General features: G+C 38.4%; 1 long non-coding RNA gene across 1 annotated transcript; it reads right to left on the reverse strand.

The window, feature by feature from the left end:
• Nucleotides 1–25,845: 25,845 nt before the first annotated feature.
• LOC144370099 (uncharacterized) lies at nt 25,846–47,115 on the reverse strand. The gene is made up of 2 exons (XR_013430039.1): nt 46,709–47,115; nt 25,846–26,762 (listed from the first exon to the last, which is right to left on the reverse strand). It is a non-coding gene; the product is annotated as an uncharacterized LOC144370099 (long non-coding RNA).
• Between the last annotated feature and the right edge of the window lie 24,974 nt (nt 47,116–72,089).

The raw sequence follows: 72,089 nt of genomic DNA on the forward strand, positions 1-72,089 counted from the left end.
GGCTGGTGTGTGTGTGTGAGTCCTCCTCTGTCAGAGCCGTGGTGGCACGGGGGCCCCGTCCATGCCTTTGTATCTGAGGTGTAAGTGTTTGATGGCATCTCTTGCTTTCCCCTTTCACAGAGGAGAAAGCGAGGACAGTTAATTGAGGTGAAATGACATCCAGTCATTTGAGTCTCTCAGATGTGGCATCATGCATTATATAGGGCAGAGCAGAAATTGAGCTGAGGCCGAGGTGCTAGAGTTGAATGGCAGGGAAGCGAGGAAATTAAGGAGAAGCAGGAATTCAATACCTGTGAGATATGAATACAGCCAAAATGTATCTTAGTCATAATCTGGAGCCAGAATTCATTCAGCAAGAATCTTGCTGAGAAAATTTTAAAAGAGGATGAGAGGCACATGAACCAAAAATACATTTTCAAAGGAAATTGCTGTAATTAAGATGTGCACAGAAAAGAGGAAAAAATTTAAATGCAGGCAATCCTTTTTACTTGCCTTCTATAAAAAACATATTTTTTATAACTCATGAATATATGGGGTTTCTAGTGTCTCATGACATTTCTTAAAGTAGGCTAAATTCTAATATGAAGTCAAAGGTTTAAATGTTTATAACCGACTTTCGGTTATTCTTTATGGTTGTATTTTATATTTAGGTATTCCTGACTATATGGATTTCCTAATTTCTACAGTAATTCAGTTGGATAACTGTAATTATCTATGTGTCCCTTTCCAATTACTAAAATGAGGGCAGAGTTTTCCCAGCACATTGAAAACATGAAAGGCCCTGCCCTTTGTAGGGCCAGAGACCTGCCAATGGGTTCCACGAGCCAGGAGAATCCAGAAACTGGCCTTGGGAGTGAGCGGATGAGACGCACATCTGGATTCTAGAAGAAAGTGCATTTTGGAGGCAAAGGAAGGATGGAGGGGGCTTATAGCTCCAATCTGACTTTAATGGGGTAAAGTCAAAGGCCTCCAGAAAGATCCATGTCGTAAATCTCTGTAGCTACCAAGTCTCATCATGTCCACTTTGAAAATGTCCCAGAACAAAAGCATTTGTAATCTGTGTGTGTGTATTTCACTATCTTTGCCTTTTCAAGATCCAGAATGAACACTGCTCAGTGAGGACAGTGGAGTGTTTTTCCGGGGTTTAGGAGCACACAGCCACACCAGCATTTGCTAAAAAGCCCCTGAAGGAATTTCCTAGGGTGAGAAACACATGCACAAGCTGCCTTCCTTTGGGGTCAGCATCAAAGAGAACCACTGGTTTTGATCACAGGAGAATAAGAGTAGGATATTAGTGTTCAGCTCTCACCCCTGTATTTCTGCAAGGGAATTTGTCACAGTTTGACAAGAGAAAATGGAAAAGAATCAAACCATTCCAATTTTTTATAAGGCATTGAGAGCACAAAGAAATCCAGAATTTTTGCTTATGCCAACGAAAGTACAGCAGGAGGAGGTGAAAGGTGTTTGTGTCCACCTGAGGATTCTTTTGAGATGTGTTGGAAGATGGCGTGAGCTGGCAGGACTTTCTGCTTCAATTAAGCATCAAGTCTGAGCTAAGGTGACTTTTTCCCAGCAAGTAGACCATGTACCTCGATGCAAAGCAGGAGAGTCATCATACAACAAACAGTTCTTCGTTGGGTTGGGAATAAGAGAGAGAGAGAGAGCAAGAGAAAGAGAGAAAGGGGCGGCATGTTATGTCACTGGCTGGGAGTATCATCTTCACACGTGTATAGTTGGAGGCAGTAGAGGCAGTCCTAGAATATGTATGGAATTACCAATGGCAATATAGGTTGGGAATATAGCTCAGTGGTTCAGCACTTACTTAGCATGACAAGGCCCTTAATTCAATCCCCAGGATCAAAAATAAAAAAGAAAAAAAAAGAAAAAGGAAAAGCTGATTTATTGAATTTATTGGGGGGATACTTTGGCAAAAATGCGGGATCTGGTGAGGAATTTCTAGAACTATGCCACCAAAGATCAAAGACAAAATAATTTGATTTGTTCCTACTGTTGTGAGAGATTTTTGCCTCCTACGTGGTATATATCTAAGACTATTAACTAGGTTTGAACCAACTCAGTTGATATAAAAGGCTAATTGTTGAATAGCATCAGATCTTACATATTTTTACTTAGAACTTCCATTAGAAAATTTATCAAAATCGGGACGCAGACCCCAAATACACAGTACTAGACACACAGTAGACGGAACCAGTTTCTAGAAATGGAAGGCACTGTGGGGTCTTCACTGGGAGGAATCTTTTAAATCAAGACTGAAACGTGGAGTCCTGATCAGGTCATGAAAAAAGATCTGTTCTGCTTATTATCAAATTTTGTCTTAGGCTTTTTGATTCTCTTCTGGGTTTAACCAGGGTTACCTTCCCCACAGGGTAGGAGGCAGGAAAATTCAAAGTGACCGAGTGTTCCAAGGGGAAATGTCCTTCTGCATGCTAGAAGCAGGTCCACACATCCCAGACCTCTCGGGAGTGAAACACATGGTGATGTCTTAGTCACCATTTCTGGGTGTTAATGAAAATGTAATTTATAAAATACAAAGGGTAGAACGTCAATGATCACTTGCCCTTGCACAGAAAGGTATTTAATTTTATATTTGTTTCTCTCCAATTTACATAGAAATGTTTATAATTTTATTATTGAATATATACAGAAAATCTCAAGTTATTTTTAAATTAAGGGAGTACACATTTATTCCTAGGCCAGTCAGAGTTAGGGAAAAAAAATAAAAATAAAAGACTGGAGCCACCTCCCCCTCCACTGGGCCTGCTGGCTTCCGGGGAGCTCCGAGGTTGACCACTGCTGGCTTCTGTTGCCATGGATTGCTCTTACCTCTGTGAGATGCTCATGGAGGACTCCACCACGGTGTGTACTCTAGTGTTCAGCTTCTGACCTTCAAAGTTCAGCTAGTGGTTTTCTTCCATGCTTTTTCATACTGGAAAGTGAACTATCTATTGTTGATAAAACAAATTATCCCCAGACGTGGTTGCTTAAATCAAGAATACTCAGGTGTCTTCTTCCTGGGCTGGGTCAGCATATCATCTCCTCTGCTTTTCCCATGGACAGTCAGTTTGGCTCAAAAGTCTCGTGGCTTCGGTCATCTAGGAAAAAAGTAACTTAAAATGGATTACAGCTTCCAATGTAAAATTGACCACAAAATCTTAAAAACAAGAAGAATTTTTGGTTTTTTTTTTTTTTGACAACAGAGCTAGACAAAGAAGTATTAGACCTGACATCAAAAGCAATGCCCCCAAATTTTTAAAAAATAGATAAATTGAACCTTATTAAATTAAAAAGAAAACATGGCCCTGTGAAAACAATTAAAAAGCTACAAATTAGGAGAAAATATTTGTAAATCACACATTAGAGAAAATTGTAATATTAATATATTTTTAAAAAATACTCATGAAATACAGACGTGGAAAACCCCAAAATTCAATTACAAACTGAGCAAAGGACATGAAGAGCTATTTCACTTAAAAGAACATGGATTGAAATGAGGTCCATGAAGGTGTGGTCACCGTTTTCTGTCCACAGAAAGAGTGCAGAATAAAATCATGATGAGGTACACACCCAATGACAAACGGAAACTGAACAGAGTACACAGCATGCTGGAGACCTGTGGAGAAGCTAAACGTTTTTACTGGGACTGTAAAAATATTCACTAACTCTGGACAGATGTGAAAATTCCTTACAGAATTAAACATCCACCTAAAGCATGATCAAAGCAACCTTATTGTTCATATGTTTTCCAAGAAAGGGATATATTTTACATCATGGCCTCTACCTAAACATTTGTAGAAGTTTCATTTTTTACAAACTGTAAAGAACCAAGATATCCTTCAAGGGATTAATCAAACAGTACAGAACCATATCATCCCATAGCAGTCTGCAAAAGATGACCCGATTTCCGATAAGCAAAAAGCCTTGCATGGATCTCAGGAATATTATAATTAAATGGGAAAAAAAGGCAAGTTCAAATATTTATCCTATAGAATTTCCCCCATAAAACTTTCTTGAAATAACTACATGTGAGACATGCAGCTCATTTTACTGGTCGCCAAGAATAGAGGAGGCAAACGAATGTCTATGATGATAAAATTAGAAACTGAACGTGCACTTAGTAGAGTCTGACTAAAATTGGTAAATCTTTCCAATGCTATTTTTCAAGTTGTGAAACTGTAGTATTTTTTTTTCAAGAGATTTCAGTGGGGTGACATCTGGGATATCCTCATATTATTCATTGCAACTGCAGGTGAATCTACAGTTGTCCCCAGATTAAGATTCTATAAAACAGAGAATACTGAGTAGGCCACATCAAGGGAGTGCAATTGAGTCTCAAAGCAGAAGAAACAGCACTATCTAAAAATGGTCTATGAATAAAACAAGCAAAATCATCAAACCAGTTGGTAGGAATTATCTAGTTTCTAAGGTGAATGGGAGGATGGTTCTGATGGAATTTAACATCCTACATCAATTAAGGCCTAAATTTGAAGACAAAAATATAACTGAATCCAGAGAAAAATGTACATCACCTTTATGATGTGTTCCCACATTTATTTTTCTACAAGAAACCTTGAATGTCCTTGAGATAGTCATATTCCTTTTCCTAAATTATGGAAAACAAGTTAGATATTGAAAGAAATAATTTAATAGTTTAAAGTCATTTTAGAATACTGAATCTAAAATGATTTTAGAATATTAAAATTTATCAACAACCTAATTTATACACTTTTTGGTTTTGTATATTGACTTTTAAAAATTTATTATATGAGAAAGAAATATTACTTTCTCATAGTTGTGATTGAAAAACTGTTCTGTGAAGACTGAACACCATAGACAGCACCTATCATTCTTAGAATAGTTGCCCTTAATAGACGGACTGTAATTTAACATTGTGTCAATGATGTTTGTATTGTCACAAAAGTGCGAATGAAAATTGGTGTTGGTAATCCTTCTGTTTTCACAAGTGTATTATAATCACCCTGTGCGTAACTCTAATTCTGTTAAGGCGGCACATTTGGATGCTTAGATAATCGGATTAGCTAAAGCAATCCCTGTACATTTCACAATACCCAAGCCTCTTTTCAAAATGTGAGCTCTCACTCTAACACTCTTCAATGCCCACTTGGCATTTGTTGGAATGTTCTATTATTGTCTATCTTTGAGTCTGTTATAACAACTGCAGTGTAATTCATTGCATTTCCAACAAAAGTTTGTTCAATATATAGTCTGATAATTCTATACTGTTTACCACAAAAAGCTTCTGATAGTCTTTATATTGCCATGTTGATGTACTAGTGCAGAACATACAGTTGGTATTATAGAACCATGGGAAGTTATCAGAACCCATCTGATTTAGAGAATCTGATTGTTCATTTAAAGATCAATTGCTTATATGGCTGCAAGCAACTGAGAACATAGGCACTTAATTTATAAAAAAAATAGAGGAACCACAAATCCATAGTAGATATGACAGACACACCATCGAAAAAAGTTGTATAATTTAAAAAGAGGATGTTACTATAGGATGCTTAAATTATTTGTCTTTCACTCTCCTCTATATTATTTCTTATCCTGAGCATTGTGTGTAAATATGCATGAAAATATACATAGAGGAGATGAATGATTAAGGATTTCCTAGGCATAAAATGTAATTCTATAATTCCAAATTATGTCAATACTTCCAAAATATTTTGAATTATTTATGATCTTGCAGAAATCAAAGAAGATATGAGATTCTACAACAATTTCCGTGTTCAAGGAGAGAGTAAATTATTTTCTAATACATACAAGTAGAAATAAGGAAATGGCAACTTGTTGCTTGAGACAGTCCCAACGTCAGTCACAACGTCACCCCAAGGCAAACCCAGCCCAAAAGTTCAGTAAAATGTTGCCTATTAAGCATGATCCACATATTTTTTTCCCCAGGATCATCATGTGAAATGATTTGAACCATCAGAATAGTAAATATGAGTAAATATTATAAAAGTTGAAAAAATATTTTAGTAAAATCATAATTTTTAAATATTTGGAAAACATATAATATTCAGTTAATGACTACAGATTAGTTGGTTTATTTCTTTCTTATAATAAGTATGCTATAAAATATCCAGATTTAATTAATAATGTTACGTAACAACATTCATGGTCATATTATCTATCTTGAAAGTATGAAAAAACACATATAAAAAATGTATATAAGATTGAGTCTTTTCTACAAAAATCATGTTTACCTTATAAACCTAACAGAGCCAGTTAGCCCATCAATACCAATGTATATTTAATGTAAATGAATATGTGGTAAAATAGTAAAATTTTAAGTTATGGTATAGACTATAAATACTACATGCCTGAGGACAACAATATTACAAATCTCATCCTTTGAGTATCTTTGTTATTAGTTTGTACAGTGAAGCTACTTTCTGAAAAATTGTCATCATAAAAATGCAGTAAATTTGTTGGCTGCTTGTATTACTAGTGTTAGCACTTTCACACAAGAAATGAATATATTTTGTTCTTCATGAAAAAATACTTCATTTAAAAATTATTTTGCAGGAAGATTTCCATCACAATTTGCAGCTACATTTTCATCTCAATTCTATATACAAATTAATAGGACAATAACGATTCTCATAGAAAGGTATGACAGTTATGGTTTGGACATAGCATTTCCCCCCCAAATCATGAATATACTTATGTTCAGATGTAAAAGAGTTGGATTGGAGAGCTGGAAGCAGATGAGTCCATTCTAGTCTGGAGCCACCTGTAGGCAGGTGGGTGTGGCTGTGGGTGCTGGGGTGTGCCCTGGGAGGGTTCATCTTCCCTGTGTGCCTGGTGCCTCACCCCCATGCCCTGTCCCTCTCTTGCCTTCTTGACCTTGCAGCTTTCTTCCACTGGGCCCTTCCCCCTGATGTGCGGCCTCACCTCAGCCCAGAGCAATGGAGTTGCCTGTCTCTGGACTGAGACCTCTGGAATCCTGAGTCCCACATGAAGTTTACCTCCTCTGCGCTGTTCTTGATCAGGTATTTCAGTTACAGAGAGGCAGAAGCTGACTACACTGTGAAGATGGTAAAGATGCGATTTTCCCTTGTAATTGCTTAAAACACAGCCACAGTCTTGCCTGTAACATGGAATTACACTCTCCAGTCCCAACGTCACCCCAAGGCAAACCCAGACCTAATCAGATGGACGCTTTCCAGTTGTGCAGTCCAATCAGTTCCCTCACCTTTTACTAGGAAGCTGGGTTTATTCAACATAGAGGGAGATAAACCATTTGAGGGAAGGCCTAGAAAATCCAAATATTTAATCTGTCCCCCCATTTCCTTGATAATATTGCAATAAACGTATTTATATCATTATATCAGAGCTGATTCTTTTTGGAAAAACAATTAATATACTCTATTAACTTAACTAAAGTTGAAAGTGTATTTATGTAATTTGGGATATGCATGCCACCACACTCTAGTTTTTAATCCAAGAGTTGGTTGATGAGATATTTTAGGCCATCTCTGCCTCCTGTGACACTGTATATCATACTCACTGAGCACATGCGAGCAAATTATGAGAACAACAAGAAGTGGATGATGCAGATGCTTGGCTCTGGGAGTAAGCACAGCTGCCTTCAGCCATTGTGGAAAATCTGGATAGAGGCTCAGGGCTGCAGCCACAGGACATTTGATAAGGTAACCGAGTTCCCACCTGCTGAATGTGGATGGGCACACATGTGTATTTTACTTGAAATATTTCAGGACAAGGAGAAGGAACAGATGTGTAGTACTCTGGCTTTAGGCAACAGAATAATAATCACCAAGGGACTAACTATCCAATCCAAAATAGGCCACCTGAGAGGCCATCTGAGACTCCACTTGCAAAGTAGGAGGTGAATGTCACACACGACATTAGACACTGTCGGTGAGAATGGTGACAGAAAACTAGAAGTGATCTTAACTGGGTCAAAACAACAGAGTCTCAGTCTTATTGATATTAACAATGTAAGGGTGATGGTTTAACACCACGTGGTCTTATTTTTGTTTGTTTATTTTTTCTTTGCAGTACTGGAGATTGACCCAGGGGCTTTGTGCATGCTAGGCAAGTGCTCTGCCACTGAGTCCCACCCCTGACTGGTGCTCTCTTTTTCATAAATACTTAGAGAGTCTCTACTGTGGGACATTTTTATTTATAATCTCTCAAATGAAATTGTGAAGAAAATACAAATCATAGACATGACGCTCTAAAGTTTTAGGGAGAGACATGGTCACACAGGTCTCCAATCTCAGACTTTCAGGAGGCTGAGGCAGGAGGGTCACAAATTCAAGGACAGCCTGGGCTAATTAGAGAGACCTGTCTCAAAAAAAAAAAAAATAGAGGGCTGGGGATGGGACTTGGTGACTGAGCATCCTTAGGATCAATCTCCCATACCAAAAAAGTAAAACAAATCAGGAGTCCAAAAAGAAGAGGCTCTGGGAGCAAATGATACATAGTGTGAACAATGAAGGTCATATCCAGGGAGACACACTTGAAAAATGTCTGAAGGAGGGGCCGGGAACATGGCGACAGAGGAAAGAGCAAGCCCAGAGTCCCACAGTGGGTGAGAGGACCCTGCAACCAAGCGCCCGGGGCTGAAAGTGGGGCAGACAGAGCGAGAGAGGAGAGAGGCGAGGGAATGCAGAGGGATGCCTGGGCTCTGGGATTCTTGGGCTCTTACTCTGAGATGAGCCTCCATCAGATCACTGAGTAGAGGCTCATCCGTGTTGTCATCTGTCACATGGTCACTCTGATGCCTCCCTCAAGGCCAAGGGCAGAAGAAAGGTGATGAGAGAGGAAGCTCTTAAATGATCCAGGCAGGTGGTAACTGGGATCTGTCCATAGTCAGTGACTTTGGATAAGTGGTCGTAGACTCAAATTCCGTGCTTACTTTGCACTAGGTTCAGAAGGACGTATTGCTGCCTGCTGCGGGACATAAAGGAAGCAGTGCTCCTGAGCTGTTGGAAGACTCCCTGTGTGTGCACTTGCTGGACAACCGTGGAAACCAGGAAGATGTTTTCTGAAGTAAGAAAACTATCTGGAGGCACGCTTGGAGGTTGGTGGGAGAAGTATTCAGGCCACTGTGCTGGACACGTTCAATATGAGAGATGCTCATCCAACAGGAGGCCAAGCAGTTGGATGCTAGAGTCTGCAGATCACAGAAGGTTCTAGACTTAAGGCACAGATGCACATGTGAGCCTACTGGGAACAAAGAGGGAGTTCATGTCGACAGAACAAAAACGGCCTTAGATTCCTGGGTTAGTCAGTGGGTTTCCATGTGCTGTGAACAGCAGGGGCCACCTCACACTTCCCGAGTTTCGCCAGCCAGTGCTATTTTGGACCATGTCTGAAAGAAGAGCAAGATCAACCTTCCCTGCCAAGTTCTTAGGCCTCTCAGCTCTCCATTGGCCTTGTGCCTGCAGAGACACTCAGACCTGCTCCTGTTCTGAGAATCCTGTTACTTTACCGGTGCAGTTAAGTGATGGTTAAAAAGCTTCATAGTGACAGTTAAGAAATAAATTACCAAATTTCTTGAGAGCTGGAATTGTTTATACCAATGATATGCTTCAATGGAAAAAGAATTGTGAATTCTAAAATAAGACATAAAAAGAGAGATGTGAAATAGCACCTATCTGTTTGAATAAATGCATATGCCACAGTAAAATACTCTTATTAAGGAAAACAATTAAGAATACAAATATTTTACTCCTAAAATTATTGAATTATGTGAAATAACCTTTTAGATCATGTTGATATAAATTTATCTAAATAACGGTTGCTGATCTTAAACATTTATAGTTTCTTCATGTTTTACTTTTATTCTTTTCTGTTAAAAAAACCCTCAAAATTAACAAAGCTCAGGTTTACAATAAAAGTATTTGTTGTATATTACTTATAAGAATTTGGCAATACCTGGTAGAAATACATTGAGCACACCTACTTTCCTGACAGTCTTTGTTCAGAACTGGAGATGGAACTCATAAGCCATGTTTTCTGCTGAGGAGTCTTACATCCAAGGAAATATGTGACCTAATACAATATTCAAGAGGAGAATTATAACAGCTGCCTACTGAGCAGTCAGAGGCAGCCGAGGTGAGGGGCTGGGAGTGGATGGTGGTTGCCCAGCTCCACCCACCTGCCTGGGCTCACTCAGCACATCCCTCCCTCCCTCCCTCCCTCCCCATCAGCCTGAGTCCTGCTCTCAGCCTCCTCCAGGGCCTCCTCCCTCTTCAATACCCTTCCTCTGGCACTTCCTCATTCTTCTATCTTTACCCTCAGATCTCAGCCCCGAATAAACACTGCTGTATTATATCAATGAAGCTCATTCACCATCACCTTGTCCTCAGACAATGACCTGCTCATTCTGTGCTTCATTTAAAAATAAGTTTGCAATCACCAAACTTAATATGAAGGTAGACAGATAAACTGCACTCTGTTTGAATTTTGAGAAAAAAAAATGTATCTATGGGGTGTAAAAGACATTTTTTTAAAAATTTTAAGCTCAATTGTTTTACTCATAAAACATGGTGTGCTAAATGGACTCATTTATCTTGTCATTCAAAATTGAAAGATTAAGCATGTTCCACATACAAAAATAACAATAAGGAAGACTGATAAACGAAGAGACACTTATAAAAATGGTTTTATCTGATTTTAGTTCAAAATTAAACATCAAAAGTTTAGATTCCAAGCACTTGATGTAGAAATTTCTCTTAAGTCATTTCTCCAAATTACAAGTTACATATTCTCCGCATGTGAATCTAAAGTCATGGAATAGAGTTATGCCTTATCTGCTTTTGTCCTTGGAAACAGTAGGATCTTGACCTCAGTGCAGGAAGGAGTGAGGTCCGCTCAACCCACTGTCTGATCAGCAGTCCTTCTGGGGGGGCTGAATAAAGACTTGATTACAAAGTGAAGAGAGTGGGTTCCAGCCACATCTCAGTTGTCAGGTCTCTCTCCAATCATATGAAACCCAAGTCAGGGGCTGCTGGCCTTCTCTCCCCGTACTTATGCCCAATGGGATCCTCTTGACTTGACTTTCTGGGTGTCCTTGTCCTCTGTGCTCTACTCTGTACAGTCTTTGCCTGTACCTGGGTCTGGACTGTCTACATATCCAGCAGTCCCCCACCCTAAATGTGGCTCCTCTCCTCTCCAACCCCACAGAGCAGACCTGCAGCAGGGTCCACAGTGTCACGAAGACACAAGCTGGAGCAGTTTGTGCCTTGGGTGGATTCTGGTTTTGCTTCGTGTAACCAGGAGGAGACTTGTGGCTTTGGAGGCAAGGTGGTAAGGAGTCCTGATCTCCCATCCTGACTCCTTGGGACACCAGCTCTGGAAGAAGCCAAACTCCCCAATCAAAGGACTGACAACCTGGGGACCCTGCTGTGAGAAAGGCCACAGTGCCAAGTGATTCAGGGCACCTTCCTCACTTCCAGATGTCCTGAGGGAATGCCTCCCTGGAGGCCGGGGGGGTGCAGCCTTCCCAGAAGGCCAGCCTCAGCAGCTGTCTGAGGGTAACTTCATGGGAGACGTGGAGTCAGACCTGCCCAGCCAGCCTGTGGGACTCATCAGGCTGTATCGATAAACAGCAAGTGCTTGGGTAACCAGCTTCTACAGTGACTTGTTCACAGAAATGGATGATTGACATAATTATCAGGCTTAGTCAGAAGATGAGAGTTATTCTCTTCCTATCAATGATTTTCTAGAGTTTTCCTTTCCCTAGCCTCACATATGCCTGCCCTACTCTTCCACGTATCTAATGAGCTCTGTCTTCTCTCGCTGCATGTGCCTTCCTGGCCTGTCTGTCCTCTTTTTGGAGCTCTGCAGCCTCTAACTAGAAGCTGCTCAGCCCCCACCTCCTCCCCACTGCCATGTACAAGGTTCCCGGCTCCAGGAGCTCCTGTTATGCACCTGTCTCTGCAGTTGTCCTATTATAATGAGATTCATGCTTTTATATCTCCACAAGGGCAACGTGCATGTGTTTGTGTTTGTTTGCGTATTCACATATACATTTGTGAGTGTGTACGTACATATACATGTATAATTGCCAGCTCATGTGATATGAAAATGCATTTCCATTTAAAACAATGTAGTTCAAGTCAGTATTAACTTAGTTTCATTATAAAGAAATTCACTCTGATATACATCCTGGCTCCTCTCTTTAGTATCATTATTGTTATATAAATTCACAGACCTCTATGGGTAAAAAAACCACATATATTTATGAATAAACAAAAATATCAGAGAAAAAGCACCTGCATCGTATCTTTTATCACACTGTGTGCTTCCTTATGCAGGAGATCTTTCCTCCCCAGTGCACTTGACACATAGCCTGTGGCCACATGGTTCCTTGTGAGGTCTGCTGGCCTCACCAGAAGAAAGAGTGGCTGAGATGTGCAGCACCATTCATCTACACTTGAAAGTAATGTTTGTCTAAATTGTATGTATTTTATTTATTTATTTATTTTTACTAAAATTCTCACTTGAAGTTAAAAAACAAAAATGTACATACCTTTTGTATCACAAGTTCACTTTGGGTTTGAAATATAAAAGGAAAAGCCACCTGAGCTCTACTCCTGTTTGGATAATTTTGTAAAGTGCTCTCCTGAGAATGAATGTGGAGAACTGGACCTGGTAATCCCTTAAGCAATTATTCAGAGATGAATTAGTTCATTCATGTACTCACTCAATTCATTGAGTTAGGCCTTTCACTGAGTTCATCTGTGATTAAGTTTTTCTCAGATACAATTCTTGATGCATGAGTGTTACCATAAGAATTATAAAAAGAACCAGACAGAGATCCTTGAGATGAAAAGTACACAGAACAATATAAAAACTCCTTTAGAAAGTCTCAGTAAAGGAAAAGAACAGGCACTATTTACAATAGTACTATAAAGATTGTTCAGTGAATAGAAGAAACAGCAAAAAATACAATAATAAATTGAGATGACAGACAAAAAAGTATTTCCTTACTATGTTCTAAAATTTTTGTTTCATTTTTCACACTCAGATTTATGCTTCACATAAAATAAATTTGAAACCTTTGAAGTTGAGTCTAGATTTATTTATTTATCAAAATGTATATGCATTTGAACTGGCAACGTTTATATTGTTTGTTGTTTTATGGATGAATTTTGTTTGGTATCAAATTCACACATACAAAGAAATGAATAAAATGCACACCAAAACTCACATATGCTTCCCTAACTTCAAGAGCTACTAATTTGTGCTCAATCCAATTTTTAATACAGCCTTATGGAAATATTTCACCCTATCACAATTATTTCAATGTAAATCCTGAACACGAAGTCTACCTTCTTAAAAAAAAATTTAAGTTCACAAATCAGTTATTATTAACTGATACAATATTTACAGAGGATCACCAGGAACTTCATACTCATAGATGGATGACCCCTGAGCCCTGGAGACCTCCAAGCTAACCTTTTTCTATGGGCTACACCTGTAACCCCATATACCTGGAATCATGAAGACTAGCCTAATGGACTTTGTCACAATGTCTCCAGTGTTTCTCCATGCCCTCTTACTCTGCATGGTGACTTCCTTCAAGGATGAATGTTCTATTGAGGAATACATTACGTCTTTCTATATTTCTTCAGCCACACTTTATGTCTGTTGATTCAGGCTCAAACTGAGTCAATAAATTATCATCCTGAGTACTGGTTTTAGCTAGGTCCCAGTCATTTTTATTCAGAAGATGCATAAATCCAACCACTGTTGCTGAATGAACAGCTTTCTCAGGGCCCAGCAGCTTCAGAGAGGCAGCTGCATGAGGAGGTGAAGGGAGAACAAACTCGGTATTAAAGACACATCATGTAGCTGCAATGGCTGTTGCTCCCACACCCTGCAAACTGCTCAGCTTTCCCTTACTCTACTCAAAAACAACCAATTCCCAGGAGATATGAAAAGAAAATGTTTACATATTCCCACAAAGGACTGCCGCAGCCCAGCTGGCTGGACAAAATAACGGGGGGGGGGTGACGAACAACTTGTATACATTGATACAGCAGGAGTTGGGAGCCGTTTATTGTAGGACAACAGAGGTATTTATACATTCCACACAACTTATCTTAATTAACATAAACTAGATACAGCAATCAACCAATAAGAAATCTCCACACTTAATGGCTCTCTGGCGTTACTTCACAAACCACTCCCTCTGCAAAATGCCAGGCGCCATCCTGACTTGTTTACAGACCCTAACAAAGGATCTTGATTTGAATCCTTCCAACTTGTCTATGAATGTAGACAAATCTTTAATAGATTCAAAGATGTGTATATTTGTGCAAAAATGAGACAATCTTGTGAACCTCAGACATTGTAATTAGCAATGATGATGTTTTAAAATGCCTCATGAAAGGTGAACACAAAGTAAATCCTAATAGCTACCACTAATATTTCTCCTAACATTACCAGTGATTTGTATTATTTGGAAAGTTTAAAGAACTTTTTTTTCATCTTATAATATGAATTAGATTTTATAACCATAGACTTGTTTTTTCATAAAGTAGAAAGTCCTTGAAAAGCCAGCACAACATAGTAAAAGCATAGTTTTCTCCTAGCTTCGCTACTAATTTCTGAGTAAACTCAAATCTTTCTTTCAGATCTCCTGTTTCCTCATCTGTGAAAGGAAGTATTTGGGTTGCCAGCTGTGCCCTGCTGTTAAGATTCAAGTGTGAATGGCTGTGTTTTATTATCATTTGGTGACATAGAAGTACCGGCCACAGAAGAGGAGCACTGGAGACATTTCAGAAACAGTGACTCGAGAATTTCTGCATCGTGGATTCTGGATTCAAGTGTGGACATAAATGCAACTGTGAGTTCAAGTCTGATTCCGAATTTCCCTGACTCATGAAGGTTGGTTTTGCAGGAGGCCTCATTTTCAGAAGTATCAGGTACCTGTGCTGAACTTGAGGATGCTAGCGTGCTTGGGCCACTCAGTCTGTGCTGAGATGTTAGTCTACAGCTGGAAGGTGAGTTTGGGGCCTTCCATAAACTTGAATTACTTTCTTTCCGAAGGCCTAATCGGAGCTTTGTTGCGGCTGCTGTTCCTGTTTGTTGTCTCACTGAGCAGTTAATTATAAATGATGTTAAAACATTCAGGCATTCTGATTGCTAATTTGGCTAAATATTACCTGTCTTATAAATCTAAGTAATAGGTGTCATGTGGACTCAAATGGGTCCTTAAACAGATGGTTACACTACGACATACATAGATGTGTTACGGAAGTGCAGGATGGAAAATGAGCTTTGCACTAAAATGCTTTCCTTTCTCATTAGCAGTAGCAAATAAATTAAATGGATGTTTCCTTAGATTTGCTCTTAAACTAGGCCATCAATTTCATTGATCTAAACTAACATCAGTCACTTATTGTAAAAACTGCAAAAACTGAAGTTAAAAATATCTTACCATAGGAATCTGATAATTAAAGTATAAAAATAACCACCTTTGATTAAAGTAGCATAAAGATCCCAAACTACATATCGACAAGATCATTTCCCAATTATATTGTAGTGAAATTGCGATTAGCTTCAGGGAGTGTTCTGAATGTGGATAAATATTTCTCCAGACCTTGGCTACCACCGGCTGTCGGAAGACAGTGAATGGAAGACATGAGAAGAACCCTACAATGTCTCTATCTTTGTTCCCAGCTGGTGGCTTGTGGTTGTCCTTGGTTTCCAATTCCAGCCAGGAAGATGAGAGTATGCCTGCCTGCTGACATCTGGACTTTCTTCTTCTGTGGTTTTGCCTTCTCCATTGCCATGTCTCAGTTATTTTATCCTAAGAAGATTGTCATGGAGATATCTGTGCACTACATTTTCTGGAATGGAGCTTGGATATGAATATATGGGAGCATTTGGCATTGAGGATCTGAGAGTAAGTCCACAGATACGCAGGGCAGGAAGAACAAGAGTCCCGTGAAGCCACATGTGGACACACACTGTCTGCTGGACACCCTTCCGCACAGGATGACTGATTTCCCTCAAGGGATATTCCAGCAAGGCATTCTGCTTCTTGAAGTTGAGATTCTTCTCGTTGATGCAGTGTGTTTATATTTTTACACTAGGAAACACTGCCTTCCTCCTGTGAGCTGTTGCTTTCTTGGGAACACACAATGAATATTTTATCCTTCCTGTGCTAAAAGTGAAATTTAGCAGTATTTCCCACCACAAATGTGTTGGAGGCAGTGGGTTGCTAATTAGCTCCAGGCAATCCCTCCACTTCCTGTGAGTACACTAAAGCCTCACAGCGTACCGCATAAATATACACAATTACAGTTCATCAATTCCAAATAAAAATGCAATTTTAGAAAACATTGGTGATCTCTCTCAGAGATGACTCTGTCTCTAGGTCAGAGTAACTTTACCAAACCAGAGACCAGGTAAGCTGTATTCCTTTTGGAGCCAGAACTTACTTGGAAAACTTCTGCTGGATGGCAAAGCATTTCAAACCGTTTTCTTTTGTTGTTGTTGCTTTTCACTTTTAATGTGACTGCTGCAGAGCAATCAAAGGAATTTTCTGGTTTATCTTCTTCCTTGGAACAGCGCTCAGGTGCCAAGGGTCATTTGCTGGTCAAAGGAAAAGCTGCTTTAGTTACAGCCTTCAGAAGCTGCCAACTGTCCCTGAAAGCTTTTCCAGGAGAGTGTAAATGGCCTCAGAGCCTGCAATTTGCCAGCGACTCCACTTACAGAGGAGAAAAATGCCCTTCGGATGCATGTGTGTTCAGGTGTATTTGGTGAGAAATATCTCAGACTTCCAACTACTTCCATTCTTGTTGTAATATCAGATTCCCGTTTCTTAAACCAATAAGGTATTTCAATATTTATAACAAACTCTTCATTCCCTGTGTTCAGAAATCTGCTCTCTTGCTAATGTGTGTCCTAAGTTTGTATCCTTAACATTTAGGTGTTCTGCTATTTAAGTAAAATGTAAAACTCAATGCTATAGAAATCCAAAGCAGTGAAAAATACAGTTCCCCAGAGCATCCTCTTCATTAAAGACTGGAAAGCAATGTGAACCCTGAGGTTGAATATGACATGTCATGAATTCAGAAAAAAACACAAGTTTAATTCATTTTATTGACGATCTTTAAGAAGAGTCTTTGAGATTATTTCTCTGTTCAAGATTAGTAGATTAGACTCACTTTGTTACACCTCAGTTTTTCACTTGTGGAACCCATTTCTCTCTCTTTCCATAATCGAAGAGATAAAAGCATACTCCCGTCTCCAGCTCATTCCTCAAAGACACAGTGACCATGAGAAAAGCCTGAGGAGTGCGCAGGACTGAGTCTGTGAGTGTCTGGAAGAACGTGGGAAGTACCAGGACCCCCCTAGCACACCTCAGAAAGTCCTTCTCAGTGGGCTCAAGTTCGTGGATGACAGATAAATATATGTTAAAACCTGAAAACTCTTATTTCATTTCTCTTTCAGTTACTTCTCTAAGGTGACTTTCCACTTTTAATCACTCTACCTTTCAACTGTGGAAATTTACTTTGAGAGTTTATATCTGTCATCCATTTTTATTGACTCATTGCTTTGGTTTACTTTCAATTCCTGCTTTTTTTTTTCTTTAAGATTTAAATGTATCAATCATACTCTGATATCTGATCCTTGCGAATTTGTTTATTCATGCTGGCAACAATTCAGTATCGTAGCTATGAAACATATTAAAAATATTTATCATAATTTTAATGAGATGAAATTTAAATTGTAGTCCTAGAATTATTAAGAGATGGTTCTTTGAGAAAGACAACAAAATATTCATGTGGATGATATAAAGCTCATGTCAAAGTGCTTTCTCGTATCTCCCTATCATTTTAGCTCTTGTGGAAAGAAAAATTGGTGATTGCTAGATAGCAATGATCCTTAACAAAAGCAAGACAAAATAGGGAATTCTCAGCTAAAATTAAAGTAGTAGAATTTACACGATCTATTTAGGTGCTAATTATAATAAACCATGAATTCATAAATGTATGGGTCACAGATGCTTGGAGGAAGGGGTCACTTTTTCCACAAAGTTCCTCTCTGATTTAAGTATAAAAAGTAAGCTAAATGGCTTCCCATTAACCGACATGTTGCACACACTGTTAACTCTCCCATTACTCCAACACCTAAACAGATCACTTGTGGGGGTAGGTCTTGCCTGGGGATCACTATCAAGCTGAGTCTGGTGACCCTGAGGCTCCTCTGGAAAGGGCTGAAGGGTCTGTGTCAGGTTTCTGTTGCACCCTCTGCTAATCGCTGGTAAAGTTCAATTTGGATTTACTTTAGCAAGTGAACCCTTTATGACAAAGCATTTCTTGACCCTCTGTAAAAGAAATAATGGCCATCATTATTACATAGCTGCTGTTTTATATATATATTTCTGGCATATCATCTTCTTAATAAAAGTGGCAGAAGCCGTCCTTGGAGTCTCAGAATGCTGGGGATGTAGCTCGAGGTACAGTGCTTGCAGAGCATGCATGTGGCCCTGGGTGCCATCCCAGAACTGCAAAAAGAAAATCAGAAAAAAAAGTTGGCTCCGATCTACATATTGTGGGGTCGGGCTCCAAATTCCTTAATAGGACTCCCATAGCCCAAGAGTTAATAACAAGAATAAACAAATGGGACTTACTTAAACTAAAAAAGATTTTCTCAGCAAGAGAAACAATAAAAGAGGTAAATAGAGAGCCTACATCCTGGGAACAAATTTTTACCCCTCACACCTCAGATAGAGCCCTAATATCCAGAATGTACAAAGAACTCAAAAAATAAACAAGATAACAAATAATCCAATCAACAAATGGGCCAAGGACCTGAACAGACACTTCTCAGAGGAGGACATACAAGTAATCAACAAGTACATGAAAAAATGCTCACCATCTCTAGCAACCAGAGAAATGCAAATCAAAACCACCCTAAGATACCATCTCACTCCAGTAAGATTGGCAGCCATTATGAAGTCAAACAACAATAAGTGTTGGCGAGGATGTGGGGAAAAGGGTACACTTGTACACTGCTGGTGGGACTGCAAAATGGTGAGGCCAATTTGGAAAGCAGTATGGAGATTCCTGGGAAAGCTGGGAATGGATCCACCATTTGACCCAGCTATCGGCCTTCTCGGACTATTCCCTGAGGACCTTAAAAGAGCGCACTATAGGGATACGGCCACATCAATGATTATAGCGGCACAATTCACAATAGCTAGACTGTGGAACCAACCTAGATGCCCTTCAATAGATGAATGGATAAAAAAATGTGGCAGCTATACACAATGGAGTATAATGCAGCACTAAGAAATGACAAAATCATAGAATTTGCAGGGAAATGGATGGTATTAGAGCAGATTATGCTAAGTGAAGCTAGCCAAGCCCTAAAAAACAAATGCCAAATCTATTTTTTGATATAAAGAGAGCCGCTAAGAACAGAACAGGAAGGAAGAGCATGAGGAAAAGACTAACAGTGAACAAAGACGAATGGGGGGAGAGAAAGGGAGAGAGAAGGGAAAGCATATGGAAATGGTAGGAGACCTTCAATGATACACAAAATTATAAGAGGTTATGAGGGGCAAGGGGGAGGGGGGAAAAGGGAGAGAATTGAACAACAGCAGAGGAGGTAGAGAGGGGAGATGGGAGGGAAGGGGAGGGGAGGGGGGATAGTAGGGGATAGGAAAGGTAGCAGAATACAACAGTCACTAATATGCCATTATGTAAAAATATGAGTATGTAACAGATGTGATTCTGCAATCTGTATTTGGGGTAAAAATGGGAGTTCAAAACCCAATTAAGTCAAATGTATGAAAGATGATATATCATGAGCTCTGTAATGTTTTGAACAATCAATAAAAAAAAAGAAAATCAGAAAAAAAGTTATTTAACTCCATATGTCCCTTTATTATAATCAATGTTTAAAGTTAAGTGTGAATTAATCGGTATTTCCAAAGTGATTTTTTATATTTTATTCAATTTACTATTATAATGCCTATATGTAATCTCCATGATCAAATTAAGAGATCTATCTGTCTGATCAAAACATTATTCAAATGGCTATTTTATATAAAATCTCTGGAAACTTTGCATCCAATCCTCAGAGGTTACTAACCACTTAGGATCATTAACTTCTGACGTGAAGTAATATATACTGCATTTTGCCAGAAGAGCTTCTGTTGATTGCTTTTGCTGATTTGTGGTAATCTCTTTCTCTTTAAAGTTAATCTGGAGTAATTGACTTAGACAACATGATTCAGATGCCCTTGATGTTCTGTGGCTATTCAGAGAACAGTGCAATACGTTGACATACTCTTTGAAGACTTACTAGGGCACATACTTGGAAATAACAGTATTTCCTACAGCACTAGAAATAAAGCTATTATATGTTAGGTACATATTTATATTAAAAGCTTTTTATCACATTTTCATGACTTAGAAATTCAAATCATACTTCTAAATTAAATATCTATTTCAGAAGTGCTCATGCTGGTTTAATATGAATCTATACATTTTCTCCAGCAATTAACTGATGTGCATCTTAACTTAGTTTTCAGTCACGGTTATAATTCAGTCCTGTTTTTATTCCCATTGACAAACTTCTCTTTCAATATTTTATTCTCAGACTATCTCAGTGAAAAAATTCACTTGAAAAAAAAATGCTTTTTCTTTCTGACTCATAATTTTGGGTAGGAAGCAATCTCTGTATCTGCAAAGTCCCACATCATGATAAAGACATTACCAGTTAACTACAAAATTAGAGCTGATAGTCTCAGTGCAAAATCTCTAGATTTAGAAAAAAAATCACCAAAATCATACGCATACTAGAGGAGACAAGCTTCTTCTTGTGGTTTCCATGTCACCATAGGTTCTTAGGATTTATTCTCACACTGAATTCACAACTTGAGCTGGGAAGACTATTGTCATCTCCTTTCCATGAACTTATGTAGAGTAATGATGAGAATGTTGAGCTTCTTAGTTTATTCAGCTTACTTAGATCATTTACAAATAACTGTCAGGACATAGATTCAGTATAATATTATGCGTATGTATTACTCATCTTTTGGTCACTGTGACCAAATACACCTGGCATAAACAACTTAAAGAAGAAAAGATTTCTTTTATCCAGTGCCTTCAGAGTTTTCAGTTCCTGGTCAGCTGGCTCCATCACTGTGAGCCCGACAGGAGGTAGAACACCATGGCAAGAAAACGTGTTGAACCAAAACTTTTCCCCACACTGCAACCAGGGAGGGAAAGAAAGAGGAGCCAGGATGAGATACACACACCAGGGGTCCCAGGTCCCAGGTCTCATTCCTTCCAATGGGTCCCGCCTCTTACAGTTTCTACCAATCCCAAATCATGCCATCACATCAACAGTCCACCAAGGAGGCCAGAGCCCTCATGATCCAAACAATTCTCCAAATCCCCAGCACGGGCTGTGGCTGGGCCTTCGGGGACATTTCAGATCTGAATCATGATGCTTGTAAGCACAGTGTCAACTTTGAATCCCGGCTTCCTCTCTCTGGTGCTGTCACCTCAGCAGCATGTTCTGAGTAACCTCTCAGGGCCCCAGCTTCCTCACTGACCAAAGGTCAAATGAATGATCACCTCCGGGTCTTATGTGTCTGATGCAATGAGAAATTAAGAGCTGAATATAAACGACTACCGCTCAGGTGCTGAAAATGCCTGGCTGTCCAGATGGTGTCCTCCAATGCCCACTGGGCGCTTCTTCACCCATAGTTTGTCATTCTTCACGTGGAACACAGAGGGATGGAAAGCACATTCCTCTACCGTAACCAAAGATGGCTACAAGGTAGTAACTTTCCAGGATCCATGTCGGCACCTAGGATGCTAGGAAACCAATTAGTTTTTAATCTAAAAAATGATGAGCCCATTCCAAGGGGAGCTGGAATCTGAAAACTGGTTTACCTGTGGCAAATCAGAGAAGGAACAGATGGAAATAAAAGGGTTAAAGGGAACTCAGCTAAAGTTTTTTTTTAATACCTACTTTTTTAGTTGTAGTTGGTCACAATACCTTTATTTATTTATTTTTATGTGGTGCTGAGTATTGAACCCAGGGCCTCGCACGGGCTAGACTAGCGCTCTACCACTGAGCCACAACCCCAGCCCTCAGCTAAAGTCTTAAACAAGTTTTTGAACGTCTGATTTAGGTCAGCGGGACAGTATGGAGTCTGGGGCCCCTGACATTGGGAAAGTCCACATTTACTTCCAGATTGTTCTGCCCTGCCTCTCCCTGGATGTGGAGAAGGAAGCCTGGGGAAGACTGGTAGAGTGAAACCATCCCAGTACATTTCCCCGTGGACCATTCACCTGCCAGCTCCATGAAATCAGCATAGCTCCAGCACCTGCGTCCCTGCTGTCTGAGGAGTCTTGCTCTTCAGTTGTTTGTACTGTGGCCTGGACTCTTCCGTGGGGACAGTGAAGAGCACATTCAGGAACCCAGATAGGAAGAGCTGTGTGTTCCAGAGAGACACAAGCATGGCCTCTCCCTCGTGATTACTGAATCCTGTCCACTCCGTTGTCCTGTTTGTTAGTTTCTCCACCAGACCAAGCCTGGGAGACCTGGTGCAATGGGGGCCATGTGTCCCTCAGCAGCAGTGTGACATTCAGCATGACAACTTAAAAAAATCAAAACAAAGAGAGCATGATTCAAACCATTTTGTACGGTTCTATCTTCCCCTCTCTTTTTGTTTTTGTAATTGTCATTTAAGGGACAAGTGAGTCTGTTCTATAAGAGCTGAGCCTTGAGGATTATAAGGAATACCTGTTTGGTGATCAGTGATATTGATCATGAAATTATTGAAAAGAGGAGCCAGTATAAAATGGTGCATTATTAGTTTTAAATGATAGAGGATGCCCCAGGACAGCAACAGGATTAATACAGTGAGAAGTGACTTAATGAATATTTTTACTTGGTCAGAAAAATTATCAAAAGTCACCTGTTAGGCATGTGAAGATATTCAACATCAACATTGTAGTTGAACTTCAAAGGACACCATGAAATGAGAAGGCTCAGTTCTGACCTGAAATGCGGTCAGTATAAATATTGGAAGTCATCCTTATATCTTGTTTGTCCTACAGGTGATGGCCTTATTAATTTACTTTTGTAAAGACATTGACAGACAATAATGGTGAAGTTTATAAGAAAAATACAAAATGAAATTAACAAGAGTAAAAACTTATGTAGTTTGTGTAATGGCTATGAAACATACATATATTTGTAATTCCAAACCTTTATTTCACTGTGTATAAAATTTTTTTGTTTAAGAATAGTAATCCTTATAATAAAATCTATTTTTGAACTTAATTTTAAAAGAACTTTAATGTTTATCTTAACATGAAATGAGTGGAGAGGCTGAGACTCAACTTGGGTGAAGTAGTCTTTTGAAAATTTTAGGTAATTAGGTAAGGTGCTTTGTTTTTGAAACTAATTTTTTGTCTCTTTCTTGAATATTATTTTATGAAGTTTATATATGTAATTTTTAAATCTATATGAATTATTTAACATAATTTAATATTAATAAAATAAGTTAAGAGAGGTTTTAACCCCTTTTTTTGGTAAAATGTCTTCATACTTCCTGTTGTTAACCTTTAAATAAGTCAGTCTGTCTTTATTGTCTTTCAAAAATGTATCTGAGTTTACATTTCAGTGTGGCGAGTTACATGAAATTTTGTAATTTATGACAGATTATTTTTATCTAATTATAAAATATTAAGTAGCATCAATAGATTTTAGCCAAGTCTGTTATTTTAATGTGAGTCTGTAAGGCACCACCACTGTAGAGAATTTTAGTTGGGAGAGCACCAGCTTGGCAAAATGATCTTTAAATACTAAAGACTTGTATACTTGGGAGATAAGACTACCTTTATTATATAAGGAAGCCAATAATCGCATCGCAATTACAGTGAACGGCTCATCTACAGACAGGTGCAAGTCATTGGAACACAGGGCACTCCTGCTGCTCCCACCATCTTCCCAGTTTGTTCAGTTAGCAACGCTGCCCACCCCCTTGATCAAACCCAAGCCTTGAGAATTACATTTTATCATGCACTTTGCAATCAATCAGCCTGTTCTTAAGATACATCCAACCTTGGGGGAACCCACTTCCACTAACCTGGCTTCTCTTCCCTGAAGGAAGGCAGCAGCCCCCTGGCCCACAGCACTGCCGCTGTGGGCCCACAGACTGCCCACGAGCTCACAGCGTCTTCTCCACAGGACACATGTCAGGCAGTTCATGTTTGCACCTAAGGCCCAAATGCTCTCTGAGGTCTGTGGGATCTGGGTTCTCATCACCTTGAACTCTTGAAAGCTTGTGGCTGCACTTCCCCCCCTCCCTGTTCTAAGCCACACCAGCTCTTATCCTCCACTAGGACAGGCCCTGCCACCATTTCTTCTGATGTGAACCTTCTGCCTACCAACCACAGACCTCTGACCCCCTTCCACCTTCCACTGCGACTTCAGCATGTGTCCTGACACTGCCCCCTTGCTGAGAGCCATAGACCAGTCAGAATGGCATGGCATTTTTACCAGAACAGAGTGGTCAAGAGGTGACACCAGCAAGCCATTGAGATGATAATGGTTATGTTAAGCTGTGTATTCAATTGTAATATTAGACCCCGGCTGTCCGCCTTGGCCTGCTACTTAGGAGTTCTCCTGGGGATTCCCGGAGAGTTCCCATTGGTTGGGGAAGTGCAGGAGGAGGGATTTCCGGAGGAGGGATTTCCGGTTGTTGGTTCCTGGAGGATCCACGTGGAGTTCAGGAGAGTTCCCGGGAGCGTGTGTGGAGGGTGCTGGTGGAGTTCAGAAATAAAGTTTGTTCCTGCTTCAGTGGCTCTGGCTCGTGATTTGTGCCCAGCCAGACTGCGACACCCCCTGTGGCACTGTGATTACCAAATCCAGGGGCTGGTTCAAACCTTCTGCTGCTCATGTGCTGATTCTCACTGTGATGAAAGACACTCCATGGCTGTACCCAGAATGCTGCTGGGTTTCCTCAACCGCACCCCAGACCTTCAGTGGTACAGGGAAAGGACCTCAGAAATGTTATAAAAACAATTAAAATATATATAAATGTGAGTATTTTCCAGTGCTTCCCCTTTTGTACTTGTGGAAATAAATCAAATGACTAATCATGAAAATGCTAAAACCAGTATTACTTCTAAATGTTCTTACATTTATTCACATTTTGCAGGAGCTTGTCATCTGATAAAAGAAATGATATGTTTCTTTTCATTTAAAGTCAGAGCTATGGAACTCATTATTTCCATTTTATTACCTTTACTGTCAGGGAGTTCAAGTGACATATTTTCATTTGCAGTAATTTTCTTTAGCCTGCATTTTAAAGAACCTTGTAGAGTTCTTATCTAACTGCAATGTTTTAATAACTCTATGGAATTGGTATTTTTAATTTTATAAACATTTTTATAAAAATGGCATGTACCTAGTTATATTTCTTTCATATAAGCTGAATAGAAGATTTATAATTATGTGTATAATATCTAATAATTCAGAGTCTGGAAGAATTGACTTACAAAGGGTTTCCAAAGAAAGTTTCCCAGACATGTGGGGATCATACGAGGCAGAAGCATGTATTGCATAAAGTTACTGCAGCTACACTGCATGGATACCTTCAAATAACACAGTTGCATTACTGTCATTGACAAGTTTTCAAGAGCAATTTTTTTTAAATAAAAGGATGAAATGCAAAAAGAAATTCTCTAAAGTATTCTCCAAACTCCAGGGTTTAACTTGGTTGTCATTGCCTGAAGCAGAAGAGCAATTTAGATGTCTAAAATTGCAGTATGGTTGTTTGAAAAATTCAATCAGATTTTATTTTCATTCTTGTAAAAGAAATAACAAGCACATTATTTTTGACAAAAGAACACCTTACACATTCTATGACCTGATCTGATCCCAAAGAAACATACATATAATCAAAGAGGAATACAAACTATATCAAATATGCAGTTGCTATGAATTTGCACAAATGCCTCTAGCTATACTGTGATCTAATTTTTAATCTGGTAGAAAAGATAAAAAAATCTTCATTCTTCTCCTAGTGCTGCTTCTGAAGTGATTCAGAGGAGACCTTGATATTTCTGAACAATAATTTTACAATTAAGTTTTTATAGTTTAAAAATCTTTGTTCTAGTTTTCCAGTTTTACATTTTAAAACATTTTTACATTGTAAATAAGTTGATCATGAGTTTGTAGCAACTTGTCACAAACTTGGTGGCTGGTCCTCTCAAAGTCCCTGTGATTCAGCAGTCTGGGCTGACTTAGCAGGTCCTGTGTGAAAGTCTCACAGGGGTGTGATCACGCTGTGGGCTGGTGTGAGCTCCTCCCGCAGATGGAAACCCTCCCAAGCTCATTGATTGTTGGTAGAATTCAGGTCCTTGCTCTTCTGGGACTGAGGTTCTATTCTTCTTGCTTGCCATCATAACTCTGAAGGCCATCCCAGTTCCTTGCCTTGTGGTCCTTCTCATATATGATAATCATGGTAGCAATGCACCCTTAGCTTTGTCACATAATAACCGCCTGCTCCTTTGTGATGAAAGTCCTCTCTGGTCAAGGTCACCTCATCATCCTCACCATACTGTGGTAGTGAGGAACACCAGGGAATCACTCATCAGGGCCCAGCATGGTGTCTGCACAACAACTAGGTGGGTATTTGTGTGATGAGATTATGAAGAAATATCCAATTTTGATTATCCATTGTTTCACTGAAATAGAAAAGGGAATAATCCATGAGGCAATTATATGCAATTTTTCTTTGGATAATTCAAACTGTATTCTCCTTTTATAGTTAAATGACCACTGCCCTCACAGTCATTTCCATCTCATTTTTACTTTTATTCATCAGTTTCAAATTGGAGTTTTGTGAATCAAGTATCATCTCTCCATACAAGCATTTGTTTGTCCAGAAATTTTATCAGTGCACACCTGCTGCACAGGAGAAGACGTCCCAGAAGCCTTGGAGTGTTAAGCAGGATGCATAATGCCCACTAATTACACTGCCTATGTCCTGGAGGGGTGTGGATTCTCAACATATTCAAACAAGTATCTGCTCTGATATTAGGTAGTGGGGAGGCTGTCTAGAAGGATGGAGCATAACCAGGGGTGCAGAGAGAGAGCTGTGGGACTTAACATGGGGAGATATGGAAAAACTCTCACACAAATGCTGCCCTGAGCTACAGCACCACGCATTCAAATCAGGACCTCAGACTAGGAAATGGCCATTGCAAATCTCCTGAAGGGGAAGGTATATGGCCATGGTTTCCATGGGTAGAGATGAATGTAGTAATGAAGCCAGAGTGACAGACAGGCTTTGGCCAGGGACATGGGACTTCATGGACTATGGTCAGGGGATTTAAATGCTTGGATGGTGAATAAAAGTTTCTAAACATTTTGAAATAAAGAAAAATACTTATATTGCTTATGAACAAAAGAAGATACTTTTATCATTCAGTTCTAATGTTGTTCCTGTTTCTCTGCAGGAGCATGATTGGCGACGTGGAACCTACCTAGGAAGATATCTCCATAAGCAAGGGGAGCATTTATTGTGAGCTGAGAGAGAGGTTCTGGCTCAAAAGGAGTGAGAGTTGGAACTCAGTGTCTTTAGAAGAGTAACCTGGCAGGAATCGCTGATATATGAACACTGAGTGAGAAAGCAACAGAAAACTGTCACAGAGCATTTTGAGACTAGGCAAGTAGATTAATAAGAGATCATTTGCTGAAGTGAGGAAGACTTGGACATGCAGGTCTGGGAATAAAATTTGCTTAAAAATCTGTATCTGTAAAAAAAAAAATTGCATATGTTAAGCCGAAGGTGATTGTTGAGATTACAATATTTAAAATGGGTTGCTAAACACGGAGTGACTCATTGGATCCTAGAGCCCAAATGAGAGAAGGAAATAAAGACAACAAGTCTGGGCCTCTTAAATGTTGGAAGTAGGCTCAGCAGAGCAAGCAGAGCACTGCATCTAGTGAGATCTGTGAGAATTCAAAATTTGTTGCTTACAGTGCCAAGGGATGTAGATATTTTAAGATGGAGGGAAATATCTATATCAGACAATTTCATGTGTTACGTGCTGAAGGAATTTAGAATGTGTGGAGCATATTTTTGGTTGTTATAGTATTTTGGAAATGCTTCTGTTATTAGATAATTAATAGCAAGAGTGGAAAGCATGTTTTTGTCCCCAAGTAACAAACGTACCATGACTTACATATCACTTAATTCATCTGTGGGCATCTTGCTTGGCCAAAGGCATGTTAATATACTATGACTCAATTGTATGGCTAAACATAAATGTTTCCCAGTTGTGGAAATTGAACATTCCTCGAATCTGAAGACTTTAGAAAGGAAGAAAAACTGTAGACAAAGCTGTTATTTTGCCTTTGTATCTTAGGACCAATCCACGGTTACTGAAATATTTCCCTTCAACACCATTTAACAAAATAAAACCATGAATCCTAGACTCTGTTTAGATGCCTTCGTAGACTTGGGAACTCTGTGTCCATTCACAGCCATGAAAAAGAAGAGACTTTTCCACAGAAGGGTGATTCTCCAGGTGCTTACCTTGTATGTAGACACAGGGTGTTTTGCAAGCTCAGGTGGCACATCTGCTTCTGTCTGGAAGTGAGACAGAGCATCTCCTCCTGATAGTCAAGGGGATTGAAGTTACTTATCTTACCATTAGAGAGAGGGTCAGTTCAAAATTAATATCACTGGATTTGTTATCCAAAACTCCATAATTTACACCAATGTAAGAGATTTGGACCAGTATTTGTTAGATAACTTTATTCAATGAAATTATACTAGCTCGTATTACATAAAAGAAGAATCAGAAGGAGTATTTTCCTCTCACATTGTCATAGGCAGAATGACTCATTCTAATTGAGGTTTTATTTTTTAAAACAATTTAATGCAAATGAAATTTACAATAAATGGAAGCATTCATTTTGGACATAGAACGGGGTCCGTGTCTTACAGAAGAATGAGTGTAAGAACTGGTTCCTGGAGCCCTCTTCTGCTGATTGGGTTAGGGCACTTACAGGAATGCTGTCATTACTACAAAAGGAACCTGGAAACCAAACAAGAGCAGCACTGTGTGTAAACGTGAGTGAGATGCAAAGAAAGGAGGGTCCGTCTGCCGCCCAGCACAGCAGTCGGTTGGCACTGGATCTGTGGCTCCTGCTGTTACTGTTACCGAAAGGCTTACTCCAGATCAGCCTGAGAAAGGAAACTGGCTCTCCTAGGAAGAGCTCCCAGGGCTCATCAAAGGAAAGCTGTGAGGCAAGGGAAGGGCAAAGAAGGGATGGGGCAAACCCCCCTGAGTGCAAAGGGACCCCAAGGAAATCACAGAGAGCTGGAGAGTGGACCTTCATCGGGCGGCACTCCGAGAGGCAGGCAGATCCGTGACAGAACACACTAGACCCAGGGCTTGAGTCAAGCTGAAGGACGTTTTGCAGAACCTTGCCTTACTTAATTGCTGAATAGTTTTAGAATCTTCCGGAAACTGATTATGTTTACACTGGAGGAAAAAATAAACCAAACAGACAGAACAGGCTGCATTCAAGGAATCCTGCAGAACTGAGGAGTGGAGGGCAAAGCCACACACCAGTCTTAAATGAACATGGCAAGGAGTTGAAGAGGGACACACCCCGAACAAAATTAGAACCTCAGTGGTTCTCTCTGCTGCCCAATTAAATGATGAACTCTATCTTGTAGATTGTGCATTTATTCATGCACACACAGGTGCGCACACACGCAAACACACACTCACAGCTATCTCCTTAATTCTGATGGTAACTGGACTTGGTAGGACTTGACAAACGATATGAGGGGGTGTGTGAGTATAAGAGAAATTGTGTACATGAGTGTGGGTGTGTATGAGAGTGTGAGTGAGTGTAAGCATGTGTGTGTGAGTGTGTGTGTGCGTGTGTGTGTGTGTGTGTGTGTGTGTGTGTTTTAACACTCCTCACATCCCTGTACCCACTACTCCTGAAGCATATTTCGAGCGTGGTCATTCTGTGGGACAGATGATTGTCGTAACTGAGAAGGAAGAGAAAGAGAACAGGGAACAGAGAAAAAAAGAGAAAACAGGATGAAGCCAATGGCTGGAGGCGTGCAGAAGGGGAAAGGCAGGGCAATATGAGGGGGAAGGGAGCAGAAATACAAGGAGCTGGAGAAGGGAGAGAGAGGGAAGTGGTCCATGCAGGAGCCGGGTGCAGAGGAGGAGAGGGAGAGGGAGAGGAAGGGCTTCCTTGCAGACACACTTTTCTGTGTCCATGGAGCTCCCCCCCGGGAGGGAGGAAGGAAAGAAGTGGGCAAGAAGGTCACCTGTGGCATCAGCAGGAGCATCCCTCTGACTGTCAAAAGGCTCCAGGTCAAGGTGAGGCCTCCGTGCCACAGTCACGGTCCTCAGCAATGAGCTGGTGGGGAGAATGAAGCCTTGCCTTTGCGTTCTGTGTACATTTTTTCTGTTTTGCTCAAAAAAAAAAAAAAAGAGATTCAAAATAGATTCAAGTATTGCCCAGTGACACGGAGATCAACTAAGAGTTAGTTTAAAAATGTGTAAGTTCATGCCCTGCTCCAGACTCACTGAATCAACATTTGCATTTTAACAAGATCTCCAGCTGATTTGTATCCACGTGGAAGTTTCAGAAATACTGCAGGGTACTCTATGGATCCCTAGGGCAACATTAACACTGCTTCCCATTCAAATCATGAGGAGCCAGGCCCCTGGGTGCTGTAAACGCTACCTGACATCTAAGTCAAGTGACATTGTAGGGTAGGTGGTGATTCTTAAAATTCCCTAAGAAACTACAGGCTTATTTTACTGAGTACACTCATGGGTTATATTATTTGGGAAAATAAATGCTTGTTTTGGGAAATGATAGTAGAATTCACCCTAATGGTGCCGATTGCCATTTCTTTTCTTCTTATACATACTATAATCTTAATCTGGATTTTATTAACAAGTCACATTTACAACAGGACTTTCATTTACTAAGAAAAAAATTTCCAAGAGTTCAATGGGTGTTGGAAAAAAGCTGTGACCAAGGACAAAAGATGAGTCTGATGGACTTGGTAGCAGGGACAGCACAGCCCATGGTTAGCACCTGTACTATGTTACTTCACCATCACAATCAGACATCACTCCAGGGGCTGACCTAATGTCGCATCACATAATGGCCCTCATGGCACACCATTAGATAAATCAGTCCACGTTTATGTTTCACCAAGTCATTCAGATAGCAAAAATGTAGTCATGAAATTCATGGTGGTCTTTTTTTTGGGAAATCTGAGTACTTGAATGATTTGGTCATTCTCCTTTGTTCTACAATATGGACACTCATTTTCATCCCACTTAGAGCCAGTTTCTAGTCCATTCACCTATTTTTCACCTGGACATTTAGTTGAGTCTGTATGTGAAGGGGCATGAAGGATGTTCCTTTGCTCTTTCAGATAGATATCACAGGGATTAATATTAAATACCAGTGCTTTGTTTTCATCTCTGACCTAAAAACAAAGTAGTGAAAGCCATACTTTTAGGTAATTGTCTCAATCCAAAATATTAATTATCACTTAGCAATATGTCACACTGGTAAGCAGTTTTTTTTCCTCAGATAACAATTCTCACCTGCTGACTGTGGACTGAACATTGACATCAAGTGTTAGAAAATGAAGGGAGACTCGAAAAATTATCAGCTGATGGTGAATTTAAAACTATTACTAATTGATTTCCTGAAACTTTTTCATTTATTTATTAATTCTGATTTACAGCCTACTAGCATTCAATAAACATAAAGTTTTTCAATTTTTCTTTCTTATGTAAAACCAATTCATTTTATTTTTATTACCATTTTATATACATATAATACCACACTTACACATATTTCTATAGCTTCATTGATCAGAGTCAAGGATAAATAAAAATCATTACCTTAGACATACAAACTATACTTAAACTGTGTATTTTGGGGGGAAATTTTTTTAAGAAAAATGCCCACTGTCATGGAAAAAATAATATTGTTTTTAAGTTCAGAAAGAAAGTATTGGTATAAATAAAAGTAAACACAATACTATATGTATGAATGTATGCATATAATAATATGAGTAATGTGAAAAAAAATATTAAGAGACTCCAGAATATGTATAAAATATGTATATATTCTACTTGTTTGGAAAAAACCTCAGGACCTGATGCCTGGCATTTGTATTGGTGGGGGGTTTACTGGAATCTGGCTGAATTGTTTATTTAGACTTTAGTCACGGAAATATTTACTCAGAGAAACTGATCCGATTAGCTAACTTACCCAGGATAATGGGGACAGTAAGGAAGGCGGGGATGTGCCTCTGGGGTGTCTTTCTCCCTTCCTCCTCTCACTTCACTTGGCTTCTGAGTCCAACCCATGTCCCTGTGTTCTCTTATTGTGCTCTTGCATAGCCTGTCTCTTGGGTTGACTGTACTCTGTGTATTCCATTGCAGGGCACATGAAATTTGCAATACTTCCCACACGTATACACACAAAAAGATTTATCATAAGGAACTGGCTCTCGCAATTATGGAAGTTGCCTGGTCCCAACATCTACAAAGAAAACCAGCTTTGACCTAGTAGAGCCAATGGTTTAGCCCCCGTCCATGTCTAATGTTCTGGGACCAGAGAGAGCTGAGGGCATGTTCCAGTCCAAAGGCCAGTGAAAAAGCCAATATTTCAGAATAAATCCAGAACAAATTAAAAAAAATGAATGAATGTCTCAGTTCAAAGGCAGCCAGGCAGGTAGAATTGTCTTACTGAAGGGAAGGGTGACCTTTCTGTTTCAGTCATCCTTTAACTGACTGGATGAAGCCATCAACATCAAAAAGTGGCCTGTTTTATACAGTGTGCAGATTTCAATGGGAATCTCTCATGATATCCTTGCAGATACCTCAAAATAAAATTTTAATAAATATTTGGACACCCCAGAGTTCAGTGAGATTAACACAAAAAATTATTTATCATACATTCCACAAATGCGTGCTTCCATCACATGGTGTAATTGTTAGTTCATCTCAAGGTAGAAACACAAAATCAGTAAAACTTTATGTGACTATAAGGATTGTACATTTTAGCAAGGGCATGTTCTAATTGGTTCTGAAAACAGGCATATAATTACCAACCCTATTAAAATATCTTGGGAAAGTAGAACTTGGATAAATTCATCTGAAGCAGATTAAGGGACTCTGAGACCTTGGTTTTTGGCCAGGCCTGTCATTTGGGCATTCTTGGATTACATTGTTGGCAAGTGACAGATACCTGAACAAAGTTTCTTTTTAAATTTTCCATGCCAATACTGATTTAAGATATCAACCAAATTATCTAAACCATGATTAGTAGTTTCATAATGAGGTTTAACTAAAATCCATTCAAAATCTTCTGGTGCCTGGATCAGCCATCTTGGCAGTGCCATTAACTCTATGAATGAAGACCACTACGTAGTTTCCCATGATTTACTCCCCAGACCAGAAAGTAATCATTGGAATTTCATAGCAATGTCTTTGAATCCCACCAGAGGGTTTGGAGAGGGCCACAACTTTGGATCAAGCTGTCTGCTTGGCACATGGCTTCCTGGAGCACTCCTTTAGCTACCCTATCTCCATGTCTCCTTTTGTAAGTGACTTAACCTTTATAGCAGCCACTTCTCTAGGAAGTGGGAGTGCACTCAAAATTCCCTAACATGACCATTTTAGGTGAGCATTTCAGCACTTGGAGAACTCAAATGTATGTACTACACCCAAAAATAGCTGTCTCCATCAAGATTTGGAATCCAGGTTTTGACTAGCTGACCAGCTCCAGAAAGAGCAATAAATTCTGCTGCCTTAGTTGATTTTTATCCCAGGAAGAGGTCTATAAGCACAAAGGAGAGTTTAAATTGGGGATAGATTCTCTTGTTTCAAAACCTCCAGTTTTAGTTCTGAGGGATGATCCATCATATGTCATTATTTAAGGTCCTCAGTGGTAGTTGCCAATAAATAAGAACAAGGTAAAAATAAAGTTCGACAGCTGCACTGAAATAATTGCTAATTTCTGCTTCCAGCAGAGGCAGGAAAATGTCGGGATTCAGATGTGCTGTGGAGAAGTGAAATGTTAGAAGGGAAGATTGACAGCACCTCATGAGAGGCCAATGGACTCACTAAGCACTGTTTTATGTTCTCAGTAGTGATGGGCCATCAGGGTAAGAGACCACAAAAGCAAGTAGGGAGCCTGGAATTAGGACAGCAAAAGCACAAGTGGGCTTTTTTTCCTTTCTTTTTTTGCAATGCTAGAGCTGATACCCAAGGCCTCAAGCATGCTGCATAAGCACTCTGTTACTGGGCTCTGTCACTGTTCATTTAATTTTGAAACAGTGTCTCCCTATGTTGCCCAGGCTGGCCTTGAATTTGTAATTCTCCTACCTCAACCTCCCAAGTAGTTTGTATTACAGATGTTTCCCACCAGTTTCAGTGCTTTTAAAAAATATTGCCATCAGACAAGAGGAATAAGCCTGTCTAACCTATTTAGGAGGAGATAGAATAAGCTTTTGGTTTTTGATAAGTCCCATAAAAATGAGTCAAAAGCCAAGGACTGTTCAGGCTGCTCATGCACAAATACATAAAAGTCGTTTTGGTGATGAGGAGTGCTTAGAAAGGAAGGCTGTTGAATGACACCTGGGGTTACAGAGAGCCTTGTATGGGGGCCTCTCCAGCAGAGGATCTCTGACCAAAGGGTTAGTCAATTTAGAAAGGCATCATGCAATCCTAGAACACTTTGGCACTCAGGGTCTGCATTATCTAATTAAAGTTAGACACTCGATCAATTATCATTTTGTAAAGTGTCCAGGGTATATTTAGATAGCCTCTAGTCTACCAGGAGAGAACATTTTCACTTCATGACATAGGTCATGTCTAAGTAATGCACTAGGTGCTCGCAAAGCTGTGATTCCTCTTTGAAAGTTTAAGCTTCTTTCTGTTAAGTCCAAGCGAATGGAATCACGTTCAGAGGGTTCTTGGCTTTATGAATAATGGTGGAATCATGTATGCATTGTATCAGAATTGAATTTAAAGGAATACGTCTTAATTGGGGAGCAGAGGAGGGCGGGAATAGGCTGGGTGCCCCCACAGCATGGCTTCCCAGGCAGATCCCTGTTCCAAGGTAAGGGCAAGATGGTATTCACTGTTCTGGATACAGATATGTTGACGAGCAGGGCAAAGATCACCTGTAGGAAGCCAGTGGCTTTCAGTTGGATGGAGATGCTAACAGGACTGTGTTGAGCTCAGGCACTACCAGAGACCAGGAAAATAGTTATTTGAGGTCTTAGAAAAATCATGTTTTTATTCATTAGGTTTCCTCACTGACAAAGTTTGAGAAGAATTCTGGATATGAATCCTCCAACTATAGGTCCTTTACTTTGGATTTCAGGGGATGTTTGGTAAGCTTGGGTAATAGTTTGGGGAAATCTAAATTTAAGTTGGTCTGTTTCATTTTTTTTTTTCTGAAGTGGCATTGCTAGTACATAGCCTAGTGTTCAGTTCTTTATCAGGAATATGCACTCAATGTAACAGAGACACCAAAATAAATACAGAGCAGACACCATCCTCTATGAAGAGAAGAGTTCTCTCACTCTTGAGAAATGGCCCTTCTGGTGAATATTAAGTGTAACAATCCACGTTGACATCATAGTGAGACAATAAATTTTATTTGATCATCATTATTGAATATATGAATGCAACATGTTAAAAATCTCACGATACTCTCAGATGCATGTTAATTTCTATCTGCTTATAATAGTTAGAAGTGTGTCAAAAACTGAACACTTCTCTCTTTTGTCCCTGACTACAACTCAGAACTAACCAGAGAAGTCCAAGAATGCTTCCCAAACCAATTGCATAAGATTCCTTGCTCCCAGTCAGTCACATCCAGCTCCTGTGCTGACACACTCCAATCCCATATGCCTGGAACTTGCCCTTTTCCACCCTATGCCTCCTCACTGCCTGCAGCCTTGAGTCTCTGCCAAACATAAGTAATAGCATCTGATTCCATTGTACTTTAGGAAGCCAGGAGAAAGGGCTGCCTTCATTTGCAGTTTGTCTGCATATATTATAACAAAATAAACAAATCCTGGTGTTTATTGGAATGAGAATAATAATCTCCCTGTTCTATCATTTCCCTATAATTGTCTACATTTATCTATACTATATTTATAATATATATATACACACACACACATATATATATATGTGATAGTTCAATTAGTGATAGGAATGGTGCATCAAGACCGTTTTGCCTCTTCTAGTATTTGTACACACGAGAAAAGCAGCTCTTCCATTGTTGGCCAGAAGCTTCCAAGATCGCTGTGATGCCCTCCCTGACCTGGGCACAGAACGGGAGAAAGAGCAGTGCATGGAAAGTGGCTTTCATGGACCACACGTAGGAAGAGTAAACCTCTTTTCCACTTGACTTCATTGAACCACCGTTAGACATGTGGAGATGACCTGGGGTGGGACTGGTGAAGGTCATTCCTGGAAGATTAACACTTTTCTGAACAAGTTCAGTTTATGGGAAGGAGCACAGACTTTTCCTGGCCACCTAACCAGCTTTGAAAAACTGAAGACAAAACATATGATTAAATAGGGAAATTAGGAAAAGGATGCTGGGCTACAACAGGGATTTTAACTTCAGATGGATATTCTTCTGGGGACAGTAAGAACACAGAACTACTCCGTGGCACAGAGGTGGGGCTTTGCTCAACATACATCTCCAATATTACCTGCGAGCTTGTCAGACACCAGTGAGGCACTGCAGTGAAGTGCGAGACATGGATGCAGATTCCTCCCATCTGAGATCAAATACCAATGGCAGACTGATGGATTTGATGGAGTGATAGAAAAATTTTAAGAGTATTCTTCAAATATTATTAAAACATAATGGATAATTTTTAGGGAATGATAAAACTATAATATGAATTTTTTACAAATAATATCTATAGTAAAGGCCACAGTCATTAAATTAAAAGAATTATATTAAACTTTTAATTTATATAATTTTTTGATTCAAGCATTGAGTTGTTTTTACTATGAAAGGACATGTAAAATTATTGATTCAACAATTAATTTTTTCTATTAAAGGACATCTAAAATTATTTAACAAAACACTATCATTTTATCGTAAAAGTTATAAAATATGACTACTTTATGATCATTGGTATAAATTATGTATTTTCTTCCTCAAATAACTTCTGCTCATTCTTAGAAATTCAGCAAATGTAAACTTTGGAATGACTGACCATTCTAATAAGGCTTTGTTCACATTAAAATAATAAGATGTCTAATTGTTAGTAATATTGGTAACATTGAAAATGTATAGACTGCAGAATCCTCTGTTTTAATTGTTCATGTATTAAATAGACTGTAAACATCATTATGGATTCTGGAGTAAATATTGCAAGTAGCTTAAAAATAACTAAATATTTCATTGATATTATGCACAAAGGATTAACCAAGTCATTCCTGTTTAACAGAGACTCAAAGGCAGAAAGGTGAGCAGGTATGGTAAATAGGTATGGTGGAAAAAATAAAGAAGGTTTCAATGTCTTCTTAGTGGAGGCTGTCCACACAGAAAAGCTGTGGACTTCAACTAGATTGGATTAGTTTATGTAGTTTGTGGAATCTAATTGTTGCTGAGATTTAAATGGGTGAAAATTAGGGATATTGTCAGTCATTTACTGAACGTGATCTTTCTGGACTGATTGCTGCAGAGGTTTTATCTCAGATATTTGTTTTTATATGTAATCTGTCATTGTCCATTTATATATTCAGTTTCAAGTTTATGCCTGATTATATAGTATATTCAAAACAATCTTTTAAAAATGCAGAAAAGTGTATGTGCACTATTAGAATTTTCTAATTGCATGATAAGACCTTTTTAAACAATCCTCTATGTTTTTATAACCTATGTTCCATACAATTTGCATGAGATACCTTTGGATGGACATACACAGTGCATATATATACCAATTTCCTACTTTGTCTTTCTTTGAATTTTACTATGTAAATGAGTTTGTTTGTGTACTTCCAAGATCCATGCTAGATTAGTATCTATTTCTCCATATTCCCCCAGATTAGAAATTACCATTTTAAGGAAGTGCAGCATTAAAACTTTATCAGCGGTCTTTTCAAAATTCCAAAATGCTTACTACCAATGGCCAGTTCTGAGTCTGTGTGAGGCTTCTTTGATTACAGATCCATTTCAGAATAATTGATTAAAGGAGAAAAATACAAGAAAATTCTTTTGAAATAAAACCAATTTGGCCCCAATTTTTACTTTCCTAAAATATTCATGCCTGGTTCTGAAGACTGTTTATTTTAAAAGGAGCAGAAAGGAGATTTTCAAAAACTCATATTGTAGTTTAGATATAGTTTGCTTTTACTTAGGCAGAAGTAAACTTCAAAAACAAAAACAAAGCAAATATGGAAGAAAGATTTTGCAGATGAAGATACTGGTGGCAAGAGATGCCTAACACTGATCTCTGCTGCGTCCTCCTGTATTCTGCTACATAAACCTCTCATCACTAATCTCAGGCCTCCCATAGCCTTCTTGCCCTTTCTGGCTACATGTGGACTTGTTCATCTCCATGTTCTCTGCAGCTCCCTCATGTTGGCCATGAAGTAGGACCAAGAGAGGTTTATTAACTGATTGAATAGGGGCATAACTGAAAAAATAGTTATTTTCTTTAAGATCCCAGTCTTTATTTTTTATTGTACACACCCTCCCCCAAAGACTTCCAAATCTAAACTTAGAGTTTTTTTCTTTTTAAACCTCCTCATTATTGATCTTTTCCAGCAATAAAATTGATTCCTTGAGTGTGATCTGTTAAGCATGTCTACTATTCTTTCAGACAAGATAATAACCTAAACTAAGATTTAAAGGAATTGAAGAAGAGCAAAATAAAGGCCTGAATGCCACATTAACTGGATCATCAATTTTTACTTAATAAGGAATCATAAACTGGAGGTGTAATTTAAATAAATTAACTAGATACTTTAAGGCATCAAATCTCCTCATTCTTCTGGGGATCTCATGACATCCCACCGTACCTATTTACCCATCATCTACCTATTTATCTGTCTATCCTTTACTAAGATAAGTTTTCTATTGGTTTTATAGGAAATTGAATAATACTTTTGTTAATGTTCCCGTAAGAGGCATCATTAGCTAAACTAAACACCATTTAATCTACTGGCATTTCCATTAGCTTTCACATGTGACATTGATGATTCAACTAAGAATTTATTACTAAAACAATATTGTTTATTTAAGAGCATGTGACATGGGGATAAAGTGGAATGAACTGCTACAGAAACATGTTATGCTGTTTTTACTTAATTGTGCCAAAGATAGTGCATTTGTGTGTGGTGGAGTGTGGGGTGTGCATGTGCACTCAGATGTGCAGAGCTGGGGATTTAACCCAGGACTTAAATATGGTAAACATAGGCTCAATCGCAGAGCCACACCTCAGCAAGACCTGTTCCTTTTTATCCATAAACTCTGAGAAGGGAAGGAAACATGGAAAGGGGTGGCTGTGGTTTGGGGCAGTCTGACATAACAGCCACTTAAGAATACAAGATGACAGGTGAAAATTGGACATTTGCAGACATTACCTTATTTCCCACTTCACTAACCACAGAGCTCCTAGTGTCCAACAGGCCTCCTTGTAATGACAAGGATGCATTTTAAAATGATCTGGCATCTGGTGTAAAAGTGTTCAAACAGTTAATGCATCGGCTGGGCATGGGATGTCTGAACCTCACTGCTATTTAACATCTCATCGCTACAGCTGTGTTTCCAAGAGAAGTGATCAATACTTGCAGCTTCCTTAGGTAATGCTAAACCCAATGGGCAAGTTGTCAGCTGGGAGGACAAGTCCGAGCCTGGAGAGCCATCCCCTGCACCAGTCCAATCAGAAAGGCAGGTGCTGCAGCTGGAGCGGGACAGGACCTGGCAGACAGCCCCTGCGAATCGATAGTGCTCTTACCCAATGCCTCTTAGTGCCTCTTCCAAGCTGCTGCGTCCCCTGTGCACTCAGGGCAGAGTAAGGGTTTAAGAGACAGGAAAGCTGTCTCCATATAAATAATACACCAAAACGTTTACGATCCATTTTATGCCACAACTTAAATATTCACTAAAAGAGGGCAATGCTTTATCTTGATGGCAGGCTAGTTTGACTTTTTATCTATCTTTTTTATTGATTCACTTCTACAAAATACAAAAAGAACGAAGCTGAGATGTTTGTATGCATTTGATAACAAGAGAAACCTGTTCTTGCTTTTGTATATTCAATAAGAGAGAGCAAAAATAATACCAATCTTTAAAGTCCCCGATTCAGACCATTTTATTACAACAAATAATTCCCAAACTGAGAAGATTATAGTTAATAGGAAGAAATATGAGTACAAAGCAAAATGTGATTCACTTTATTTAAAAAATTACTTTTGTAGCCATCAATAAAGATGTCTGTCAGGGCCTATCTTTCAGCTTTCGTCCCAACTTCTCAGTTGGTATCATCTGTTGTCACCTGGAATGCTGGAATACTGGAAGCCCAGAGTTAGCAAAGCCCTATTCTAATAATTCCCCGTAATCTTGAAGCTAATCCTGCCTCATTTCTCCACTCTCACCTTGTGATCAGCTGATCTTTTTATTTTTCTTGTTCTTTTTTCCCACTTTCAAATGTAATTTTGTCTTATTCTTTTCACCTGTTTGCATTTTCTTATGCATTTTTACATCAAGCTTCAAGAGGCTGAGCTAAAGCTGACAAAATAAGCATGAGAGAAATGTGCGAGGAAATATTTTTCAGATGATTCACTGAGGATTGCCTTCTGAAGGCAACCACATGCTTGTGAGGCAGGGAAACTGGCCAGCAAAGGAGAGGACAAGCTTAGATTCATAGTTCTGTAGGAAGTTTTTGTGAAGGAAATAGGATGACTCCATTCTGGAAGGACTGGCTGGAAATGTGATGAAAATATCCCAGAGGGGTCCTGTTGGTGGACAGCCAAGGTCCTCACAGTGTGTGCAAACCACTGGTGTGGGACTCATCTTGGAGAGCCACTGGCTGGAACGTCAACATATCTTGTGTGATTCCTGAGACTTTATGCTACAAAAGCAGGCTTGAGAAGCACTTGTTTGTACAGCTTCAATAATTCTCCTGTTCACTGTTCATGGGGAAGCAAAGTGAAAACTACTCGGAAAGATGGAATATTAAAAAATATTCATTTCTTTAAATTTTTGACCTCATTGATTACATATCTTGTGATATGCAATGAGGAATGTCCAAATGACTTCAATTATTTATATTTTTACTTAAGTTTAATTTAGAGACTGACTATCGGATTTAATTGAAATCTACTCTTCAAAGATATGCAAGCAGGGGTAAGTTGTTATTAGTTGAATAGTTAAAATATTTGTCCATGCTCAAGATTTTGAAGAAAATGCATTTGTAAAACTTGGAGCCATTGTGCTTCCTAGCTGAGTACTTAGCAATTGACTTCTGTCTGAATATGAAAGACTTGTTTCTATCTATAGCTTAAAAGAATGAGGAAGATTACAAAGGGTCCTGTTTTAATAATAATGGAAATTAGTTATGCCTGCATACAGGGAAAAATAGCCCAAAGGATTGTACATCTCATTTAAATAACATCTAGAAAGTCAATTTAATTTTATTTTGAAATCCAGAGAATTGAGTGGGGGGAAAAGAACACTTTTGCTTCTGGGCCAATCTATCCCTGTATCAATGTAATAGCTTAAATTTAGGAAGGAATTTTCCCCTGGGACACAGTGTTGTGTATGCAAGAGACTTTAAAATGTGCTCAGCACACAGCAGCTATACTGAAGAATAAATAATTCCACAACCATTGTGTAGACACTTCCTACTGGAAAATTCCTATATTATACACATGATGTCCTTAAGTACAAAGATAAATGTTATTAAGTGAATATGTATTTGACCAGTTTTCTAACCTGCAAGAGCTCTGGGGACATTTATTGTGGATGATATATTATAGTCATGAATTAATTAGTGTACTTAAAGCCAAGAAAGAAAGAAAAAAAAAACATATGGTGTCAACAAATGCAGTGTATAAAATGGTAACTATGAGATAAATGGGTCATTCGATGTTTTTTACTAAATTAAATATATCCATGACAAAAGCCAACACTGCGATATTGACTGAATAATTTAATCTTGTCATCTTGTGGAGTAGGTTTCAAAATAATAAATTGTTCAAGCTGAGTAAGTTATTGAATAGTTTTAGACTCCAGAGAGTTGTGGGCTTAAAACAGACTCCTGCTACCTCGTTCCTCAGAGCTGACAGATATTAGAGCATCCATAATAATACACCTGCCATTAGCTGCATTCAAGTTTCCTTTTTTTATTTCACTGACAGGAAATACCATGAAAGTCACAGCATTTTTCAACAAATAAGTCAAAACAGACCTTTTGGGATGAGTTATTTTGGTCCTCATAAATTAGGCTTCTTGGAAGATAATATTTCTGCCCCAAATGGATATTTTTCTAAGTTCTGTTAATTAGCTCAATGATGAGTGGGAGATAACCCCGGTGGCTGGTCAGAGCAGCCCACAGCACAGCCCAGTGACTGTCATAACAAAGAGCAGGGCTCAAGTGTGTCTTTGTTAAGCTAACAATTCAAGGGCTTCCATTAGCAGTCTTGTTCAGGAACTATGTCCTTCCACTTTCCTAAAATAAAGAAAGCACCATTTCAATTCACTGTGAGTAGGGCTGCAGAGAGAAGAGCACTAGGAAGAGAATGCAAACAAGACGGCACTTGAACCATTTCCAGTATTTAATACAGCCTCTTGTCCCCCTAATGCATCACAAATGCCTAAAAGCCAAGTTGAGAAGAGGTGGACAAAGATTCAGAAGGCTGAAGTGCCTCGTCTTCTAGCTATTCCTTCATGACAAACGTCCTTCTCTGTGCTTAAATAGGAAGGGAAGGATAAAGTGATAAAGAAGCCACCCACTGAGATGCTCTCTGCAGCAGCAGGACACAGTGACCACAGCATGTTGAGGAGCTTTCCTGTTTACTTGGCCATCGGTGCTTTAGCGCCCCTCACTAACAACCCAGAGCACCAGCAGGAGAGCAAAAGAAGATGAACAGCAAGTGCTGGAGACCCTCAGGAACTGCTCCCTCTCTCCTCCCTCCCCTGCTCCCTTCCTTCTGCCCTACTACTTGTCCAGTCCTTAGGATATGCCACAAATCTGGGACCCATGATAGGTCACATGGTAAGACCTCTAAGGCTCCTGACTCCAGGTAATATGTCCTCAAAGGAAGACCTGGATTCAACAATCCAATGGGCAACAGAGATGCACTTAAGTAATTGAAATCCAGAGAGAAATAGTGTGACACAAAAGAAGAGTTTGAGAAGTCGGGAAGGAGGAATTTCCTTAAGTTTTCCTCATCAGGAAAACCCTTCCTACCAGGAAACATTTCTGCTCAGAGTAGAGAGATGACATTTGAGGGAGAGTAGGATTGAGTGCAGAAGTGGCAACAGTTGAGCGTTTGTTGCAGCATCTAATAGCATGGGGAATGTGTGCTTCAACACCATGAATGTGTGCTTCAACATCTTAGAACGTGAAAAACTGGGGCTTTCAGGGAGGAAGCCTTGGGATGGCAAGAGATGAGCCCATGGATACCGAGACAGACTCAGGGCCTCACCTGACAGGCTGAGGGTGTCGGGGCTGCTGTCTCAGGACAGATGGATAGGTGCTGGACTGCCTGAACAGTGAGTGAGCTGCTTCCTTCAACTTTTAGTGGCCTGGAAAGCAGAGGGCTGTACTGTTCTCAGAATTCTTCCTGTGATCATGTGAGATGATAAGAGGACTATGTGATGATGTGAAGTGAGATGAAGGATGGAGGCATTTTGATGTGGCACTAAATGACTACATAAGAGTAATTTGAATACTTTACTTTTTAGGGAGCTACTAAGAGACTAATGAACAAATAGTCCATACACAATGGATACACTAGACAAAGGGACAAGTCCCATCCCAGGTGGGAAGGAGTGGGACAGTGCAAGATTTCATCATGCTTCTCAGAATGGAGCATGATTTAAAACTTTTAAATTATTTCTGGGTTTTTTTACATAATAGTTTTAGACCACAGTTAACTGTAAGTAACTACAACCATGGAAAACAAAATTGCAGGTGAGCATTATCATATCACTTCTTTTTTGTTTTTGTAAGGAGAAAAATTGTCCTCAGCTCTTCTTACAAAGACACTAAACCTATGACGGAGACCCCACCCTCGTTACCTCATCTAAACTAATTTACCTCCCAGATTTCTCATCTCCCAAAGGCATCACACTGGTGAGTAGAGTTTCAGCATATGAATTTTGGAAGGGCACATTCAGTCCCTGGAATGCACAAACGTATTTTCGCGTATGTGTATACACATTTGAGTTGACTATCAACAGGACCCAGTACACTAACTAACTTTGCCTGAAAGAGTAAATTATCTTCTGTGAGTGGCCTCAGGACACAGGCAGTACAAACTCTAATGAGCAAACTTATATAACTTTATACTCCACCAGAGAATCAGTGATAAAACATGAGCAACTAATAACATTTTACCTATAAATTATGTACATTGAACAATGAAAGCATATGAATTGCTATCTTAAATGCTATTACAAATAGGACTTCATACCAATGGCTTTTATTAGTTACATGATGAATGTTTCAACCATTTTCAGAGCTATAATTCTCTCTGTGTTAAACTCAGCAGTTCAGAGGACCATTTACATTCAAGCTGATTATCTTCTATGCTTCAAGTTTAGGAAGTAACTCAATTCTCACAATTTTCATCTTCTCTATTTCTGCTAATAGTATTCTTTCATTAAGTTAAAATGTTATTCTTATTACAAGAAATTTTAAAAAACTCTCTTCGAGGGTATTAGTTAAACCAAAAAATCAGATTACATGGGAATAAACTGCAGAATAACCAAAATAAATGTCCATTTATTAGGCATATGTGTTTGTGTAGAATCCCAGTTGATGTGGTAGACTTCTTATCAATTGCCCTTCCAAATTATTTCCAATAAGGCATATCATAAAAATATCTATTTTTAATATATCTACTAAAATATCTAGTGAAATAAAAGTGTAATTGCTCTGATTTGCACACTTGGATTGTAATTTGATTCATTTAATAGGTCTATTTTTTTAGATTTTATAATCATGACATATACTCAAGAACATAAATCACAAGGAGTTTCACCAACTGAACATTTTTCTGTCATTGACACTTATATTAACATGGAACTATGTGAATTTTGAAAGCTCCCTTTTCTTTCTTTGCATCTAGCAGTTAAACACTTTTTAATTTTTAGCAGCAAAGATTAACTCTGCTTTTAATAAATGCACATCATCACACTATGTGCTTCTTTGAGATATATAATGCTTAAAATATTGGAAATTTCTTATTTTATGGTACAAGAATAAAAATATTTACTCACTAATTAAAAGTTATCTAAAATGATGCAAATTTTATCCTTGAAAAAAATGAAATACATACATTAAAAACTCCAAACATTCTAAATCTCCTTCAAAAATAGAATGGACTTTTAGTTCTTTTTAAATCAGTCTGCTTGCATTTTTGTTGCTGACTTGTTGGAGCCTCTTCTACATTCTGGATATTAAACCCTTGTTAAATGAAGACTTTGGAAATATTCGCTCCCTTTCTGTGGGTGGTCTGAGCTCTATTGATTGCTTATATCAAATTGGTTAAGAGGGATTATTGTGGATATACTTAAATCACATAGAAGTCATCAAATTTTCAACTGACTTAGTCATTCTACTGTATATTGGAATCAAAATATTGCATTTATCTCACAATTATGCATAAATATTGTGGAAATCAAAAATAAAATCAATCAATCAAAAATATAATGAAAATTCTGACTGGCTTTTTATAGAGCAATGCAGTACAGCTACAGTGCCCCTCAAATCAGCATGGATGAACCATGCAAAATCATGTTGCATCAAAGAAGCTGGGCACAGAAGTACAGGGGTGGTGGGATTCTACTGGCATATAGCTCCTGAGCACACGAGGTTAACCTCACTGAGAGGTGAGTCAGAGACTAGACTCCCTGCTGCAAATCCAAGACAGAAGATCGCTGAGGCATTGTGTACTGGTATTTATTTTTTTCAACTGCCCATCCATTTTGTTGCTGTTTTCTTATTTGTTAGTTTTATTTTATTTTTACAGGGAGTTCACTTAAAAACATATTAAGATATATACATATATATATTTAGGACGATTTTTAGTATGTATGACATGCTTGTTTAAAAATGAAAATTACGAGAGCAAAATTCAGAGAAATAGATATGTGTGTAGACAAAGCCAGACAGAAATAAGAATGTAGAACTGAAGAGATTTTTAATATAACAAAAGAGTTCATATTATTAAGGAAGCATATATAAAGAACTTAGAAAAAGAAACTATCCAAAAATAACATCAGATTAAACAACTCACTGAAGCCAATCCATGTTTCATGATAATCAAGTACAGGAGGATATATGCTGACTTACACACTAGTTTGGTTTGTAAATATTAAATATAAAATAAAACAGTACCTTTAAAAGTAAGCCAAAATCCCCAGCATTGTTGGAATCAGGACCACAAGTTTGGTTTGCCAGGTTAGTACCACACATGGTGTTGAGTGATGTGGTTCTCAGTTCCAGCTTCATTCATCCTGGATGGTGTAATAAGTTACATAGCCATTCCAAAAGATAAACGATAAAAATTAAAACCACTTTCAGGTATTTCCAACATCACTGTAGGGAGCTAAAGTTGCAAAGAAGCTCTGTGTCCAAGCATTAAAAATATGACCTGCATGCATCCCGACATAAGTGAATGATGGTTCACATTCACATAAGCCAACCATAAAATTGATCAGTCTTCCATCTGGCTGCAACTGAGCACATGGATGAGTCTCAGCCCTCCAGGTTCCTGGGTGAGTCTGCTTGCATAGCATCTTTCCCTAGTAAGTGATCTCTCTATGCCAGCATCATCTGTGGACAGAGAAGATTTACATTGTACTGCACCTTTCCTACCTTCTTGGTATACCACGTTTTGTGTCTCTTAAAGCAGAAAAATATGGGTTATATGTTTTTATCTTTATTTTTTTGTGTTACATTTTTTAATTCTTTATATGTCCTGAATATTAATCCTTCATCAAAAGAGTAGCAGGCAAATAATTTCTCCCATTCTGTAAGCTCTCTTTTCATGCTCATTTTCTTTGCTGTGCAGAAGCTTTAATTTGATGCCATTCCACTTATTGACTCTTGTTTTTATTTCTTGCATTTAGGGGTCTTATTAAGGAAATCAATAATATAATGATACAAGCACATCAGTGTATATAACAGTGCAATTCACAATAGCAAAGATATGGAACCAGCCAGGTGTTAGTCAACAGACGAATGGACAAAGAAACTGTGATAAATGTAAAGAATGAAGTTTATTCAACCACAAAGAAGAATGAAATCATATCATTTGCTAAAGGAATGGAACTGGAGAACATCAAACTAAGTGAAACAAAGCCTACTCAGAAAGTCAAGGGTAGAATATCGTTTCTTGTATGTGGAAATAGAGAAAAAAAAGAAACTCTAAAGGGATCTCACAAAAAATAGCAGGGAAAACAGTAGAATACAGAGAATCCCAATTTTATGTTTAATTTTTAATTAGAAGACAGATCAGAAGGGTAGAGCAACAGGATGATTCAGGAGGACATTATGCTGAATGATGTGAGACAAATTCAGATGGCAGGGTCACTCACAGGTAGGTGTGAATGGCAGGTTCACTGCAGCAGGGGTAGAGGGGGGCTCTCAGTGGCTGGGGTTGGGAATGGAGAGAGGTTGGTCAAACAGTGCACACTTCTAGTTATAGAAGGTGGATACATCCTGGAGTGAGTAAGGTTAGCAGTTCTATATTGTGTACTTGCAATTTGCTAAGAGAGCAGAGGAAGAAATTGGTCACTATTTTAGGTGATGGGTATGTTAATTAGCCAGGGTGGTGACCACTTCACAATGTACATGTTTGTCAAGACACTAAGCTATGCACCTTCGATATAAATAATTTTTGTCAACTTAATCTCAGTAAAACTGCTAAAGAAAACATGGGATTAAAAAATATAATAGACTTGTCCACAAAAGAAAAAAATGTTCCCATGGATGTACAAGGCAAGAAGAAATCTTTGGTGCACACCTTAGGCCATTTTGCTATTCAGCCGCTATCTAGAAACTATATGATTTTTTCCCCCTTAAAATTGCAGGTATAGAAACTAAGCAGCTGCATCCCATTTCTTTCTCCAGGTGTTGCTTGAGAGTCAAGTCCCTTCCTGAAACCTCAAAATATTTCACTTTCCATGATGCTGAGCAGTGACATAAGTTCTACAAATGCTCGAGTGTGTATTTCAATGTGTTTTATATGTCACCATTTTCAGATTCAACTTTAAAAAATACTCGTGTCATGAATAAACAGTGAGAATCACAAAAAAAGTGAACCTGCTCATCTGAGCTCTTGTTCACGCATGTGGTTTCTTGAAATCCATCATAGTCTCCTTTCATCACCAGCCTTCAGTTCTTCTAAATTTTTGTCAATATTTGATTATGAAAATACTCTCATTTTATCCCATATTTGACATAGAATCAATCCCAGTAAATGGTTGTCTTTATTGGCTTAACACCAGCCCTAATTCCTTTATTTACTTGTGAGTTCTTTGTTTGGTTTGTATTTCTGACATGCTACCATGGATACTTCTCGAAAAACAATCTGTGCCTATTTGTCCCAGAAACCAGGGCAAGGTAAGCTGATGGATAGTGAATGGAGAGGTGGTGATACACTGTTATAATTTAGGACTACAGTGAAAGCACCAGCCCACCTCCAGAGATGGGAGAAGAGTCAATTCTATTTAAAAAAAGAATGTGTGTACAACTTTTATGTGCTAGGCATATGCCTGTTCTAGGGAAGAAATGATGACAAAGGTATTGATTTCACTTCTATAAGTCTGCAGATTCAAAATGGTTTTGAGACTAATTTGTCTGCCCATTTCAGGCAGATAATATGCTTTCATTAAAGGCTATATCATTTCATTACCTTTAATGTAGGGCTGGGGTTGTGGCTCAGCAGTAGAGGGCTCGCCTAGCACATGTGAGGCACTGGATTCAATCCTCAGTGACATATATATAAATAAAATAAAGGTATCTACCTACAACTGAAAAATAAAATTTTAAAAAAACTTTTAATATAAAGAGCCAGGCCTGTTCAATGAGTACTCAGGTTAAGAAGATCTTTGTACCCACTTGCTATTAATGCATATCCCAGCCCCTCGTGTGCACATTCCACACTGGCCTAAGTGCAGCTGAAATCCAATTGGACTTCCATACACTTCTTTCCACTGGCCTGAACCTCCAAATATGTCTTCTTCCCAGGAAGAGAAAATTATGGTCTGGCAATATATTAACAGACAAAATTAAAGACAACTTTCAATTTAATTCAAGATATTTCTAAAGAACAACCTGATATTAGAAAGAATCTAACTTTAAATAAGCACAGAGAGTCATAAAAAATGTTTAGGGGAAAAGGAGAAGCTCTAAGGATATTTACTGAAAATAGAATAAAATTATATAAACTTGGGCTGGGGATGTGGCTCAAGTGGTAGCGCACTCACCTGGCATGTGTGGGGAACTGGGTTTGATCCTCAGCATCACATGCAAATAAAATAAAGATGTTGTGTCCCCCGAAAACTAAAAATAAGTATTAAAAAATTCTCTCCCTCTCTCTCTCTCTCAAAAAAAATTATATAAACTCAGAGAAATGTGTGGAGTGGTGTTATAAAGAAAGGTCAGAGTGTCTGTGATTTGTAACTTGGGTTGCCATTCTGCACAAGATGTAAGCAGAAAAGAGAAAGAATTGGGGAAGAGGTCCAAGTGCAGAAGCCCTGCAGAGAGCAGGGTGGGTGTGCAGGTAAGCAGCTCCTTGCCCTTGGGAATGGCTTCATGGGACTTTTTAGCTGTTCCTCAGATAGCGCCACTTATTGACAATGAACAGTGACCACCAGCAGGCGGGAATGATGGTAGTGATGGTGAGCCAGGTCATAAAATGTGGCAAATCCAATTGACTTATTATGATATTGGACATTGTGCTAACTAATTATAGTAAATAAATAGTTCCTGTGACACAATAATATACAAAAAAGATGGCTGAAATAGAATATTTCTAGCAATGTCATTCCACGTGCCCTCCAGTTCTGTGGGGTTCTAAAGTTACCCACACTTGACTCCTATATGTGGGTTCAGGTTTCTGCGCCAGTTGTGTGCTGTCAACAGTAGTACGGGTGGGAAAAATGCATGTCCCCGGCATTGTTTTTGCTCATATCCCAGTGGAAGAAATTAGTGATGTGTTCAGATTCAACTTCAAAGGAGATGGATGCTGCAGTTTCTCTGAGCAGCAGGGATACCCTTTATGAGGCTGGGTACAGTGCAGAGGAAAAGAGCATTGGGTATCACCTGGCATCAGGGCCTCAGTTTCCATCAGTGTGAATACAATTACTGCAATAATGGGCTAATTACGACGTCATAGGACTTCTGTGAATGTTAAATGTGAATGAATATGTTTAAACCTCAGCAGAGTTTAATAGTTTGGTTCCTTAGTCCTATTATTTTAATATTCTTGTTTTAGAATGATATAAAATGTTTGACAATATAAAATAGATTTAATGATTAGGGGTTTGTCATTTAAATGTTTATTTCATTACATTAATTCATAAAGTTCAATTTGATCTTTTATTTTGGTTTTCAAAATAATTTTAATATTGATCTCTTCACTAATAATTGTTTTAATAGTAAAAAATATAACATTGGCCAATAAAATGATATCATTTTGTGAATAAAATAGCACTGATTCATACATGCTTTGTTTCCAAGCAGGCACTGGCCCAGGTTGAAGGTGTTTGTGACACTGCCTCTTTCTACACCTCGAGTGGTTTCTGCCCCCCCCCACCAGCCCTCCCCATCCCATGCTCCTGACACGCCTGCAGCCTGAAGGGTAGCTGCATCTCTGCACTTCTGGGGATCCCAGAAGCCTTGTAAGTCTGCTTTAAATCAGATCCTAAATTTTCATTTCCCCTTGTTATGTGACAAATATGGAAATATGCTTTAAGTAAATAGTATTATAAGTGATTTGCAACGTATTATTTTTATGGGAAAAGTACTGCTTCCTAGCATATAGGTAGAGATATAGAGATTCAACATTTGTGAAATGCAGAAATACTCTGAATAACATTAGAAGATGTTCTTAAACTATTCAATATAAAATCATTAACAAGCAGTCTCGTGCCTCCATTAAAACACCAATCTGGAGACCACCAGCTCCAGGCAGCTCCAGGGCAAGGGCTCCTGTTGAAGCAAAATTGAACCTCACCTTATGTAAGTGGTCCAGAAAAACTTCCAGAAAATGCCAACACCTCTGGCGGGACTTCCCTGCCGTAGTCTCTGGCTGTAGCAAAATAACGGTGACGAGCAACTTGTGTAGATTGATACAGCAGGAGTGGGAGCCGTTTATTGTAGGACAGGAGGGGTACATATACACTCCACACAGCTTATCTTAATTAACATAAACTAGATACAGCAGTCAACCAATAAAGAATCTCCACTCTTAATGGCTCGCTGGCGTTACTTCATAAACCACTCCCCCTGGCAAAATGCCAGGCGCCAGTCTGACTTGTTTACAGACCCTAACACTTCCCATCACACTGGAGTAGGAGGATCCTCCCCGTGTGTGTTGACGAGTTGGGAGGATGAGAGGAGGGAGGACAGAATGGGCACAGAGGTCCCTGTGCTCACTGGGGTTAATGAACACATCCAAAGCTTCAGGTAATGTGATCAAAAAGTTATATAAATGCTCTTAAGGATTAATTTAGAAATGAATGAATAGTCTTACTGCAGCTAGCGAGAAGGCACATTATTAGTGGTGCCAGAGCTCAGCCACGCTTCATAGTCTGAGGTATCCTAAGAGTCTAGATGGATTTTAATGTGGCCTGGTCACTCTCTGTAACCTCAGCACTCTTTCATGTGGAGTAAGTGAACATATTTTGTGCATGCAGGAGTACCATAAGGAAAATGATTGGATGGAATATGGGTGTTGCAGTTTATTCTTGGGAGGTGAGAACATTTTAGGAATAGACCACAATATAATATCACCAATATAATATCCAATTCAGTTGATGCTCACAATGTATCTTAGGGTTTTCAGAAATGGAGGGAGTACTCGATAGCAGGACAATAAATCAATATCAACCTTCACAATACCATTTTCTTTTTTGATGCAAAATTATTAAAAATAAAAGCATACACAATCACATAGCAAATATAGGCAAAATCCTATAGAAAATCATACTAGTAAGTATATGACAGATATTGTTTCTTGGTTCCTGGTATAACCCCTAAAATTAAGGAGATAAATAATCCATAGCATAACTAGAGTAAGAATTTGGGTAGAGGGAAAGAAAATCTAAATTTTTAAATTATATTCGGGTAATATAAATCTACATATTTGATGATCAAATAAGATTTCCCAAAAAGGCTAATTGACTTCTAAATACCATTAATATTTATATGCATGTATTAAATATTTTTGCTTAATTTTATCCCTAGAATCACATCACAAATATTGTCAAATAAGATTTTGTGGGTTTTTTTTTTTTAATTTTTAAATTGTAAATAAATTGTATTAAAATGTACATACACTTCTGGGAAATACAAATCTGATTACCTACATCTAATGCCTTCAAAAACATGTCCTTTTCCTTTATAAAACTAATGTTATCTGAACTGTCAACTAAAATGGTGAAATTGGTGAGGACTCAATGAATTTGTGTGGTTTTGTAAATGTTCCAGTTTGATAAGATACTTTTGTATGCTATTGTTATACACAGTTATACACACGTACGCTTAGCATTTTAAGAGTGTTATACTGATAGGTATTTGATGGGACACAAAATCATTTAAGTTCTTTTGGACTCTTTGATTGTTCTATTTTGAGGATACATAGTAGAGGTAGATTCTAAAGAAAAGGAACAAGTAATGACCTTGGTATTGCCAGGCCGTGGCCAGGACGGCTTCAGGTGAATTAGCTCTGGAGACGTTCATCCCTAGCCCCCTTGATCTCCTCTCATCTCCCTGCATGTGCCAAGAGCACAAACACAAGGCCTCTGTTTTCGTCTACTTTCCAAAACCTGTGATTTCAGTGGGGGGTTTGTGGGAAGAGATGGTATCTCCCCTAAAGAGAAGGCTTGCTGGCCTCACAGGCTGCTAGTAAATCTCCAGTGTCCATTTCCTGAAACACAATCCCCGTATATGCTGCCTTTGAGCCAGCCCACCTGCAATGCCCAGCTGGGCATCCATGCACATTCTGGTAATGCTTTAGCCATGACTCCTACAGTGTTGTGTCTCTAACCCTGTGGCCTTGTGTCTCTATCAGTGTCTATAGAAGCACTGCAAGGTACTTTCTTAGTCTGCAGTAGGGTGAAGTCTCACCCTCTTCATGGTCTCAGCAAGTACTATCCATCTATACAGTGAATTTGTGGGAATCATCAATGAGGACCTTATGGAGTCAGAGGTAGAGAAAGTCTGCCAATGTCTGAGGAAGAACAGGGATAATGGAAGCTCCCCAGTTGGGAGCAAAACAGTCTTGAGAAGTCAATGATTTCAGAGGTATATATCAATATTTGCTTCAGAACTCACAAAATTGTCGATTAATTTTAATAGTTTTTGCAGTTAAAAACTATGATTTGCCTAAAATAAATGAGAAGTCAAAATTTCACAATTATGAAAACTACATGAGGTTCTGTGATGAGAAGTTTGTGACAAGAGTCCATCTAAGATGTTCAAGCTCACACACCTGATTACTCCCACAACAGAGGACACATCTCATATCTTCCTTCTTTCCTATTGAGGAATTTAAACTGTAAGATGCACTAGCATTTTCTTTATTCTCTATGACCTGAATGGTGATTTTTCATTATTACTTTTCTGTTCTGGCCTTCTTATAATTTCTCAATGCATAAAAATGAGTTGTCCTGCATGAATTTAATTGACGTAACTTAGTAGATACAATACTCTTTTGGTAACTGCTAGGTACCAAATCCCCATTCTGGATTTTGGGAGCTCCTTCCTTTGTTCTCTTGGGTATGGCAGGAAAATGGACTGCTAAGTGGCTTTCACAGACTACCTGAAGAGAGATTTTGAGGTAATTTATGTGCCTTGGAGAGCAGTTAGTGTTCTGCTTGCTCTAAGTATGAGTCATGATTAAAGCCGGCAGGGGATTGATGTCACTAATGACCAGTTAATTAGGGGCATCAGACAGTCCTTAAAGGAGATTTGGAGTATGTGATATCATTAGGCTGAAATGTAATTCCCTAACTTTATTCTTATTAAATTGGCCAGGTCTTTCTGTCTTTTGGTATGTGTGTTTTTAATTAACACACAGCATATATTTCAAGACACTGAACAACTCTGAAAAATGCTTATGCTGCTGTGGAAAGTGGAGGTACTAAAAATGTGCTAGTGGATTTTTGATCAATTACATTGAGTTTACTTTAAAGCCAAAATGATAGACTAATACTTCTAAAATTGAGAATGTTATGAGATAGATGATAATGACTGGTCTCATACTGTATCTACAAATGGGTATAATTTCTATGCCGTCTGATCAATTCACATGTAATCTGTAGTTGGTTGAAAAACTGTTTTTTCCTTTCTGGGGGTGGGTAAATGTAACTTCATATGCATATATAAACTAATATTATGACAATCAACCAGTCAGCATCTTAATGTGATAAAAAGCATAAACAAGAACAATTCTAAATATGTGCAAAATAGATTGTGGAAACAGAAGCCATATATTTTTGTTAGCATTTAGACTCAATATGTGCAAAACCTGAGCAGATATAGGAAGAAGTTAAGAGTGTTATTAATATTGTCTCTCAATAATTTTAGCTTGGGTGTCATTTTCTGATTTATTTACGTGATTTGTGTTTCAGAGAAAGACAATGATGAGAGATAGAGAAAGAATGCCTCTAAATACAATCTTCCCCAGACCTGAAGATTCCTTTGCAAGGGAAAGGAATTATGAACAATATTAGGCTTCCTTCAAGTATTCATAACAACCAGTTCTGTTTTACATAAGAATTGATTTTTGTTATTAATTATATTAAGTGATTCCAATAATTTCAGAAGATATGTCAAAAACAAGGTACCAATACATAATTAAAACAACCAAGGGGAAACAGTAAACATAGATTGTGTGTGTTACTACTCCAGAGAAGACGTAGAATAGTACCCTAACTCACTGAAAGTGTGAGCCACAGGAAAGGTGCCCCTACAAACCCTCTCCTGGATGCTTGCTTGAAGGTCATGCTGATATTTCTTCTGCATGCTCCACTGGGGCTGAGTAGTAACGGTGTCATATTAAAATGGCAGCAAACCGTTACATATGGTAGACAGATCCTGGCTTCCAATTCTGAATACTTTTGCACTTCTTTCCCACATTCCTGTACCCTTTTGATAAGCCCTAGATATCTTAGTGTTGTGGTGCTGTAAAGAGCATGTTTGGAGGTAGAAGCCATTTTTTAAATGGAGTAGGGACTAAAAATTTGTTCCCACATTAGAATAAATCAGGATAATACATAAATAATACATTAAAAGGAACCAAACTCTTTGATGTTCAAAAGCAGTGAACTGTGCTCTATTTTAGATATTGAATATTTACTAAAAGCCCACGTTTGGTAGACCTCTGGTCCTAGTGGGGTTGGTGAAATCTTTAGGAGGTGTAGTCTAGAGGAAGGAAGATAGATCACTCGGAATTTTCCCTTAAAAGGGGTGATATTCAGACTCTGGGTTCTCCCTCACTTTCTGCTTTATGTTTGTCATGAGGTTAACAGGCATCCAACCGGGATGTACTGCCTTGCAACGTGCCCCAAGTGACAGGGAAACCTCCAAACCTGGGAACTGAAATAAACTTTTACTCTAAGTTGATTATCTGTTATTTCTTTACAGTAATGGAAAGCTGAATAGCACATACAGTTTAAAGTCCCATGAGATGCAAATACTAAGATACAATAACATGGCCAAGAGATGTGGGGTGTGTGTGTGTGTGTGTGTGTGTGTGTGTGTGTGTGTGTGTGGTGTTGAAGATCTTGGAGAGAACAAAATAGGAGAGAGATGAAGGGACAGGAGACACTATCAGATCCTTTAGACCCCAATGCTGTTCTGAACCCTGGAAAAGGAGGCAGGTCAGAGGAAAGGTTGGGTGGGCAGAGTCCACCACTGCAGAAGCAGTTCTGACAGAGTCTTGACCCAGAGTGCTTAAGCCTAAGTGGCAGGAGAACCGCTGTCCAAGAATCTCCACTATGCGAGATCCTTGGCAGAGCACAGCTTGTAGGAAGCAGAGGCTGGTTGTTAACATCATGACGCATTCAGAAGAGAGTGTCTGGTGCTGTCTCTCAACGATGCTTCCTGCAGCAGGTCATCTGAGTGGTACCTTGTCACGGTCACCACTGTCCTGGACCCCACACACACATACTGTGCCATAAAGGTCTATTTCTGTATTCAAGATCAGGGAGCAACTCCTACACGGATGTGAGGAGCGACTTGGAAGACAGAGGTTAACGGGACCTACTGCAGCCCATTATTGAAATCAATTTTGGGGTATAACAAGTACTCACGCTCTTCTTCTTCAATTATTATCTTCTTAATTCCCCCTTCCTTTAACCGTCAAGTGTTCCCACTTGGTCTGAGCACTTTCCGTGGTTGTGTTACACGTATCCTTTCAGTTATGGCAGGGAAAGGGAGGACCAGAATGCTCAGCTGGCATCTGGGTTTACATGCATTCCTCCCTGTTAGTGTTTTGGGAAAGCAGCCTTGCTGCTCCTAGCAGTGAGGGAACACACTTCCTGCCAAGTCCCTGGCAGCGTCTTTAACTTGTAGTTCAGTTAGGTCTTTGGTAAGTCCTCTGACACCAGTGATTCTCCTTTGGGTGCAGGGATTCCAATTATGCAGAGCCCAGAGATACAGCGATAGGAAACACAAACTCCCTGTGTGGTTTGGTGCAAGCGATGGTCAGTAGAATCACTCACTTGGCTACCTTTTGGTTCCCAGACTCAAGTTTCTTTTCATTAAGCCCAAAGCACCACGTAGAAGTCTTTCATGTAAATACACATATGTCCTCTGAGGGAAAGTGCCTCTTCTGCTCAGAACGCAGTCTCTGAACCAGTAACTTGAGTACATCTTTGCAAGTCCACTAATCCCCACTCACCCATCTAAGATGCAATGTTAGCTTTCCTTTCTTATTTTTGACTGGGGTGCTATCTAGCTGCTTCTTCACACTGATGGCTATTACTCATAGGATAGGGAACTGCTAAATATATCAATCCCAAATGTACACTGAGCACTGCCATGGACACACTGGAACCACTGCGAGCCACATGCTAGTCAGGGCTCCAGCTGGGGAGGTGATAAAGGAAACCGTGCTGACACCTGGGGGAGTCTTTGAAACAATGTCCGTGCAGACAGTCCAATAGTATTTAAAAAGTCTAAATTATTTTCCTTTCCCAGTGTATATTCACTGGAGTAAAGGACCACAGATCCCTTTGTGATCAGCTTATAGGATCACCATAGAACACATGTACAGTCGAGGGACAGCTCAAGTGCAGTTGAGGGACAGTTCAGGTTCAGTGGAGGGAGAGTTCAGGTTCAGTTGAGGGCAGTTTTCCTCCTGTGCTTGCACCAAGCAGGCTCCTTTCTCATTGTTCTCAAGAATAACTGCAGGATATGGAGGGAAGGCAGCATCCTGAGATAAGGAGGAAGGTCTGCACAGAACAGCCTGGATTCTGCTCTTTTCCTTCCTAGAATACAATTCCCCAAAGACTTTAGCACACTGATTCACAACTGACCTCGGTAGAAAGCCCAGGGTGGGCTATTTTTCAGGGTCGCTCATCTGTGGTGCAAGTGAGACACAGACAGCTAAGGCTTAGGGGAGCTGGAACCCTGGGGAGTGTGTCACCACAAATCCCACCCTGCTGTTGTGCTTTGGCACCCCCTGTAAGCAAAACCTGCTTCATCTGTCTTACGGTGTGCACCTGGAAGGGGTTGCAGAGGGGAATGGGATAAATATTTGGGCTATCTTGTGCCAAGGAATGTAAATTTAAGGTAGGTGTTATTAAACTACAGCTTGTGGTCCAAATCCAGCTAACAACCTTTTTTTTATGTGACCCAAGATCTACAATTGTTATTTTTTGCTTTTACATTTTTTAATGAAGTAGAATAAAATGAAGGAGGAGAAAAAAAGCAGGAATAGAAGGAAAGGAAAATGACCAGGAAAAGCAGCAGCAATGACAGAGAACCTGAGCAGTTTTAAAAGCTTTATTGACTTTTCTGTCCTTTAAAGAAAAATGTTACCTGTACCTGGTGTAAAGGGTCAGACTCTCACAACCAGTTGTGCAGAATAATAAAGTGTGCAAACAGAATTTCATCTTTATTTAAATTAATAGAAACATAATTTTGAAAATAAAGCTTTGGAGAAAACACATCATACCAAACTCAGGAGATATAAGTAAAGCAGAGATTTAAGGGAAATATATAGATTTAAGAACCTAGATTTTAAAAAGAAGGATTTCAAATAAATAACCTAAGAGTCATTACAATTTAAGGCACTGGAAAAAGATGAGAAAACAAATGGTAAGCAGAAGGAAGAAAATAACAAAAACAAAGTAGAAGTTAGTGGTAAGCAGAAGGAAGAAAATAACAAAAACAAAGTAGAAGTTAGTGGCAGATATTATAAAAATGTGGGCAAATTAAAAATCAAGAGTGCAGTCTTTGAAATGGCTACATTGATAAAGGAATAAAGAGAGGAATTTGAATATAAGGTATGGAAAAGGGGACAGCTTCTTAAAAGCCATATTAGAGAGTGTTAGCCACTCTTTGCCAACGACTTAGGTGGCTTAAATAAGCTACATTTCCACAAAGCATTAAAACTGCTTCAGAGAAATAGCCTGAACTATGAGAGGACTCACACACTTCCCACAAATAAAAATCCAGGCCCAAATGCCCTCATGAATTCTACCAAATATTTATAGAATAAATATCATTCAAAAATCCCCCCAAAACAGAAGTAGGAGCACTTCCCAGCAAAATTGGGGAATCATTCTATCTGATTTCTGGACTTCCTGTAGCACTGCTGGGATCAGCCCCCAGTGGCAGAGGCTGAGGATCCAGGAGGACGTGGGGAATCACAGCTCTCAGACCAGGCCATGGGAAGAGAGGGCTGTGGCCACTTTGGAAAGCATGTGGCCATTCTCCCTTTAAGCTGCTAAGCCCAGAGTTACTGCGAGATGCTGCAGTCTCACCACACACACACACACACACACACACACACACACACACACACACACACACACGCAGTATACAGTTATATTTACGTATTTTACATATATGAAATCTTTAATAATATATATGCAGTAACTTATGTAGTCTGTCCAGGCCCTCTAAGGGGGGTGCCATAAGTAGATATTCATTTACATCAGAAAAAGTATGCAGTGTTTCACAAACCGACAATTTCGGTTTCCTTGCCTCCAATCTACTCTGAATATTACACAGCCCTTTGGAACTTGGATGATTGTTTTACATAACGATGCAGTTGATTAGCTTATCCCTACTTATTCGCTCTCTCCTTCCCTCTTTCTCTTTCAATAAGTAATAATAATTTCAAATGTAATTAGCAATTCATTCCCTAAATGTGACTTTATAGCATTTCTGTGAAATGGAAAGCAAACTGTGTATGTACATAAATGTATACATATGGTACTAATGGACACATATGCATTTATACATGCATTATTTCTCAAAATGCATACATAAATATGCTTATTTACATATAAATATAATATATATAAATTCTATAAGAGGTGTATGTATGTGTTGTGAGGATTCATGGGGTTGCTGTAGAGAATTTAGTGCAGAACTGGGGATGTTTATTAGTTGCTGTTTCTTATTGTTTTTGTCCTTGCTAGATGTCTTCTTTTGAATTTTTACAAATTCTAGATCGCAAGGAGCTACTGAAATCTGAATATACTATCCAAATTATTGCTTTGAAGCACATTTGCTGAAATGATAAAAATAATAGCATTTTTCATAAAAATGTTATTCATCCAAATTTGAAGCATATTTATACATTTAGGTCCCTGTGGCAACATATCAGGCATAATTGTCTGGCCATAATAAATCTAGCACTTTTTGTGGTTGAGGTCCCATTTCTTCATTTTCTCCTCAAAGAAATGAAATGCCTTTACAAAACAAATTCTATACTTAAAATTATTTCTTCTGTCCATATAAAATTTGTGTCACAGAAGAAAGGACTGTCACACTCTCCTTTGTTAGAGTGCTAATAATCTCTGCATCTAGTCAGATCAGACCTGCTTTAAAATTCTTTGACTGCTTTTCAGCAGTTGTGTGCTCAGGTTTGGTCATGCCAGTTGCCATGGCAACCACAGGCCTCAAAGGCTGATGCTAGGCAAGTCCAGCTGTTAGGACTTGGCGGGCTCCTCCGTCATCCTCTCCAGCCCACACCTGCTGGGGTGAGAAAGAGGCATCAAACGTGACCTCCAGTAGTGTGGACATGGGAGGCATGGCTGTGCTTTTGCAGATATGGAGACCTAGGAAGTTTGTCGTGAGACTGAAGCCTAGCTTTAAGTAGATGATTTTTATTTTATGGAAAATATGAAGATCTACACCTAAGTAACACATAAGGAAAACATGTGGAAATAAAAAACATTTTTAAGCATGAAAAGGTGAAAATTAATAGAAATAGTCTAAATACTTTCCTAGCTCAAAAACCGTGTAATGAATTTCTGAATGTCTCCAATAGTATGGTATACATTTTTTTTTGTAAAATATATAATAAGGTCAGTTTTAATGAGACTAAATTTACATGTAGCATTGTGACAAATAAAGAATATAAATGTCCCCACAATCAAGAAAAAGTATTTTAACATCTTAGAATAACTCCTCTTGTTCCTTGCTGTCAGTCCCCCTTCCAGCCCTGGTCAGGAATGATCTGATTCCTGTATGTCCAGTCTGCGCGTTCTCAGAATGTCTTCTAAATGTCATTTTTTTCTTCAACACTTCCGAAACCTGTGTATTCCACTCCACTTTGTTACTTGGTAAATATTTGTCTGTGGGGATACGCCTCAGTTTATCACCATTGCAAGTGACTGGATGTCTGCTGGTTCTTGTTTACAGCTATTATAAATAGGGCTGTCACAAGTATCCTTGTAGACGTCTTTGCATGCTCCGTATTCTCTTGGGGAAATATTTGAGTCTTCAGTGGGCACCACTGCATTCCCTTAGCAATCTGGGAGAGTTCCACTTTTTTTGTATGCTTGCAGCTTTTGGTGTCATCTTTTTATTTAGCTTAGTTGAAATTCAGGAATTTTCATAGTTACGTAGGCATGTTTATGGTGATTTAAGTGTGTGAATTCTCCTGAAGAGTATGGACACCATCTTTCTGTTTGCTTGCTCCAACTTATTTCTTCAATATAGCATTTATTCAAAATTTTAAATGAATTTTTTTTAGTTTTACATATTATTGATACAAATCTTTGATCTGCTAAATGTTTTCAAAGATTTTTCTGCAACTCAATTTTTTTGTCTTTTTATTTCTTAATATCACAGACAAAGGTTTAAATTCTGATGTAGTACCATTACATATTGCTTGGAGGCTCTGCTTTGTATGTACAATCAATAAAATGTTTGCCTATTCTAACTTTGCAATGACTTTCTCTTAAGCTTTCTTTTGGAATATTTATCATCTTAGGTTTTGCTTTCTCTCAAATTTATTTCAAGTTGGAATTTTATGAGATAGAGAAATGGTTGAGTTTTATTTATTTGCATATGGAAGTCTGTCTTTTCTGGTACACTTGTTCTACCTCAATGTTGAAATACTTATACTGAAAACCAATTAATCATCTTTATGTGGGTCTATTTCTGGATTCTGCATCATTTTCTGTTCATCTAGGTGTCTACCTTTATTAAGACGTGAGTGCTATAATGTCATTCTACTGAAACCAAATACTGCAGAGTCTCCAACTTGCTGATTGTTTTCAAAGTGTTCAGGGTATTTGGATCTGGTGCATTTCTACCCAAACTGCCAATGTGCTAGAAGATTGTTGGAAACACATTTGATTGAAATGATATTGCACCTTTGTGTCTTAAGAATCTTGGTTTTCAAAAGAATTGTATGAATGATAGAATGGTTTAGTAACTGAGTGAATAAGATATGCATTATAAACAAAGAATCATAGTCTTCCTAAGCATAGTATATCTCTCTTAAGATCTTTAATTTACTTTTCATTTATAGGAGTATAATCTGTTTTTCCTATTCATTATAGGTGTCATACTATTCTTTTAAAATTAAATTTATAAAGATGAGTTGTTAATAAAGAAAAATTTAAATAATTTAAAGTATTTTTATTCTATTTTGAAATGTTACTGAGTTCATATATTGGTTCTTTTGGTTTGTTGTAGATTACTGACTATTTTCTACAAACACTAGTGTGTCATCTTCACATATGAACAGCTGTTATTTTTTTCTTTTAAAATATATATGCTTTATTCATCTTTATTTTTTTCAAATTTTCTGTCACGTTTCATCAGTCTTTTCCTCCAGGGTGGCACTGATGAAACTGATTCCAGTGGATACCTTTGCTTTGTTGTTTATTCTAAGGGAAACATTTTTGAGCTTCTACTATTAAATATGATATTACTCACAGGTACTTCTTTGTGCGTATTTTCCAGGTTGAGGAAGTCCCTCCTCAAGTTTGTTTCCCATGAGTGGCTCTGTATCCTCGCAGCTAACAGTATTTGTCTGGGTTATGCGTGATTGCTTCCTCCACATCTCCTTCCTTGCTATCCTTATTCTCTGCATACTCTGTGACAAATATATGCCTCCCCCTTCTTCTTACATTGTCTTATTCACTTAATTATTAATGTAAGGAGGTTATTTTTGAACTTACTTTACATATTTAAGTTTGAAGCTTCCCTTTTTATGTCATCCAGTAATCTTATAATGGTTTTTCTCTCTGAATTTATTGAGTCCATGTTGTTCTACAGCTTAAAAAATTTACATAAAATTTTCTCTTCTTTCCTTTGTTTCCAAGTGGTCAATTAAACATATAAAATTATTCCTATTACTCTGATGGCCAACTTATTGCAATCTATTCAATGTACAATAAAAATGTGTAGCAAAAACTGTAAGGAGATATTTCAAAATACTATCAGCCAGAGTGATCAAACAAATGTCAGTCAAGACTGGAAATGAAAATGCCAGGTGAGTTAGCATGGTTGTCACACCCGGAGTCCCAGCAATCCACTGGGATTCAGTCCCCAGTACAAAAAGAAGCCTGTTCAGCAATGCTGCTTTTCCATCTTCTGTCCTCCATATATGTGGGCCTTCCTCATCTTCTGGTGGAAATGTATTTTTATTTTCTATATGTATGATATATTTTTATGTGTAAAAGTCAATGACAAATACATTTATTGTCTTTTAAATCTAGCACACAAGGAACTTTACTTTCTTCTTTCATATTGCTTTTTCCTATACGCAAAATGTCATTCATATGAAGATAATTTAATATGTCTGTATTAAAGGAATATATTATATTAATGAGAAGCTATACATGATATAATTGATATATTACTACTTTTAAAAAGAAAAAACATAATGCATCCTTTCAGATTTTTCTAATCTTTAAACACCACTAAATCTCAACTACAGTTCAGTTTACTAGATTTAATTTGTATAAAGTACAATGAAAACAATTTGGGAGACATTGGGGGCCACTTACTTTTATTTTCCAAATTAATTTTCTCCTAGCCAGAGCAGAAAGAAGAGAAAAGTGAAATGTACAATAAAAGTAAAACTGATTTTCAAAAATATCTTCATAAAACCTTAAACTTGCTCTCTGGAGGCCTTTTTAGGATTGCAAAGTGTGGTTTTAAGGCAGGAACTTTCTTTTCATCAAAATTTTAATCTAAGAAGTTCAGGCAACCACCAACAGACAAATAAACAAGTAAGCCCGAGGGAAAGTCTGCATAATTACAAGTGCTCAGTCTGTGAGCTGTTTCCACACACTGACACTCAGTTCCCCAGAGGACTTTTCACACCTGCCTTCCCAAATAAATGCCCATTATATGTTATTTTTCCTGTGCCCCTTTGGCAATAAATCACTAGCCTTTTTGTTTAGGAATGACTTCTTTTTAATGGGGTGTTCCTCTTAAACCTAACCTTCTGTCAGCATGTGCAAAGAGGGATTTCAAGATGCTAAGTAATTTTATCGGCTTCTTTTTAAAAGATTCTCATTGTATAATAGCAATTACTTTTGTTTAACTATAATCACTTCTATAACCATTTATTTTTTTCTAAGTTTTCAATCTGTTTTCATATTCCCTTTCATAATTGTGGATTCCATGTATATTACAAAAAAAGCAGGGGAAGTTAATGGAAATACAAATGAAGTTACATTAAAATAAAACTACCCCATTTCCCCCATGCTTCCTTATAAAGTAACATGACAGCATTGGTGTTTTGGTTAAAAGTCGACATGCCAGTCAACATGAATCAATTTATTAGTTTTTCCAGGTGATGTTGCCCATGGCATTTGGTATAAAGTTTTAATCATCTCGCATTAACAAAATATTTGTTAATACTTAAAAGGGACATTTTCATCATTATGCTTGAAACTGGATTTTTAATTCTATGATCAATAATTATATTCATCTTTAATACAGCAAGAAAGAAACATTTCACCATGGGTTGCTAATCATGGATGACTTGTTATTTTGGTTCTCTATCCCAAGGACAGAAGTAAAAAGACATACAGATTATAAGTTTCAAGATAGTTCCTGTCATGTTGTGGTAAATCCAAAGTCTGTACTACACTTCTTCCATATAGAGAAGAGGTTAATCAGAAGACATGGAATAAACCAGCTAAAACTTTAGATGTGGAATCATTGCATGATTGAATGCATGATTGAATGCATGACTGCTCAGTTCCTGAAACTGTTTAGTAAAAGATGATACATTACTGATATTATTAAACATTTTAAGGATTGCAGCTAGATGACAGTGTACATATTTTACAGGTCCAGTCCTCTATTAAATATATCCTCTTTCATACAAAATCCCTGTGGTGAGGAAAACAGGCTCAGTGGCTCAGGGGCCGCACACCCTCTGTGTGTTCATTTGCACTTTGTGGATACTCTTGCTGAAGGTTCTCCTCCTGCCTTTCACTCATTTTCTGATAGAATTCTTTTACTTTTCAGATTTGAGAGTTATTTGTATTTTCAAGATACTAGTCCTTTGTCAGATAGTTTCAAATATTCTTTTCCAAGAGGTTAGTTCATATATTCATAGACTTTTAATGGAGTCTAATATATTGTTTCTTCATGAACCCCCCCATGATTTGATGTCAACTCTATGAATTCCCTCTACCCCTAATTCCCATTACTTTATTCTGTTTTGGTGTTATACTTTCATGTTTTAGATATCATTCTCTGATCCCTTTGTGTTCATTTCTGCATAAGGTATGGTCTGGTCAAATTGAGTGTTTTGGCTATGGTTGACCAAATGTTCTGGTATCATTTTTGAAAAGTCTTTCTTTCTTCCTCCTCTGAATTGAACTGCTTTTGCTGCATTATAAAAAATCAATTAGGATATTTTCATTATTCTATTTCTACTGTATTGATACATATGGCTTTCTTCTCTAGAAATTCTTTTCATTACTCTAGTGATATAATAACTCTTGGAATCAGGTAGATTGATTTCTTCCACTTAATCCTCTTTTCTTCCTCCAAAATTATTTTCATACACACACACACACACACACACACACACACACACATCTGTCTATCTATCTATATACATATATATGTATACTATTGATTAACTTTTTTTTGAGTAAAGAGAGCTCCTGTACTCCCCACACCAGGTTTTTTCATGGAAAACCTTTTGCATGTTATAAGGTATCACATTAATAAGCTCCAGTGATACAGTATCATTCCTTGGAGCCCATTCTGTGTTCAGATTCCCCTATGGTTGCCTAATGTCCTTTCTTTGTGTTCCAGCATGCCATCCACCTGGGACATCATGTTCCACCTAGTTGCTACATCTCCTTACACCCATTTTGCTGTGACAGTTCTACAGGTTTCCTTTGTGGTGAACTGTTGGGGACCGCAAATCAAGTCAAGATGGTGCCTGGCAGTTTGCCAGGAGGAGTGGTTTGTAAAGCCACACCACGGAGCCATTAAGTTGGTGGGGATTCCTTACTGGCTGACTGCTGTATCTAGATGATGCTGAGTCACTCTGTGTGTGATCGGTTAGGTATATATGCCTCTGCTGTTTGGCAATAAAGTGGCCCCCACTACCTTGGGTGCCCGTTACCTTGAGTTCCTGCTCACTTCCCGTTGAGTTTTCCCTACAATAAAGCAGTTCCCGCTTCAACCTTCAAATTGCTTGTCACCTCCCGGTTATTTTACCCAGCTGGACTGCGGCAGTGAACAATATATATATATATATATATATATATATATATATATATATATATTTTATTGATTGTTCAAAACATTACAGAGCTCATGATATATCATCTTTCATACATTTGACTCAATTGGGTTTTGAACTCCCATTTCTACCCCAAATACAGATTGCAGACTCACTTCTGTTACATACTCACATTTTTACATAATGGCATATTAGTGACTGTTGTATTCTGCTGCCTTTCCTATCCCCTACTATCCCCCCTCCCCTCCCCTCCCATCTTCCCTCTCTACCTCCTCTGCTGTTGTTCAATTCTCTCCCTTTTTCCCCCACCCCCTTGCCCCTCATAACCTCTTATAATTTTGTGTATCATTGAAGGTCTCCTACCATTTCCATATGCTTTCCCTTCTCTCTCCCTTTCTCTCCCCCCATTCGTCTTTGTTTACTGTTAGTCTTTTCCTCATGCTCTTCCTTCCTGTTCTGTTCTTGGTTGCTCTCTTTATATCAAAGAAGACATTTGGCATTTGTTCTTTAGGGCTTGGCTAGCTTCACTTAGCATAATCTGCTCTAATGCCATCCATTTCCCTGCAAATTCTATGATTTTGTCATTTCTTAGTGCTGCATAATACTCCATTGTATATAGATGCCACATTTTTTTTTTTATCCGTGGGGTCGGGCTCCAAATTCCTTAATAGGATGCCCATAGCCCAAGAGTTAACAACAAGAGTAAACAAATGGGACTTACTTAAACTAAAAAGTTTTTTCTCAGCAAGAGAAACAATAAAAGAGGTAAATAGAGAGCCTACATCCTGGGAACAAATTTTTACTCCTCACACCTCAGAGAGAGCCCTAATATCCAGAATGTACAAAGAACTCAAAAAATTAGACAATAAGATAACAAATAACCCAATCAACAAATGGGTCAAGGACCTGAACAGACACTTCTCAGAGGAGGACATACAATCAATCAACAAGTACATGAAAAAATGCTCACCATCTCTAGCAATCAGAGAAATGCAGATCAAAACCACCCTAAGATACCATCTCACTCCAGTAAGATTGGCAGCCATTAGGAAGTCAAATAACAACAAGTGCTGGCGAGGATGTGGGGAAAAGGGTACACTTGTACACTGCTGGTGGGACTGCAAAATGGTGAGGCCAATTTGGAAAGCTGTATGGAGATTCCTGGGAAAGCTGGGAATGGATCCACCATTTGACCCAGCTATCGCCCTTCTCGGACTATTCCCTGAGGACCTTAAAAGGGCAGTGAACAATATTGAGGACTCCTGTAGTGTTCCATGAGGCATTAACTCAAGGACTTTTATGTCACACTCTGTGTTGCAGTATGGAACTATGATTCCCCTCCCTGGCAGGCCAGCCTTCATTATTAGGACGCCTTTTGGTTGGTCCTACACCCCTTGGTCTTATCCCCGTCCTTGTTTCATGTGTGCCTTGGGTTTGCTTTTCTGGTTTGAACACTTTCTTCCATTCTGTAGTACCTGGTGCTCCCAGCCACTGACTAGCCTGTGACTATAGACAGAAAGTTCTTACAAGAGTCTGCAGCCTGCTTTCTTTTATCAAATAATGGAATTATAGATTGGTTAGCAATTTTTACTGGTGCTTTGCAAATATACGAAATAGTGAGTATTTTTTAATTAGAAAACTACCAAACTTTTCCTTTCAAAATTACCTCAGTAGCTGACACTGTCTCTAATAGGACTGAGCAGTTAGGAAAGAAACATGAAGGGATGAAAGTAGAAAATCTTATTTATTGATATTCAGTACTGGACACTTTTAATTCTGTGACTTTAAGCTGTTGGTGATAGACTTGTAAAGGAAGTAGTCACTATTGTATTGTTCATGAAAAAGGGGCGCTTTCTAGTTCACCTTGATCGGTTTGATTCCTATACTTTACACAAGGAGAAAAACGGGATCCCAGGCCTGGAAAGGCCGTGCTGGGCAGCTGGACTCCACTGCTGCCCTCCAGTTTCCCAGCCCAAAGGTGCACATAGAAATAACTAAGGGCAGAACCACACTGAGTTCAGAAGAGCACATCACCATATCAATACTTTCACATTAATATGGATATTAGAGATGGCTTTGTTTAAAGTCACTTGAAATCATCTTTGTCCCCAGTTACTTTGTTTTTTTCATTGTAATGATTCATTATTATTTAAATCTATTCAAACCCATGGGGTTTAATTTAATTGAATCACAAAAATAACTAAAGTTGTAAAGTTATTTTATAGAATTTTCTTCTAACAAAATTTAGTCTTAAAAGTATCAATATTTTGGCCCAATATTCAGATATGATTTCATAGCATTCTTATAATTATACTTTCATCATAATCTTATTGACTAAATTGTATGTAAATATAATGAAACACATCTGATAACATGACTCAAAATAATAGGATTATTCCTTATCAAATATTCACCAGATTAATATTATACATGCCATCTAGAACATATTTATATCTAAACTGTACTTGAATAAATTATATCATCTAGAAAATGTATTATCAAAGTTATAGCAAACAAGTGCCAAACCAAAATAGAACTTGTCTTCATCTTTAAGTATGGAATATTCATCAAGGATTTTATTCATTTTAGTAGTTTTAGAGCAACTACTATGCTGCAAAAATTGTGCAAGACCCTGAGAAGAAGGTAAATGCTATATGATTCCCACCATGGGTTTGTAATTTTCTAGGAGACAAGATGTCACTGCGTTCTGTATCAAATACTGACATCGATGCTAACAAAAATTAACAAAGAGCATATTTTATTAAATTAGGCTCAATTAAGCAAACTGATTTTGTCAGTGAGATTGACAAGATATTCTTAATGTCACAACAGACACCATGTAATTTTGTAAAGAATACTCCAAAATGCCCAGTTATTGCTCTCCATTTACAAACATCCTCAGTAAATTTCAGTGCTCTTCTTGCATCTAACCCACTAATTTTATAATCTTACCATTTAAATTTTGGAGTTATAATATATCATGGTGGTTAGCCCTGCCATTTGGCTATCAGACACATCTGCATTTTTCCCCCAGTGTTAAAAATCAAAGATATTTGACCTTGAATAATTCTAACACTGGATTCAGTGTTCATATATTTAAAATTAAAGCACAGCACCCACCCTCATTACATTATCATGGTTATTAATGATATTTTGGTGCTGTAAATGATCACTATGATGTTAAAAGATAATTAGGCAAAGTGATTTTTTAAAACCTCCTAAACATTTCAGAATTTCACAGGAGGCTGTGATAAGGGCATATTTATTACAAATAGTAGAATAACAGCCTATTTTTCTTCACTGTCTGTGAAATTATTGAATGACAGAATAACTCTGTGGAGTAGTTATAAAATATGGAAAATTTTCTATTTTCAGCTACTTATACGTGGACCCAAGAACATACATGATATGTGGAAAGCCACTAGAGCACAGAAGCCAACCTACACCTCGGGCTGTGTGGCTCTATTTCACAAACATTTCTTTCTGATAAAACCATATTGATATAAAGTCTTAATTAGTTTTTAAATGTGTGCATTAATTTTCTTAAAAATCACCTACAGAGCGTTCTAGCCTTCAGTTTGAACTTAACTCTGAGATCTGAAAATCATTTTTAGCAGATTTAGAAATCGCATTTCTTCCTTCACTGTAATAAAGATGTAAGGGTGGGTTCTTTGTTCTAGTTTTTGTCACTGTGTCAACCAATACTTCACAATTTACTAACACCTAAGTTTACCAGCCAGGTCCTTTTTGTATTTGATGTGAACTTACGGTGAACCTGCAGCTACCTAAGTGCACCAAGACGTGGTTCAATATGTAGACACTGGTGTATTGATACACATGAAAGCAGCTGCACAGTGGATTCCTCGGCTTTTATTGTTGAAGTCATATTCACAATTCAAGCCAGTTTCTTTTCAACGTTAATGCACTCCAGTGGGTGCCAGGAAGAGGAATGCTGTGAAAGCCATCATAAATCTTATAACTGTCGACAAGATTTTTGGCAATGTGTGCATCCAAATAAAGAGTTTTTATGTTAAAATCTTTGTTTATAAGTTGATAAATGGCATATGTACCAAAACCCATTTTTGTATCACTCTTATGCAAAACTAGCTTTTAGCAAAGAAGTGCATGTCTATATTATCACAGTTTTAAGTAGGAAACAGAATTTATATGGGTAGGTTTTTCTCCCCTTAGGAATAGGTTAGGAAGTTTTACTTACCCTAGTAACCAAAAGGATAGCACAATACCAGACTGTTAAGACAGATTCAGTTAATACAGATGAATGAATGATTAACTTACTGGTTCATTGAATTGATTAATTGATTAATGGTGATTAGGTTTTTGCCCAAAACATTGTGATCTACACATGATCTTACTACCATCTTACAGTTGACCTAGAAGGAAAATTCAAAACAAACAAAGAAAAAGGTGAGGTTAACATATTGCTGCCTTGCTTCAGAATGTGCAGAAGGCAGGTTGAGTATATCCAACAGGAATGTCACCAATGGGCACCCAGCACAGAGAAGAGACATCTCTGCCATGTGCCACCTCCACTGCAAACCACCTCACTGCTTGCTTGGGGGCCACGTGCAGAAGGGTCATGTGGGTGGGAATGAGTAGGGTGGGTAACTGATGGTTTACCTCCTCAAAGGCACTGAGAGTGCCCTGTGCCTGATTTGTCCAAAACCAAGACCAACATTGAGCTCTCAGTAGCACATCAGATCTAACACCTCCTGGCCAAGAGGTGGCCAATGTCACTTGGGACCACATTCCTGCAGGAGAGGCAGATCTTTGTCCTCCCTGAGACAGACAAATGTTCTATATAGGGAGCTACCTCCCCTTCTCACGGTGCTTTCTGACAGCCTCTCTCATCCCCTGAGGTAAGTACAGTTATATGGGACATTTTCTTGATGACAAACCTTATTTCATAGAAACAAAAGGTGTGTCTTCCCTGATAAGTGAGCCCTAGGAACACCTTTTTTCAGTTTCTAAGATTCAATAATTTCAACTTCATGCCATGTGTTTCAGTTGCTTTTGCAGTTTTAGATGTTCTCAGTGAAAGTATCAAGTTGTTTCCATATATTTAATAACTCTGATATATCAAATAATCTCTGTTCCAATAACTATTGGGATTTCTTTCTGCGTGTGACCCTCATAGATACATCAGATTTTAGTCAGTAGCACTTTGGGTATCGTTCTATTGTACACACAATTAATGGCAGCTTAAATATTATGAAATGGACTACTTAGCATGGTAATATTAATTTAATTTTGTACCGTAAATTGCTCACATGAGGACTAGGTATATTTTAAATGACACTGGAACAAATTTATTCATAATTATTTTCT

The sequence above is a fragment of the Ictidomys tridecemlineatus genome, chromosome 13 (assembly GCF_052094955.1).
Source record: "Ictidomys tridecemlineatus isolate mIctTri1 chromosome 13, mIctTri1.hap1, whole genome shotgun sequence".
NCBI lineage: Eukaryota > Metazoa > Chordata > Mammalia > Rodentia > Sciuridae > Ictidomys > Ictidomys tridecemlineatus.